Below are 72,089 nucleotides of genomic sequence, written 5' to 3'. Positions count from 1 at the left end.
AAACCTACCATTCAATCAATTTGGAAAATCCTCCAATCTAAAACCCTTAAATCATAGAAAAACCACGAAAAAACTATAAATCGAGCGTATAATACGGGCAAATCGATGACATCATGGCGACATCGATTCAGACTTTTTTCGTTTTGAGAGTAAGGGGAGAATTAAGTGGATATGAGGTGTGGGAGGTGGGTGTTGCCTTTGATTTTGGTTTCAGAGAGAGGCATATTAAAGAGGTAAAATTGATTCCTTTGTCTTTTTTTGCTCTGATTCATCGCCATCATGGCAACATCGATTCAGATGGGCCACATGATGACGATCATTGTTGGAAGTCGTAGGTTTGATTTCTTGGATTTTTATGGTTTCGTTTTTGGGATTATCATCATGTTTCGTTTTTGGGATTTTCATTAGGTGTCCAGAACTTTAAGTAATTGATTTCAATAAGCTGAAAAAAAGAGATGCTAAAAATGAAAACAGAGATTGTATTTCTTGTGTAATAAAAGATCGACTGTATATTGAATGTCTTTGTTTTCTTGGCTAAATCAACAATACTTTATTTTTGCAAGGGTAAAAAAAGCTAGAATTAAGGAGCATATACATCATGAACCATGGATCGAAAGTGGGGAGATTTATGGTGTTGCAGATTTTGGTGCTTGTGTTTATACGAGGGGGGGGGGGGAGATAGAGAGAGAGAGAGAGAGATGTCCCTATTTTTCTTTAATAAATATAAATATTTTTAGAAAATAATGGAAATAAATATAATAAGGGCAATTTAGTTATTTCAGTTTTGGGAGGGACCAAATCCACGTACAAACTAAGTAAAAAAGACCATGAAGCCAAAAAAATCGAGGATTTAACTAAACATCATGAAACATGCATACCATAGGGACCATATTTGCAATTTTGTCTATTTATTTCTGGGTTGGTTTTTAACACATGCATAACGGACTAAAGTTGACAAAATATAGAAATTGTGGTGGTCAAATGTTGAAAAAGGGTAAAAGTAATGTTCATAAGGGTTATTCTAATTAATATAGAGAAGGGACCAAAATTGCTAAGTTATAGAAAGTATTGTGGCTTAATCTAATTAATATTAGAGAAGGTACTAAAATTGCCAAGTTATAGAGAAGGGACCAAAATTGCCATGTTGTAGAAAGTATTGTGGCGAAATGACTTTGTATAAGAGAAGAGACCAAAATTACCAAATTGTAACAAAAAAGTATAAGGATCGTTACTGTATATTGCCAAAGATGGATGATTTATGAATAAAATAAAAAAGCATAGAGGTTAGTAGTGTAAATTGCCAAATGTTACCATGTTGGTGATTTGTTATCATCAATGTTATTTAAGTGTAATGAGATTACTTTTTTGATCAAAAGTGATCTTGATAAATATTAAACTAGTAAAGAAGGTGTGAAGTATACACTTGTTTAAGTTTGATCAAGTAAAGAACGCGAAGCCCTTGAACGAACGGGGATCCGAGGATAGCGCCCCTGGGAGCGGGGTCCAAGGGGCAGAGGTCTGGTTTTCATAGAGAATCGACCCATTTTGACTTTTATTCAAATACCTGTTTTTATGACCGGTTTTGGTGGTTTGTGACAGTTTGAAACTATCATATGACAATTTTCAAACAGAGATCTTAAAGTCTGTTTTGGTCCCATTTTATGGTACATATGAAAAAATAATATGATCACTAAGTCATCAAAATTTGAGGAGGCAAAAACATTATTGAGATGAAATGAAGAAATGCCAACCATGCTCTTTAGTAAGATGGAATAAACTATGAGTGACAAGAGGTCAGTTCAAGAAGAATACATTGTAATAATACTTGTAAACATGAAGAACACAACCTAGTCATCTATAATGCCACCACCTTCTATATTTCCAATCTACCAGAACGATGCACCAGTGCAAGTGTATTGAAAAGATTCTAATAATTTTTGTTTATTGGTGGATGCATACAATGCCAAGAAGAAATATATATTTGGTGACAACTCCTCCTTCATTAGATTTATAGAAGTTAGAGATTCCAAATAAATGGAGGGACAAATCAATAAATCCAAGCTTGGTGATGTCAATATTTCGACCAATATCGCAAAAGTTTGATAGGAATCAAAGATCCATAAATGTACTGTCAACTAGAAATCTCACAATGACTTCGATAATGGAAGGACAACCAAGAAAACATGGATCTATTATACATAACTATAACACTGGTATTTGATTATGCATGGACATTTTTAAAGGCTGCCTCCCTCAACCCCAATCTGCACTTCGTAAAAAATGGTTAGATTACCTATTCAAACATACCATGCCTTAAGGCCCGGAGGAAATGATCCCTTGTCGGCGAAGTCCACACCATGAAACTGATGAGTTTTGTACAAACAATCCTATGTGTGCATGCAACCCTAGAATTGGATCTATGTTTTCACTATTAGATACACAACATTATGAACACATAATGAAACCCTAATGTGGTCTACTATTTTCGAAATTCACCAAGAAGGATAGATCACATACCTCTTGTTGTTATATTGCAACAACAACTTAAATCTTCAAACCCTAAGTCTTGAAAGCAAGCACCACAAGTGTAGTGCCTCTAATGGCTCACAAACACCATGAGCAATTGGAGAGGTTATAGAGAGAGAAGGAAGGAGGTAGAAATCGGCCCTAAGAGCCCTTTAGGAAGCATGGACGAATTCTTATGGCAAAGGGGTGTTTATATAGGTGTGAAGATTGGGGTTTCAGTCCTTATCCTTATCTAGTTGCTTGCCACCAAGTAACAATAAGATAAGCCTTGAATGCCCTTATCTTTGGAGGATTTCAAGGATCCTTATCCTCTTGATTTCGTCCAACCCATATCTAGGATAATTCTTACCCTACTTTGTAACTATCACATAATTACAATACAGCCCCTCTAATTTAATTAATTACACTTGATCACAAAATTAATTCTTAATTAATTATTGACCAATATTAATTAAACAAATATGATTTCTCCTTTAATATATTATTCTTATAACATATTAATAAATCATAATAACCTCTTTTTCTATTATTTCTCCAGTCAAGTTGCTTTGGTGAAGGCAACCCAAAAGGACCATGCACAATCGGGTCAAGTACTTACCAAATATGGTTACGGGCTTAGACACTAATCCAGCAGTCTCTCACTTGGATAAGTCTAGTAACCACAAATGTAAGTACAACTCGATTAGCAATCGTAGCTCTTAAAGACGCTGTTGAACTCTGATCTTATCAGTAACCTGTCCTTTAGATAAGGGATCATATATTCCTCCATTCTAAATATCGTATAGGCGTGAGACATGGATTGAAATCATTCTCTCAGTCTATGTGTTGTTTCTCGATTTTCGATTTACGACGAATGACTAATTGAACAAATCAAATTAGCCCTAGCCCGGCCGAGCATTTACGTTTGTCATCACTAAATCATCGAGGGGCCCACAGATATCGCTTTTATCCCACTTTGGGTAAAAGGAACGGATAAATTTCGACTCAATGCTTGCTTGCACTCACTCACCAAATCACACACAACAATAAGTTTTATAACACCAAGTTACTGGTGTGTTTACATATTATCAATGTATAACCGATTCGCAAGATACAACTCACACATCTCGGTTTCAAGAATACAAGATATTATCGTCTCACCAATCGCTCGTGATAAAATCCATGAAGCGATCCAAGTGAGCGTGGGTTTAATCCAATGCTCAAAATCATATTCATAAGCACTCATGAACGTTGCAGCAAACCTTTGCTATGTCTAATACACTTTAGACAATCTACAAACCAATTCATGACAGTCTTCATTCATACCTATTTCCAACATATGAACGACTGTGGACCATTCGAATAATTTGATTAATATAAAATAATTAATTATTCAGGAAGTCAAAACATGCAAAGTGAAAAAACAAGAATAATACTAATCTTATATGGTCCTAAACCTTTGAGTATAAATAAAACATCTTTTATTTATCACCATATTGATTACTCATTATCCATTGTTTAATGTTTCGACTTTATAACTCGAATCATACCCACAATTGTCCCATGGTCCAAGCATGCACACTTTGGTTTCCTATGGTCCATACTTTGTGAAATAGATCAATTGAATCTTTTCAAATACAACTCATTTCACAATCCCCAATCCTTATAATTAGTGTAAGAATACCAAATTCTTGCCACCTTTTAGAATATGTCAAATTCTAATATTTTATGCAATGATCCTCTTATGAAGTCACGGCACAAAAATCACAAAGACTCGGCCAACGAAATCACAAGGTACTCTATCAAAAATTGTTACAGAACAATTCTATAGATGTGATGTCTCTCACTCAAAGTACATTCCTTTGAACATCCTTTTGCATAAAATTTTCTAATCTAGACATAAATTCTTAATTTCCAACTCCCAAATATGGAAACATTTCCATATTTACCATATGACAACTCATTCTTAATAGAATCTTATCTATTCATAATAATATCGATATGGTCCATTCAATACCATACTTCCAACTACTCACAAGCGACCAATCCTCAGCGAACTTTTGGATCGTCCTTTGACAGTTGTTTAATTATCTTAGTCAAAACCGATTCTTGTCCTTTTTCCCTCTTAATGCGCTAGACATTTGGAAAAATTTTAGAATGGTCAAATATTATAGCACTTGCAATCGATCCTTTACCTGAAGCGTATGGGACATGATGCATAATGTCTTACATAAAGATACGATACTCTATCAATCTTCTGCCATAATATTTTATGTGTCACGTTCTTACAATTCGAACTATGAAGAGGGATACCGTAATCATAATCGAAATTTAAGAAGACACTATGTATCCTTTGACTAAATTTATTAAAATTTCTCAATCTAAGCTTTAGATTTTGAACGAAGTACAATATTCTCTCCCTTAATTATAGAAAAACAACTTTTCAACTCTTACAACTTTGCAAAGTATAACTCTTGTTTTCTATAATTAATATTGCTAACTTGCTATACTTATCATAATAATCATGCTCCCACTTACATGATGATTATTTCTTTACCGGCATAACACTTATGCTCCCACTAGCTTCGACATGTATTCAGAAATCAACTGAACTTCTAGAAAACAATTTCTTAAGTTCATATTTCTAATACTAGATGCTTCGATAAGACTTTATCTAAGCTTCTCAACCTCATACACTTTTCCTTGGACAACTCATATGTATATGTCTAAACGATTCTAGGACTCATATCAACAAGTCTAAAATGTTCAGACCCATTTGCCATTTCCCACAATTCGAACTATGAAGAGGTATGTCGTAATCATAGTTGAATTTGAGAAACCCAAATCACATAATGTTATCTTCAAAGTCTCTCTTAGTGGTGTATACATTCCCATCCACGTGAATTCATCATAACCATAATCTCAATATAATGTTAGTGACAAATCCAAACTCTTATGGATAGAACTTGTTCTTCTTAATTTCTTGCCATCAAGGGTCCCACCATTACTTCCAAGTTATTGAGCAGCTCACCCCTTCATTTCAATGTACTTTCCATTGAACAAGGTGTCTTGCCCCTATACAATCCATTGAGAACTCGTAGAACTCACATATACAGAAAACTCAATTGGAATGGCACAGAAAACAAAATAGTGTCAACACGATAGGTTGTAAACCTCAAGTCGTGTGCTACTGATGATTGATAAGGTTTATTCTTGATTTGTTCTTGAAACCTTTCAAGAATATTAAGACTCCCACTGACTCCTTGACATATAAGATTCTCTTGTCAATAAACATTTCTCGACAAACAAATATTCAAGAGTTAGTGTAGCTTTTATCAAGACAAAACACTTCACAAAATTGGTCCTAGTTGGTCTGTGTCTTCTCTAATACATCACAACTTTCCACATTTGATGAATGTTATAAACCTTCTTAAGACTTGTCACTCAATGTTAAAATCTTAACTCTAAGACTTGTTTTGGAATGAAGTATGATTGGCTTCTTGATTTAACTATTTCTTCAATTCTTGATTCCTCTTCTTAGACATATAATTTCACTAAGACTCACTTAGAGGATTAATTGAGATATGTTTCTTCATCATTAAGACCTATCATAAAACATAATAAAAGGTACTATCCCTTCTTCTTAGAATAGAGAAACTTTTATCTTTCTGTCTACTTGATTCTTCTTATTTGTTATGCTATTGATTGGAACCTTTTCAATCAATTCAGAATTACACTTAATCTCATAAGTATAACCATATGTACTTAACCTTAGTAAATCATGACGAATATCTTTGTTACTCTTGTGGTGGATTTGATCAACACACAACTTTGTGTACTCGATCTCCTAGTCCTACACTTGACACTTTGTCAAAGAATTTGTCTAAATTTCCAAATATGAAATTTCTCATTCATCATGCAATCAAGTTGTATGATTCCAAGTTTCTATCCAATTGAAACTTGGGCGATGAGAAACTTTCCCTATTTGGTAAATTCTTGACTTTTCCACAAATAATACAATTAAGAATCAAATCCATTATTGCTAATAATAGAACCTTACAAACATCAATTTTTTCATACATGCCATTGCAAGGATAAATAAATAATATAAAATCAAAATTTATTTTATTGCGGAAAAATTTGTCCTTACAATGCAATTTAATTGAAAAACTATGTTAATACATATTTCTTAGCAATCTTATTCTAACTTCAAGTAGTAGCTCAAGATTCTAATCTTCAAGTAATGCGATCGAAATCCATTTCTTCATGATTAGATTCCGCTCACTTCTTCCCTTAAGCTTCATCTCTTTTCTTTGATCCTACAAAACATCGAAATGTAATCTTATCACATTATATATTAAGAATCTAGAATAGAAACTTAAAAGAGTTAGTTAATGGATTTTACCTAAAGTAGAGCCATACGTTTTAACTCTCCCATCTCTTAGATCTCTTAGGTAAATAGGGCAGCTTCGTCTCCAATGCCCCTTCTCTTGGCAATAAAAGCAAATTGACTCTTTTGGAACAACACACGAAACTACTTCTGACTTTGCCTTTCTCTTATGATCAAACTTTTCGATCATGGCATGCCTTTCGTTGCCATTGCCTATATCCATAGAGGTCTGGAAGGCAGATTCACCAATCAAATTTGCTTTTTCAGTGCGCCAAATCATTGCTGATTCAGCAGCAATAAGCATATAGGTGAGATCGATGAGGGTTACGTCGTGGTTCATCATATAGTACTCTCTTACGAACTCACTATATGAGTCAGGAAGTGACTGAAGGACCCAGTCAACAGCCAGCTCCTCACAGACAACAGATTTCAACATTCTTAACCTATCAATGTGTGACTTCATCTCTAGGACGTGTGCACACACTGACTTTCCTTCTTCATGTTTACTTGCCAAAAGGACTTGAGTGAGTTTGAAATTTTCAATCTTTTGAACTTCTGGGTTAGGGAGAATAATAGGAGGAGGTGGAGGAAGTGAAGTATGATCTCTTGTTCCCCGATCAAATCGTGGAATATCATCTTCATGTGAAAAGCTTGTTCCACGGGATTTGGGAAGACCATAGTTGTCATACTTTGACATCTACAAAACGGGAGAAAAATTCAAGTTAGTTGATTGATTGAATCCTTAATAAATCACCCAAATGAGATATTAAGGCTAGGACCCAACACAATACTCTACAATTTGGGAGAGGGATGCCGTAACCCAAATTGCAGAACATTTGAAGGTAAGTGAATGACGATTCACTAATTTCCACCATGAAAAACGAAAAAAAAATTTAAGTTTTAAATCTATTGAAAATTCCTAGATCTTTTGAGATTCATTGAACTTTTCAATGGCATGTTTAAATTTCGATATGCCCCTCGATTTGTGACTGGGATGCCGAGGATCACAAAACAGGGTGTGAATAACCATGCAAACTTACATGGTGCCCCCAATGTTACAGTCACCTATTCGATGTTCCGGTTAAACACACACGCACCACCGAACTATGACAAACAATGATTCACCCTTTGCTACCTTTGCTTAGAACCATTTAGTGTGCCGATTAACCACACGCGCTCCACTAACGTCTTCGCAAGGGCACAAAGTGTAATTTCATGGAATTGCATCAATTCACTTTTGCCTAAAGTAACTAAGATTGAGAATTTTGTAAAAACATTTAGTTACTTTATACTTCATTATACTTTTAATGGAAAGGGTTTGCCCTATCCTACCTGTTCGGCTAACGACCCTCCACCAATCAAGGAAGCGGTGGGTGAGAGCGGACACCCATTAAACGACCATTTTATAGGCCATAACCTTATATCCTCTTTATAGATCGACTTCATGAATGAGGCCTACTAACGGTAAGACTAGCATTTTAGTTATACATATAATATTAGACTTTCAATGTTATATATATAGTATAAGGGTGTATTTTACACTTTTAAAATACTAGGTGGTTTAATTTTATAAATTACACTTTTAATTTAATTAAATATAAACCATATCATTATGGATTTATTAACTCTCTTTTAATTATACACTTAATTAATTTAATAAAACCATAACAGTGTAATTTGAACTTTTCAAAATTAGGGTTTTAGAATTTAGACTTTTTCAAAATTAAACCTTTTAATCAAACAATTTAAATTCCAAAACTTGAGGGCAAGTTTTGAAACTTTTCAAAACAATTAGGTTTTAATCTCACTTTAAAATTTTCGAAATTTAATACTATTTAAATTAAAATTTTAAATATTAAAACTCTTGATTTAATAATTATCTTGAATTAAACTACTAATTTAAATTATTAAATCATAAGGGATTATCTAAATCATGAAGGATAATTACCAATTAAACAATTAATTTATCCTAATCCTTTTAATCCCTCTAAAATTTGAAAATCATGGGATAGGATAATTCAAAATCTTTAATTACCATATATAACCATTAAAGGATAATTACAAGATATAGGATAATCCAAATCCCTAAAATTTAGTATCTTATCTTGGGGAGGAGGCTAATTTCGAAAATTATAGGGTTTTGCAAACCCTAGATTTCAAAATCTTGAGGCTTAAGGAAAGGATTTGAAAACCCTTTCAAATTTTCGCAAATTAGGGAATATAAACCCTAATCTCGAAATTTCTTGCCTCCTAGGGTTTATTGGCAATAAACCCTAATATGTCAAGTTCATACAATTGTATAATACTAATTGAAAACAAGTTGACCTAAGTCTCTGATACCACTGATGGGTTTTGTACAAACAATCATATGTGTGCATGCAACCCTAGAAATTGGATCTATGTTTTCACTATTAGATACACAACATTATGAACACATAATGAAACCCTAATATGGTCTACTATTTTCGAAATTCACCAAGAAGGATAGATCACATACCTCTTGTTGTTATATTGCAACAACAACTTAAATCTTTAAACCCTAAGTCTTGAAAGCAAGCACCACAAGTGTAGTGCCTCTAATGGCTCACAAACACCACAAGCAATTGGAGAGGCTATAGAGAGAGAAGGAAGGAGGTAGAAATCGGCCCTAAGAACCCATTAGGAAGCATAGATGAATTCTTATGGCAAAGGGGTGTTTATATAGGTGTGGAGATTAGGGTTTCAGTCCTTATCCTTATCTAGTTGCTTGCCCACCAAGTAACAATAAGATAAGCCTTGAATGCCCTTATCTTTGGACGATTTCAAGGATCCTTATCCTCTTGATTTCGTCCAACCCATATCTAGGATAATCCTTACCCTACTTTGTAACTATCACATAATTACAGTACAACCCCTCTAATTTAATTAATTACACTTGATCACAAAATTAATTCTTAATTAATTATTGACCAATATTAATTAAACAAATATTATTTCTCCTTTAATATATTATTCTTATAACATATTAATAAATCATAATAACCTCTTTCTTTATTATTTCTCCAGTCAAGTTGCTTTGGTGAAGGCAACCCAAAAGGACCATGCACAATCGGGTCAAGTACTTACCAAATATGGTTACGGGCTTAGATACTAATCCAACAGAAACAACTCAAGAACACACAAAGTGGACTAAAAGAAGAAGGGCTAAATGATTTCACAGTTTGATATGTTAGGGGCCTATAGATTTGTATCCAAAATGATTATTCACTTTGGAAGTTGAAATGATTGCTCTTAAATCCAACAACACTTGGGATTTTGTTCCTCGTACACGTGGTTTAAATATTGTGGGTTCTAAATAGGTTTGTCATCCAAAGTTTAATTCCGATGGTACAGTGCAACACCTAAAGGATCGCTTGGTCGCTCAAGGCTTCAGTCAAATTCTGGGACCTGACACATATAATCATACTTTTACTCTGGTTGTCAAAGTTGTCACCGTTCGTCTTATCTTGTCATTGGCTATCATGCATAAGTGGCATCTTCACCAACTTGATGTAAATAATGCTTTCTTAAACGGGCATCTCACTGACATAGTGTTTATGGAGTAACCTCCTGGGTGCACAAATCAAGGATTTCCAAATCATGTTTGTCGATTAAAAAAAGTGTTATATGGTCTTAAACTATCTCCGCGTTCTTGGTTTCAATGCCTCAACTCTTTCTTGATTTATCTCAACTTTATTTGTAGTCGAGCTGATGCATCTCTATTTATCTTCAAATGAGAGTCTCAAATATTATATCTACTAGTCTATGTAGACACTATAATACTTACCAGTAATCACCCACCTCTCCTTTGGAAGTTTATTTATATACTTCACACAGAGTTTGCTATCAAGGATCTTGGTCAGATAAACTATTTCTTGGGTCTTGAGATCTCGTATATGGAAAATGGATTATTTCTTACTCATGCTAAATACTCTCATGACATTCTTTCTAGAGCCGCTCTTCTTGATGCTAAACCAACTTCAACACCATTATCTACATCAGATTATCTTGTGACTTCCGGTTCTCCATGTTCATATCCTACTCTATATCGATCTTTAGTTGATGTTCTACAATATTTGACCATCACTCGCCCCGACTTGTCTTATGCAGTTAATCAAGTCAACCAGCTTTTACATGCTCCTACTAGTGATCATTTTCAAGTTGTTAAAAGAATTTTAGATATGTTAACGGCATTTTGTCTTATGGACTTCATTTTACTTCTCCATGACTTCTTCATGGTCATCTTCGCTCGTTAGATGTTTTGATGTATTGAGACTCGATGTTCCACCTATGGTTATTCCATATTTCAGGGTGAAAATCTTGTCTTTTGGAGAGCTAAAAAGCAACCCATTGTTTCTCACTTCAACTGTGAATCTGAATGTCAGGCGATAACAAATATTGTTTGCTGGAATTATTTGGATCACTCACCTCTTACATGAGCTTCATGCCTTGCCTCGGGATCGCCCTATTCTTTTATGTGACAGCAAGAGTGCTCTTTTCCTTAGTTAAACCCCATTTATCACAAAAGAGCGAAGCATATAGACATCGACTACCATTTTCTTCATGAATTAGATGCTTATGTTCGATTACACACTCAGTTCGTTCCAGCTTCATTTCCATTGGCCCACATATTCATTAAAAGTCTTCCATGCCCACCATTTGAACAATTATGTGCCAAGCTTCGTGTTTGTTTGCTACCTCTTCGCTTGAGGAGGGGTGTTAGCGATAACTCTAGATAATGATAAGTTATATTGTAGTTCTCTATCCTTAGAAATCAAGTCTTGTTAATACTCTGTATTATATATACTGTTGTAAATCTCGTACCACGTTTAAAGTGATTTCAATAAACTCTTAGTATAAGGTATTTTTTAAAAACAAAGGGTAGAAGAAAATTATATATATATATATATATATATATATATATATATATATATATATATATATATATATATATACACTAAAATGCAAGTTAGCTTATGTGAGTAGCACTTACCAGCTAAAAGTTCATTTTATAATACATATTGAACAAGTTTATAATGCATATTTCATATTATATTTCATACTTCAATCCCTAATTTATTATTATTCTTCATTTGCAACCCTCTATTTGGTAAAATAATAGTATTTTTTTTTATCAAATTACCTTTTAAATTATCATTTTGACCCTCCACTTTGAACTTTATAAAATATCATATTTATCTTTCATTTTCTAAACTTTCGTATTTATCCCACATGCATCCCTCTTCTACTTTCACTAAAAAATTTGACCCTCCTCTTTGAACTTTATAAAATATCATATTATTTACCCTTCATTTTCTGAACTTTCGTATTTATCCAATACTTATCCCTCTTCTATTTTCACTAAAACTTCTTTTCATAAGGCAACATGTTTGTAATACATATTTCATACTATATGTCATACTTTAATACTTCAACTTACTATAATTCTTCATTTGCAGCCCTTCTTTTTTTTGTAAAATGATATTTTTTATTCTATTGTTTTTTAAAATATCATTTTAACCCCCATCACCTTTGAACTTTATAAAATATCATATTTATTTCTTCATTTCTAAGCTTTTGTGTTTACCCGCCCACATATCCCTTTCTACTCTATAAAATGCATTTTCCAATCATTCCTCAAATACACTGTCGCCGTCGTATCGTACGACCTGTTTAGTTTAAAGTATGAATGTTTTTTTGAAAGCCTACTTTAAACGACCGCGGCACGTTTATTTTTATTTTTATTGACCAAGAGTATATCTCATTTATGATGAGTGGTCCGTCAAAAAATTCCCAGAAAAATTGTATATTTATAACCACCTATCTAATAAACCAATTTCATATGATATCTAGCACTCTAGCAATCACCATGTAAATATATACAACCAATATAATTATTCAAATGATAATCTATGAGTGTAAGAGGACTGGATCGAGAAAGATAAACCGATAGAGCATGAGCTATAAACTCTACTAATAGTTTTGTATGAGAAGCAATCAACAAATAATTTTTACAAAAAAACACTCCAAAAATGTTTTTTGAGGAACTTGAAAGAGTCTACTACACAAATTCAAAGTACACATTTAGATTCAGTCAGAACATCCTCCCTAATAAATGAAAAGAATTTTGCCACATGTCACTTTCTTATTAACTTGGACACATGTCATTTTTTGGTAATTTTGAATAAATGTTTTTTCCATTTGTCATTTTCTCAATGTTTATCTTTTCTTAATTAACACATAATATTTACACCTCAATTAATAGTTGTCTTAATTGAAAATAACCATTAAATTACAATATTACAACTCATATACTATTGAATATGTTTCCTTTTAAATTCAAATTTTAAATTTTAAATTTAAATAAATTTTTGTTTAAATATTTATATTTAATTTTTTTATTTTATCCAACCCGTATAACATACGGGTCTCACGACTAGTTTATTAAAAAATTAGGTTTCGAAATAATATATTCTTACCACACGTTTATTACGTGTAATAAAGAAACGTGAAAGACAACTTTTTGTGCTTTTCGAAAAAATGAATAAAAGTTAAACCCATTTATATTCAGCCATTTCCAGACTGATTCCACCATTAACGATGCTTTTCCAATTCTTTAGCGATTGTGTGTTTCTTTGCTCTTCCCCCAATTGTCAACTCCATTTCAGCTCTCAACTACCACCATGCCCAATAATTCTCTGATCTCAACTTTCCGACCAACAGTGCACCAAATACTCCTGCGCCCTCACAGACCCGATACCTCCGGTTCATCCACTTTTCGCCTAAAACCCTACTCGAAAAACTCAGTATCCTTGATCCTGTCAACAGGAGAAGGAAGACTTCCAGATTTGAAGATCATGGCTAAGAAAAAGCCTATAGAAGGAGTGAGCGATCAGATGAATGCGATTGCGTCTCAGAATCTTGATCAAGCACCTGCTCGCCGGAGAGTTAGATTGGCTTTCACTCAAGTTCAGGAACAGCTTGATCATGTTTTGTTTAAGGTTCAACCTTCATATTTTAATTGTTCGATTGATGATTCTCAAGTTTTCTTTTGCTAATTTCTTGCTGATTGAGAGTTTTATGCTTGTTCTGATTAATCGTAGATGGCTCCTACAGACATCAGGACTGAAGAGGTAAATTTCCCACCGATTTAAACTCTGTAGCGTAGCCTGTTTCTATGCGATTAGAAATACTGAGAATCTTACATATGTCCAAAATCAGAGTCTGAATTGACCTTTACCTATCAAATTAGTCAACTGTAGACATTAATGGGTATCGATAAGAATTGTTTGTTTGTGAATAAGAAATCTGAAACTACATAAACTAACAGGTTTCCTTTCCCTCAATAGAGCAAACAAACTAACCACATCTATTTGAATATCAAATTCGAACCCTTACTATTTTCAACTTTCAAAATCTGAAGTTCAGCTCCACTTATACATAGCTTAATTTCACCATTTGGGGCCGACAAATATATATGATTTGACTAAAAATATATCTTCTTTTGCATTATAGTGGTTTGAAACGAACTCAAAAGGTCAAGAAATTTTCTGTAAAAGTTGGTTGCCAAGGCCTGGAGTCAGAATCAAAGCTGCTGTGTGTTTTGTTCATGGATATGGCGACACTTGCACCTTTTTCTTTGAAGGTTTGTGGTGACACCTCATCATCTATGTCTTATATAATCATGAAATTCGATTCTTTTAAGATTATAATTTATAACCCTTTTTTCAGGCATTGCAAAGAAAATTGCTGCTGCTGGTTATGGTGTTTATGCCATTGATCATCCTGGTTTTGGCCTCTCTGAAGGTCTACATGGATATATCCCTAAATTTAGTGATATAGTTGACAATGTAATCGAACAATATACAAAAATTAAAGGTACCCCTTTTGTCTAAATCTCTATATTTGACTTTTATGGTCAAACAAAGTATTTTTTGATTTCAAAATTCATATGGCTTTGTTTGTTTTTTCTTATATATAAACTTGTAAGCACATTGAACTCCAAGTGAAGTGCTATAAGCCAAAACTCTGGCTTAAAAATGTAAAGCAATAGACTACAAAAATGGTCCCTGTGCTTTCTGATTTTTACCATGTTTAAGTCAAAATTGATTTTTTGTTAAAATTCGTATCGATTTGGTCCTTGATACTTTTTGATTTTGGTCATTATTTCAAGGTTCCATATTGATTTTGGTCCTTATTTTAAAGTTTCATATCGTTTTTGGTCCTTATTTTAAAGATTCATATCGTTTTTGGTCCTTATTTCAAGGTTTCATATCAATTTTGGTCCTTATTTCAAGGTTCCATGGACCAAAATTGATATGAAACCTTGGAATAAGGACTAAAATTGAAAAAGTTTTCAAATTTGAAATAAACATGGTAAAAATCATAAAGCACAAATTTGGAATAAAAGTTTTCAAAATTTGGTCCTTATTTCAAGGTTCTAGGGACCAAAATCGATATAAAACCTTGAAATACTGGACCAACATTGAAAAAGTTTTCAAATTTGAACTAAACATGGTAAAAATCATAAAGCTCATGGACCATTTTTGTAAAAATAATTTTCACAGGAAGACCCGAAGTGAGAGGGATGCCTCGGTTTCTTTTAGGCCAGTCAATGGGAGGAGCCGTTGCACTTAAAGTTCATCTCAAAGAACAACGCGAGTGGGATGGTGTAGTTCTTGTTGCTCCAATGTGCAAAGTAAATTTCCTTTTTTACCCCTCATAATAATAATAATCACATCATAAAAAATTCCCATTTTGACCTTCGATTTCGTTCAAAGATTGCAGAGGAAATGAAGCCCCCGGAACCACTACAAAAAATTTTAATCTTTTTGTCACGATTAATGCCAAAAGCAAAACTTGTACCACAGAAAGATCTTGCTGAGCTGGCGTTTCGGGACCCACAAAAAAGAAAATTGGTTAGCTTTTCTTGCTGAGCTAAAAATTTTAAGCTTTTTTTTAGCATACTACTTTGATCAAACTGATACTGATACTGACAATGACACTGACAATTTCTTATTTGTCAGGCGGACTACAATGTCATATCGTACTCCGATCAAACGCGATTAAAGACGGCCGTTGAACTTCTAAACGCGACAAACGAACTCGAATCAGAAGTCGAAAAGGTCTGATTTTTCAAAAAAATAAAAACATTTGTACGTTTTTATTTCTTAAAAAACATAAAAAATTGAACTTTGTTTGAAAAAAAACACACACACACACAGGTTTCATCACCATTGTTGATACTTCATGGAGCTGCAGACAGAGTAACAGATCCTAATATCAGCAAGTTTCTTTACGAAAAAGCTGCCAGCAAGGACAAAAGTTTGAAACTTTATGAAGGAAGTTATCATTGTATTCTAGAAGGGGAATCCGATGAAAGAATATTCCAAGTGCTTGATGACATTATTGCATGGCTAGATGCTCATTGTTCTGTTAGATAGCTGTTATTTTATTTATTTATTATTATTATTATTATAAATTATTTTTTTTGTGGGTGTTGGTGAGATTAAAGAAATTCGGTTTAAGTTGCGTTGCGTTAAAGTAAACAATCCCTTGAAACACGAGATTGGATTATTTATTCTTTTTGTTACCACGTTTTTGGTGGATTTTGATGAATATGTATGTTGTTTATGTGTAATATTTGGAAGATTTGTATTGCAAGACTTGTAGAAACAGATTTGTTTGTTGTATTAGTAAAGAAATTGTTAGCTTGTTTAAGTGTCCGTGGAATTGTTTTTGCTTTGATCTTAAATGGTTGTAGTTTGTTATTTTTAGTAAATAATGTAACTAATGTTATGGGTAATTTAAAAAAATAAATAAATAAATAAATAAAATAAAAAAATAAAGACAACCTATTATAACTTATAAGACTAATAACTGAAAAAAACATTGTATTAATTTTGGGTATGTGAAACCCTTATATAGTTTCAATAAACACAAAGAAAGCCCCCCAAAATACTGAAAAAAAAAATCCTTATATTGAATTTGTGACTATTTAAAGCCCCTTTTAATTTCAATTTATATGAAAATCCCTTTTATTTAATGTTATTAGTGGCAGAAAAATACATCTTATAAAAAAAACCCATTCTATTATATAAATTTTAGGGTAAATTACACAAACAAATAGTCCCTGTAGTTTGGTAGTTTCAAAGATCGTATAAATTGATTAAATTTCAACTTCATTCATTGTTTTTTTAATAAAAAAGCTTTTACATTTTTTTTTATATTTCTTTTGATTTGGCATTTTTAACACGTTTGTTAGTAATATTTCAGTTTTACACAATTTTTTCCCCAAAACCCTTAATATATATTTTTTTTTTTTTGTTTTTCAAAAAAACCTTCGCATAGGCAAACAAATTTTGTTTAAATAAACTTTTTTTGTGTTGGTTCACAAATGTTGTTTTTCATGTTGTTGCTGTATATGGTGTTAGTAGTTTTAAATATTAAAATTTGAAGGGTACATTTGATTTTTATCAAAACAAATAGAACGGTTGTTTTGTTCAATTTTGTTGATAAAATACCTATATCAACATCTATATACAAGATGCTCAAAAATTGTAGCAAATGAAGAACAATAGTCTAAGTTGATTTGGTATCTTAGATCATTTAGACTTTAAAATGCACCTCTCTTTGATTTTTAAAATAAAATAAGTTGACAAGCTAGCTTAGACCATTGGTCTTTACCTATTACAATCTCTGAGTATTATGTAAATAGAATTTGATATGTATTTTCCCAACAAAAATCAAATATGTGTTTATGTATTTGGTCAACAAGAATCGGACATATCGAGCCAGCTTAGGGCGCTTGTCTTCACTTGCTATAATCCCCAAACCCCTAACGTGAGCAAAAACCGCACCGCAACTAAAATTAACCGCATAAACCGTAACTGCAATAAAAACCAATGGTGAAGTTTTTTGTTTTTCAAAAATCGCAAATTTGCGGTACGGTGCGGTTATTAGTTTTCAAAAACCGCAAAAAAACCGCACTGCACCGCATATATTATATACAACTTTTTTTTTATTAATTATTAATATATTAAATATTAAAAATAAGACAAGTTTCATTAATGAAAAGATGAATAAAATACTAGAAGACAAAAGTGTTGGTTTTTTATTATGTTTAACTTTGAAAAATAGTGAAATTAGGCAATTTTAAGAAATTTATTGTTAATTACTATTGATTTGACGTTTTTAAGATATTAATTGTTTGTGATTTAAGTTAGTTGTCTTATACCTTATGGTTTTTTATATTATTACAAGTAATATGTTTGAACTTTTAAAACCGTTTGAGCTCTAAACTGTGGTTAAAAACCACACAAAATAACAACACTAAATCTATACGGTTAATAATCGCAACACAGAAAAAAACAAAACCGCACCGCAAAAATAACCGCACCAAGCGGTTTTGAAAATGGATTAACCGTATTTGCGGTTAGTGGTGAGGTTTTGGCTAATAACTGCACCGAACCACACCGCGCTCACCCCTAATCATAAGCACTAATCACTAAGCTCTAAGTTGTAAACCCTAAACACCTATAATTGCTTAGCCATAACTCATAATCCCTAAGCCTTAAGCCCTAAACCTTAAGACCATAAGCCATAAGCCATAAGCCATATGTCATATGCCATACACCATAAGCTCTAAGCTATAAGATATAAGTCCTAAGCCTTAATCCTTAAGCCTTAAGCCCTAAACTCCAATCCATAAGACATAAACTCTAAGCCCTAAACCAAAAGCCCTATGTCATAAGCCATAAGAAATAAGCCCCAAGTCATAAATCATACACTATATGTTATAAGTCATAAACATTGAGTCTTAAACTCTTAGCTCTAAGCTATAACTAGGTGTGATCTAAGATACCAAGCCTACATAGACCGTTGTCTAAGATACCAAGTCACTTCAAATTGTTGTTCTTTACCTACTACAACCTCCAAGTATCATTTAAATAAATTTTGATATGTATTTTGCCAAACAAAATGAGACACAACATCCTTTCCTTTTGTTTTCAAAACATCAAATGTCTCCTTAAATTTTAATGTTAATAAACACTATCATTAACACAATAAACACAACTAACATAAATAACAAAGGAGTTGTGAGTCAAAACAAAAGGTTTGCTAAACGTGAGGGATATTTCAAAAAGAAGACTGACTAGGGATGTCAACGGGGGCAAACACGACAGGGAGTGCATCCTCTGCCCCCGCCCCCGTTCCCGCCCCCGAAATTTCACCGTTCCCCCGCCCTCGAAATCTCCAACATTTCTATCCCCGCTCCCCGCCCCCGAATCCCCCTTATTATCCTCGTCCCTGCCTTTGATTGATTTTGGGCTACCTATTTTTAGGCTAAAAGAAACTTTTTTTAGGTAACAAATATTTATTTATAGCAAAATTTTACATGTTAAAAACAAAAAAAAGTTATGACATGTTAAAAACATTATAGTAACAACTTAAAAACATATTTTTTTGTTGAATTTTGGAAGCTCAAAATTATGTTATTGTTTATTATGTTTTTATAATTAATATATGTAAATATATGTATAACTTATTAGCGGGGGCCCCATGGGGTTTCGGGTTGAGACTACCCACCCCCGCCCCCGCCCACAAAATTAAAATGGGGTTAATCTTGCCCCCGCCCCCGATTTTTTTTAATAAATACCCCAAACGGGAAGGCCCCCCATGGAAACGATGTTTCATTGAACTTTTTGACATCCCTAAGATTGACAACTTTTTTTAAAAAAAAAGTTGATTTTTTTTTTTATAATTTTTTTAATAAAAAATTATGTAAAGCAAAATGATTACTAATATACATGCTAAATTGTCACATCTAAATAGTCACTTCTCTAAAGCATGATGATAGATGAAGTTGGTACGTCACTTTTGCCCTTCATTTATTCAAGCTGGTACAGTCACATCTAAAAAAAGTTGGTATGTTCACTTTTGCCCTTCATTTATTCAACTTGCATTTTTAGCCCTTGGAGCTGGTATGCGGGGCGTACCACTTGGTACACTTAACGTATTGGATAGAGATGGATCGGGACACCAGGTGCGTACGTTGGGCGTACGCTTGATTTCTAGAAACCTTAAAGTGGGGTGTTGCAACCTATATATTCATCCTTAACCTTTAGGGTTGGCCACATTTTTTGACCCTAAACCTCCAGAAAACCCTAATCGTCCCCTTAGCCTCCATTCTTGCATTTTTGAGCTCTTGAAGAAAATTTTATGTTGATTTGGTCCATCTTTGTAGAACATTGAGTGAAGTTCATAGCTTGGTAGGAGACTTGAGATCCAAAACCCTTCATCACATTGCAAGCTTCCTAAGGTATCAAGTTAAAACCTTGACTTGTCAATGTCTAGTTTTTCTTTATGGGTTGATTTAACACACTTTTGGTTCCTTTTGCATGGATTGATGGTTTGGGATGATTTGAAGGGATCATTTCATTAGATCTGACCTTGATAGAGGCTTCCTTGGCATAAAGGTGCCAAGTTTATGGGGTATTATTCATCATTCATGCATTAAACCATTTATTAAGTCAGTTCTAAGCTTAATAGATTCATTTAGCCATGCATGAACATAAAGTTAGCAACTTTACATGTTATTCCAGCTCAATTAAGGAAGTCATATCTATGTTTTGGGGCTTTATCTTAAATTATTAAGAGCTTAATGGGAAATATGGGTTAGCAGGGGAGTACGCTGGGCGTACAAGCCAGTACGCGCAATGTACAAACCTCAATGCGAGTACGCTTAGCGTACAACTGCGTACTCAGTCTGTGGGCTTTGCAGTTTTAGGCTTCAAGTTTGGGTCACCTTTTTGGGCTTGGATGCTTAGAGTTTCTGTGGGATTCAATTGTGTGAGGTGATTTTTCCTCACTGTACTTGCAGGTTGAAGGCACCTTTTCCGGCCTATTGGAATGATATCCTGCTATACATGCTTTTGTGTTGTTGAGATCTGTAGATCGGTATCCTAGTAGATAGGATGTTGTTATGCTGTAGTGATCTGTTAGATTGGTATCCTGGTAGATAGGATGATCTTATGCTTAGTGATCTGTAAGATTTGTCTGTTTGTTGGCTGGTTAATGGTATGCTTATATGTTATATGTGCACATGTTTGGTCGTTGGCTGAGGCTTCACTGCTTTGTGCGTAAGCAAATAGGCCGGGACATTCCAACCCGATGGTTGATGGGACTGGGGTATTCTAACCCGATAGTTGGTTGGACCTATAGTATGCTGTTAATGTACTTTGGGGGAATTTACTAAACTTTAGGCTTACGGTTTTGGATTATGTTTCAGGTACTTCAGATGATCGCGAGAAGACAAAGATGTGATCGTGCACCTCCTCGTGTTGTGTTTTGTGATTTTGGGAAAAACTCTGATACTGAACATGTTTTGAAAACTACATTGTACACAATTATGATTTTTGGTTGGTTTGAAAAAATTTATTTTTTTTTATGAATTTTATGGATGTTACAGATTTTGTTTGAAGGCATCCGTTGCATCGTGAAAGTGAATATTTCCATAATTCTAGAAGGTATATCTTTTGAATTTGTAGGGCAAGTGGGAATAAACTCCATAACACTATTAATATTCGTGGCGTCTCCAACTGTTCAACCATTAAGATTTCTTTTTTGTATGTTTGATCTCTGTTTTGTAAGAAAACATAATTTGCAAATAAGACCTTGTATGTTTGACTCCAATAGAAGAAATAAAAAAGAAAAACATAATTTGAACCGTTGTGTGTTTGACTTTTTTTTTGGTAGTTAGTATATGATCCTTTGTATGTTTGACTTCTTTTTTGTAGCTAGTATTTTTGCTTTTATAAAACCTTTGTTTGTTCGAAAAATAAGTATTCTACAAAAGTAATTTGTAAATAATACCTGGTAATGGTGACTTTATTAAATCATTTTGCGAATTCAAAGATATTTTTCCAAAATGCATTTTATAAAGCATATGGTTATTTTGTAATATATTCCTAAAAGAATTGGCAATTTCATGGTATATGATAGATTCCTTCAAAAATTGGCAATTTCATGTTATGTCACTTTTTTATTATAATGATTTACTTATTTGTTAATTGTTAGTTGTTAATACTTTTGTTACACCAACTCCGTTGTGATTGTTAACTACTTGACTTTGCTCTTAAAAAATTGCAGTGATCAAAATAGGGAAGTGTTAAAGTTAAGGGACTAAGGTTGTAAATAATCCAAACCAACAGCCAAAAACAACCAAACTGTCAACTATCAGTAGGCGGAGCTGATCGATCATCGGCTGCTAAATCTATTTACTATAGGAAACCACCACCATCATCGCCGCCGCCGCCGCTGTCGCCGTGCATCCGCCACCAGCAGTGTATGATTGATTTCGTCAGCTCCGATGTCGCTCTTGAACCAAATCTTCAATAGGGGACTTATTGGCGCAAAATGGTCAGTTAGTCGACCCTCTTTCCCAATTCTTAATTCCTAAAGATTCTCGCAATTTACCTTAGGTTTTCCATTTTTATGTCAACTCCAATTTCTTGCATACGTACCCTCAAAATTTCTGATGTTCTTTCGATCATCGAATCTGAAAATCCAAGCCCAGAATCTGTTCTATTTTTACGATCAAGTTCAAAATTTACGGACACGTTCCGACTTTTATGGTCAATAATTTCACCTCCCGAATCCAAAATTGATCTGGATTTATCTCAGATCTAATAAATGAAGAATCTTATAGTAATCGATGAACTAGAATAGCATAAAAATGGCTTCAATTTTTCGAAGTAAGAACACAATCAAGAGATTTTGTATACATTTCATGAACAACTGCCGATATTGGGTGTTATTGCAGTAAAACATGCCTAACTTTGGCAATATCACGGATTAAATTACTTCAAAATAAGAGAGACATGCAATTGAAGCTTATGCGCAAGGAAATAGCACAATTTCTTCAATCTGGGCAAGAACCAATTGCTAGAATACGGGTATGTTCATAACTTTTTGTTAAATTTTTTCGGTTTTCACCTTTCGTGTTAAGAAATTGATTCTAATCTTTTAGGTGGAACATGTTATAAGAGAACAAAATATATGGGCTGCATATGAGATCTTGGAAATGTTCTGTGAGTTTGTTCTTGCAAGAGTTCCAATTATCGAAAGCCAGAGGTAAAATTACATTTATGCATGTCAACTATGATTAGGTTAACTCGAAAGAAGACTAATTGTTTTCCAAATGAATGTGAAAATTGTTTAATTGTGAATTGAATTGCTCATATAAACAAAATTATGAATCGAACAATCTGTGAAAGTTTTCCACTTTTCCAGTTTGTTAACCATAATCATTGAATTTACAAACACTTGCATTTGTATTGTTTATAACAAGGGTAAAATAGTCATTTTGACTCGTCCAGACGGTTTAAAAAACAAAGTTAACTTTATATATACAACACTTTATCCGGATAAACATCATTACACATTCAGCCACTTTACCCTTAGGATTGAATGAACTCTGTGAGTGAGTAAATGACCATTTTACCCTTTTTGTTTAAAACAGGGAATGTCCATTGGAATTGAAGGAAGCAGTTGCAAGCATAATCTTTGCATCTCCAAGATGCTCAGATTTACCAGATTTATTAACTGTTAGAAATTTATTTACCACAAAATATGGAAAAGATTTCATATCAGCTGCTTCTGAGCTTCGCCCTGATACTAGTGTCAATCGTACAGTTAATACAATCTACTTTTCATTATTTATTTATTTAAACACTTTCTTATACATAATACCATATATGCCAAAAATGATTTATATTTAATTTTCCGTTTGTTTTAGATAATTGAAAAACTTTCCGTTTATACCCCTTCGGGTGACATGAAGCTTAGTGTCTTGAAGGAAATCGCTCAAGAGTACAATATCTCATGGGATTCTTCTAAAACCGAAGCTGAATTCAACAAAAGGCCTGAGGATCTTTTGGTAATTTCATCTTTCTCTAATGTGTTTCTTAAAATTATTTAGATTAAGATAGTGTTTGGTATGCAGTAATCTTCAATAGCTATAATGTTATAAAAAAGTTTAATCTCATAAAAGGCGTTATATTTTGTGTTTTTTCCGGATCAAACCTCAAGTTTTTTTTTGCTTGATAAAGACCTTGTATTTTTTCATTTTTCCCGATCTGGCCCTTTTAGTCATTTTTTTTCCAAAAAAATTGTAAAATGTGAGGGTTTTTTCGAGAAAAACTACAAAAGTTGAGGGTTTATTTGGAAGCATTTAGAAGGTTGAGGGGTTTTTTTTGGAAAAAAAATACAAAGTTGAAGGCTTTTTCGGAAAAAATGAAAAAAATACAAGGTCTTTATCAGGCAAAAAATAAATGTGAGGTTTAATCCGGAAAAAACACAAAATATAAGGTCTTTTACGAGATTAACCCTTATAAAAAATTTCAAAACTTCAATAATTTTTTCTAATTTTCCAAAGAAATAAAAATAGTTTTTTCTTATAATTGATTCCATGGTGTTTACATTTTTTTTTGCAAACAATATTTTAAATGATAAATAATTTATTTCGACTATTTGAAATACATGTAGTATATATTTCAAAGGACATGGAACATGTGTATATCTTTATTTAATTAAAGTTTATTTTTATGAAAGTAACGATTTTTCTTCATTTATCAAATTAACTTTATTCGTTCTTCTAATTATACATAACGAGAAATGTCTTAATGAGTCAAGCCAACCAAACATTACAATCAAATGTAATGATCTATTCCATTACTTATCTGATTCCATTCCATTCATTTGTGATTCCATTCCATCATACCAAACAAACAGATTCTTAACGAGTTAATAAAATAATATTTAAAATGTTAATTTGTAGAATGGACCAAAGCAAATATCAAATGTGACTACAATTACAAAACTCCCCCAAAGTCATAAAGAATCTCCTAAAGCTGCAAATCATGTCCCCATTAAACCTCCAACAAATGCTGCAAACTCAAATCCCACCAAAGTAAATCAATCATCAGTGGAGGGTAAAATGGTAATTCCGGTTTCATCAGAATCAAATGATGTCTTGGAGAGAGCTCGAGCTGCCATTGCTGCTGCCGATCGCGCATCGGCTGCTGCTCGGGCTGCTGCTGAATTGGTTAATGTTAATTTTAACTCGTGTACGTTACAAGGGGCAAATAGGTAATTATACTTAAGTTTATGATGACAAAATGTAAACTTTTTTTTTTTTTTTTTTTTTTTTTTTTTTTTTCTTTTTCTTTTTCTTTTTTGTTTGATGTGGAATGAATGTCGAGTGGTTTTGTACTTTTGTTTTGATAGATGGGAATGAAAAGTTTGATAACATTTTATTTGCTAAAGTTGTGAAAATGGACTTGTTAATAAAGATATAACAAAAAATATTGGGGTTCTACTTTCTTTTTTGAATTTTTATCATATACTTTGGAATCTTTACTTGCTTTTCAAGCAAGTCCTATTTAACGAGGTAAGTGGAGAGAAAGAGAGGAGAATCAGTGAGAAAGATGTATTTTAAATTGGTCATCTTGACTGCTATTATTTTATATATATATATATATATATATATATATATATATATATATATATATATATATATATATAAAACGTATAATAAAGATAATAACCATTTTTTCTGGCTTGTCCTGGACATTTGAAGATATTTAAATCTTCAGGACCGGTCCTGATTGTTATACTCTTAATTATATGAGATTATACTATAAAAAGTAAAAGATTCAGAATAAATAATAATATTTATATGATAAATTTAATAAATATCAACTAAAATAAATAAATAAATAAAAATATTTTTTTTATTATTTACTAGATAAAAAAATTTAAATACTTATTTAAGCCATATATTAATTAGGAGATCATGGACTAACAATATTGGTAGGTCTTTGGAACCCTAAACCAAGATAATAAGATTGAAAATTTTGGTAGGAAGGTAAAAAATCTTTTATATACATATATATTGGTTTGTTTATCTTTAAAAATTATGATTGTTTTAATGATTTTTAAAAAGTGATTCACATAATACCATATGACAAATATCATTTATCTCTAATTTTTGTTTGTTTTAGATAATTGAAAAACTTTCCGGTTATACCCCTTCGGGTGACATGAAGCTCAATGTCTTGAAGGAAATCGTTTAAGGCTATGTTTGGCACGCCACAACTAGCTAAGAAGCTAGCTTGTTTTTTGAGCTTTTTTATGTTGTTGTGTTTGGTAAGCCAAAAAGTAGCTTATAAGCTAACTTTTCGAAAAGCTACTTAGACTAGTTTTTTAGGAGTTTTTTTCTTAAAATTTTCCAAATATACCCCTTAATTAATTATAGAAACACATATTCTTACATGTCCTTTTATGTAATTTGATATATTTCAGCTAGCTTTTCAGCCAATTTTACCAAACATTATTTTTTATCAGCTAGTTTTTCAACTTTCAGCTAGTTTTTCAGCTATCAGTCAACTTTTCAGCTAACAACTAGCTTTTCAGTTAATACGCCAAACATAATCTAAGAGTACAATCTCATGGGATTCTTCTAAAACCGAAAACAAAAAGCGAGAGGATCTTTTGGTACTTTCATCTTTCTCTCATGTGTTTCTGAAATAAAATGATATATTATTATTATAAAGTTCTTAATGTTATAAAAAATGGGTTAATCTAAAAAAAATCTTACATTTTGTGTTTTTTCTGAACTAAACCTCAAATTTTTTTTGCATGTTGTAGTTTTTCATTTTTTTTCGATCCGGCCATTTTAGTCATTTTTTCTCCAAAAAATTATAAAATGTTAGAGTTTTTCTTCGAGAAAAACTAAAAAAGTTGAGGGTTTATTTGGAAGCATTTAGAAGGTTGATGAAAATGTGACTACAAAACTCCCCAAAAATTATAAAGAATCCTCTAAAGCTGCAAATCATGTTCCCATTAAACCTCCAACAAATGCTGCAAACTCAAATCGTACAAAAGTAAAAGAATCATTAGTTAAGGGTAAAATGTAATTCCGGTTTCATCAGAATCACATGATGTTTTGGAGAGAGCTTGAGTTGCCATTGCTGCTGCGGATCGTGCATCGACTGCTGCTAAATTGGTTAATGTTAATTTTAATTCGCTTACATTAGAAGAGGCAAATAGGTAAGTATACAATTTATACTTAAGTTTATGATGACAAAATGTATTTTTTTTTCTTTTCCTTTTTTTTTTGTTTGATGTGGAATGAATGCGAATGATTTTGTTTGATAGATGGGGAATGAAAAATTTGATTAGATTTTATTTGCTAAAGTTGTGAAAATTGACTTGTTAATAAAGATATATACAACAAAAAATATTAGGATTCTACTTCTTTTTTATATTTTTAATTATATATTTTGGAATCTTTCACATGCTTTTCAAACAATATGTACCATGTGGATTGTCCACACAAAGCGAACACTTTTGGATAATTTTTGTTTTGAAATTTGAACAATTATTTATAACATAAGATTGATTCTAATTCATGTTTCGTGTCAGGAAGAATGAATGGACACCTGATCACTTATCTTAGGGCCGACATCTGATCTGATTAGAGTTTGACAGTGTCTTTGGAAAACACAGTTTACCTGTTATTCTGAGTTATGCTGACAATTTTAGTTAACGACTTATCCAAGTGGGAGACTGTTGGATTAAGTGTCTAAGGTCTTAACTAAATTGGTATAATATTAAAGAATAAAAGTAAAGACCTTTTTCGATTGTCCTCATAACCATGAAATGGCTTGGATTAATAGTCGGAGAGATACAAATGATTTGTTAATATATTATATGATTAATATATTGATTATAAATAGTGTAATTAATTAAAGAATGAATCACAATCAATTCGAAATTAAATTTGGGTTAATTAGAATTAATTAGAGGTACAATGGCTAGAATGCAATTGTTCAATAGTTGAGCAAAATAGACAATCCAGAACCTTCTAAGAGGTGGATGGTTTTGAGGAGCCTCTTTAGGGTTTGCGGAAGCCTCCAACACGGATAAGGAAACAAAATTTGAATAGGGATAAAATACTATTATTTTATTATTAAAATTTAGGGTTACTAGGTTATTTGACAAGTATAAATAGGGCGTCTCCTAGCCAAATTCGTTCCTCACCTTTCATACATCAAGAAATTAGATTTCTCATCTCCCCTCTCTCTTATATCTAATCTTAAAGTTCCTAGGGTTTTGGGTGTTACGCAGTCGAGACTACCACACAATTAGAGCCTATTTTCCAAGGAGATATTCAAGTGTTTGACTAGCTTAATTCGAATTAATCAAAAGGTTTGTTCTCTACTTGTGATTTTTGATTTTCATAGATATTAGTTTAGTTTTATAAAGTATGTTGCTATTAAGAGTGAAAATCCATAGATCTTGTTTTAGATTGCATGTACCCTTATATGTTAAGTGAAATTCCGCAAGTGCAATGTAATTGTAACCTAAAAATCCTAATAACAACATGTGTCCTCACATGTTTAATTAAAACATCATTGTCGAACTAAGACTACAATCACTCACTCTAATACTATAAGAGAGGTTTAAGTAGGTCTCTATAATTCTGAATGAGGTTGGTTTTTAAAAGCATCATTGCTTACAAACCTCACCGACTTTTTGTATTTTGAGAGAGGAGTTACCGAAAAGGTTCGATGGGATTTTATTTCAAGATTAAAAGTGTTAATAAAAATAATAAAACAAAATTCTCATTTTATATATTAAAAACATGAGTCATGTGTTACCTATGAAAACACACATATTGTTTATATTTTGATGATGAAGCATGTGTGGTTAACCAACACATCACTGCAAAAATATAAGTCAATATGATGTGTCACTCGTATAATTATTCTGTTGATTGAGCATGTATGGTTAACCGACACATCAATATAAGAGTAATTTAAGTCGAGGATCACATAGTTTTGCATGGTTGATTCACCATCTATTTAATGATCCACAACATCCTCATCACTGAATTGAGAGGAACATAATATGAGATTAATATGCCATTAAATGTCAATGAATCTCAAATGATCCAGGAGTTTCAAAAGAATGATAGTGGCAAAGTGTATTGCCTACCTAAATAACTTTGTTGTGTGTTTACATCATCCCTTTACACATAGCAAAGACAAATATGGACCCTTGCCTTAGTAAATAATTAATTAGGGTTAAAAATTATTTTAAGGATTAATAAGACAAACAAAATGTTATTGATATTGAAAGATGTCTATAAGATAATCCCCTTGAATCTACTGCTATAAAGCCTCTAAAACGGATTAGCTGGAAAGATGATCAATCTAGTCTAAAATTCATAGTTTGAGAATAATTCTCATAAACAAATAAAAAGATCATGATTTGGATAAAGCTCTTCCCAAGGTTCATCCAACTACTACATTGTAAAACTATTAGAACACTTATCTAGCATACTAATGAAATAAATTGGAATTTCATTATGTTAGAAGCTGACTATGGTCATCATAATCAACTAACTGACATCACATAATCAGTTCTCTCTTATTTTAATATGAACCACTTGAAATGTCCATGAAAGGGATGAATATCGGTTGGAGTTAGTTCAACTAATGGACCGTTTAGATTGACCACAATACATACTGAATCAAATACATCCAAAATTTTAGATAAAATGTATTTGTGGAGTTGTTATCTTGAACATATAAACAAGAAATGCATTACCAAGTATTAAGTTAGATCGGATTTTGGATATCATTTGACTGTAAGTCTTATGATAAATGCAAATATTGTTTATCAAGATAGATGACATTTGCATCACTAGATGATGTGAATATTTGTTGGAATTAGTTCACACTATATATTGTTTAGATTAGCCACAATGCATTGTAAGAACAACTTCGAAAGAATGAGTATTGAGTCTGAAACCTTTCAGGTGCTCAGAGCTTTCATAAAATGGAGTTTAGAATCAATTGGGCAAAAAGGATGACATGTTCAAATCCAGTAAGGATAATGAGCATCTTAGTCAAATCATTTTCGATTATTTAAGTAATTATGAAATGGTTTCATAAGCTGTCTCTGGCCAAAACATTTCCATAAGGAGTATAGTTGGATAGAGAAACAAATCGTTGGTTGATTTGGTACTTGATGAGTCATACTATGGTTACCAACATTTCATGGATTATACCATGAATAGTGTTGCATGAGTTCTAGTCGTGTACCAACTAAGAAGGTTTAAGAAACACTCTCTGAGATGTGGAGTACGTGTTCATCCCTTACTAGTACATGTGAAAGTCTACAATTATGAGTCTTATGCTCGTCATGAAAGCACTCGACAATCTAGGACTTCAATTTAGAGAAGTGTTATCTTGTTAGACATCCCAACCAATGTTTTGGATAAATGTTTTACAAATCTTTTGAGAACAAAATATTTTATGCTCAAAGGAAAGTCTTCCAAGAGAGGGAGCTGATATCCAAAAGGGCTAGTAGGAGCCACACTGATATTTATAAGATTCAAGAGTCAACCAATGAAGAACCTAAAGTTATCTTACCATTCAATTAAAATTTGAAAGAGCTATTAAGAAAATTGACATACCTCTAATTCTTCCTAATAAAATTGACAAAGGACGTCATAGACCTAGTTATATAGCATCTAGATTACTGAGGAACATGAGTCACTGGTAGACGATAGTTAGAGTATGCCAATTATTGGATGCTATGGTAGGCTGTAAAAGGATATAAGATGGAAGTATGACACGGAAAGCGAGAATCAGTCCATGTAAGTTTGAAACTTGGTTGATCAAACACCTGACCTTAAAACTGTAAGTGTTAGTGAATCTTCAAGAAGATAACCGATACAGATTAAAAAAAACACATAGTTAATCCAAGATAGGTTGTGAAGTATGTGTAAGCTTATGAAGTTCATTTATGATTTGAAACAAACATCTCAAAAAATGGAATCTTCTTTTTTAATTAGAAAAATCAAGGAGATTGAATCCTGAGAAACGAAGGTGGACCGTAAGTATGTCAAAAGATAGTGGGAGTAATTGGAATCCGTGTTTCAATGATAGAATTCAAGGAGTTTGAATTTTGAGAAACAAAGATAAGCCATATATGTGTCAATGTCAGTAGGAGTATAGTTGTTACCCTTGTAATGTATTTGGATAACATAGAATTCATAGGAAACATTGTTCTAACGTAGCAAATGTAAAACCTTGGCTTTTTTTTTGGGAGTTGTTTTGCCTTAAATCACATGGGAGAAGAAACACACATGTAAAATGTAAGGATGTCTGGAGATAGATCTGACTGATTCACTAGATTAAGCCAAATTGCATAAAATCTTGAGGAAAATTGAGATGAAAATCTCTAAAATAGTTCATGCTTATAATGTATGGCATGACATTGAGAAACACTAATGTCCTAGTTCTACTATTGATCTAAAATGATTCATGTCCTACATGCTTTTGCTCATGGGGTCGATCGTGTATGCCATGACATATACTAGATCTGATGACTCGTATGCCTCAAGCATGACAAGTCAAATCAGATCAACTTGGAAAGAATCAATAAATCAAAATGAAGTGCGTTCCTTGGTGTCTTAGGAGGAATAAAGAGATTATATTAGTATGGATTAGATCAATGTAAAGGTTACATTGATGCTAAATTCCACACTAATAAAGACAATTTCGTTCGCAATCAAAATTCATGCTTTAAATGGTGAAATATTAGCTTAGAAGAATACCAAGTAATACACCATAGTGAATAAACGTAGAGTATATTGCAACTAGTTAGAATGAAAAGGAAGCTATGTGATTAAAAGAGGTTCATTAGTGACATCAATGTTGAAATTCAATCATTGATGGTCCTTTTGAAGGTTCTTGTGACTGTAAGGGTGAACTTACCTTGATCCCAAAATCACGCAAGCTCACATGACATATAATCAGTAAGTAGAATCATATTTGATGGTTGTTTAAATCTGAATACATAATAGTCAATAGAATCATATTGAAAGAAAAAATATTGTCGATTCATTCGCTAAGTCAATATCACCGATCAAGTCTAACAATAAGACTTAGTTATGAGGCATTTGATTTGCAAATGATTTGAATTGAACATACTTTGTTTAGTTTGTTTTAGATTTGAGAGCTTAAGCAGTATAAATCTTTATCTAATTTGGTGATTATTAAGTGGAGATCTTAATATATGATAGAGACCAATCAATTCATTAGCTTATCATCGTGTTCTCCTTTTGTATGTTTTGAACCCACTTATCGAGTATTAATTTATTCAAAACTCCACATTCGTTCATACTCTTGGGAGGGAGTATAAGAATTAAGTCTATCAGGATTGTCCATAGAGAGTGGACAAAGCATGGAGATTGCACCAACACTCATGAGTACTTGAAATGGAGATTTAAGTATTAAAACAACCCACACTTGGAAAGTTACTTCATGGATTTAGTCACAAGTAATTATAAGATGATAATATCTTTTATTCTTCAAACCGATATGCATATGGGGTTTTGTTTGCAAAATCTATTATGCATTGGTCTGCTCCAATGCTACTCGTAACTGGTAGTCATAAAGGGTATGTCCATCTGTGATATGATGAGTACGCAAAAACTATGTAGTCAAAATTTATTTGTTCTTTCTCTTAAAAGGAGAAGCAGTATCCTTGGGCCCCTCGATGATTTGGCGCTAACATCTAATGTGCATGGTCGGGTCTTGACTGAAACGGATGTGTTTAATTTGGTAGTTGGATGTAGTCATCACAAATATTTATCAGGAAACAGAATATTGAACATTGATATTGACCCTTTTCCATGTCTTAGGTTCATACATATATCTACAACAAAGGAATAACTGATCACTCATATGAGGGATGAATCCTGACTAAATCAGGAGTTCGGCAGTTGCATTGGATGACAAACTATCTGTTGATTATTTGAGAAGTATTGGACCACGTATAGTTGATGACCTGTCCAAGTGGGAGATTATTAAAAATAGTGTCCAAGGTGTAATGGTCGATGTTCATGTATGTACTCTTTCCCCCCTAAAATATATTTATTTGCATAAAGTGTCCCTACGTACACTGGGCGTACATATGGGTACACTTAGCGTACTAGGGATGGCTGATCACGGGTGTGTACCACGTACGCGTGACATACTAAGGGGTATGTAGGGCGTACGTGGCTGAAGACCAAAACCCTAATTTTAGGGCAAGGACCCTATTTAAACGTTCTTAAGCCATTTGGACCTCACCCTAACCAGACTCCATCACTTTCAAACGTCCCTAAAACCCTAAATCCTTTGTGAGTAACTCTTGAACTTGAAAGTGCCTCAAATACCTCTTTTTTTGGTGAGCTAGCAAGGGGAATGAAGTGGAAGAAAGCCTTGAAAGTGGGAAAAGATTTTGGATCTTGCATTTGGAGCATATTAGGAAGATTGTGGAGGTAAAAAGCTCATACCTTGCTCTTTTTTTATGATTAGCTGAGTCAAGGTTTGGTTTTGAGTCCTTTCTTGGTCCATGAATCTTCTCTTGTGAGTTTGGACAACTCCAGAGGTTAAGGGTGTTAGATTTAGGTTCCTTTTTCTGGTTTGAAGCATAAAAATAATAGCTTGATGGTTGTGGTGACTTCTTGTATGAGCTTAAGAGCTTAAAACGAGACTTAATGGATTAAATAAGGTATTGGGTTCTCTCATGGCATACAAGGGCATAAAGTTACCAACTTTATGCCCTAGGAACTTAGAAACGACCTACATCTAGATTTGGAACGTGGAGTCTACGTGTATTAAGAGCTTAATGGTTGTTGTGCATTACCCGCTTGTACACTGGGTGTACTTCTGAGGTACGCTGGGCGTACGCTCTCCCGTAGGTGTTGGGCTTTCAGTGGACTTTTGGGGCAATTGAACTCCTTTTAGCCTTTGGCCTGGACTGTTTAAGGTAGATGGGCCTTGGGAAGTTATTTTAGGCTATTAATGTCATGATTGGGCCTTACTGGGCAATGTGGGCCATTATAGTTTTAGACTTTGATCGTAGGCCCATTAATGAAGGATAGACATTTGGGCCATAATGGAGGGATTTGGACTTGGGATTTTGGACCCTTGACTAGGTTGTGTCATGATCCTAATTAGGGTTCTTTGTATATTTATACATTGTGAGATTATGGATTGGTAGTCTAGCAACTATTGTTTTTAGCAGACCGAGGTGAGTCTTCTCATCATACCAACAGGTCGAAGGCACCAATGCCGACCCATCATCTGATATGTGGACTTAATTGTTGATATACCACGATTTGTTAGTTGGCATGTACTGATCTATGTGAAGACCAAGGGGGAGCCCATGACACCTTGTTATCAGACCATGAGAGAGAGAGAGAGAGAGAGTCCATGGCATTCCAGGTAAAGACCATGGGGGGAGCACATGACACTTGGTTACTAGACCATTGGGGGGGGGGGGGGGGGGGGGAGCCCATGGCATTCCAGGTGAAGACCATGGAGGAGTCCATGGCAATCCTATGTATATATATATATATATATATATATATATATATATATATATATATGTTACATGACATTATGTGATTGTATGTTTTGTGTATTTTGGGAACTCACTAAGCGTTTTCTTATAGTTTGTTGGATGTTTTAGGTACTTCTAGTTCTAAGGGCAAGGGCCCGACTTGATGGCGCAACATGCATTCTCCAGTATTCCGCATTTCTTGTTTTGGATACTCTGATTATGGACCTGAGTTTTATGTAATGGAATTTTGGTAAAACAAATATGTTTGTAATTTCTAAATATCAAATGAAAAATTTTATCTAAATTTTCGGGCTGTTACAAGTTGGTATTAGAGCCTTGGTTTGAGGGATTATGGCACACTCTCGGGTGTGTCAGAACTCAAACCGAGGAAATGGTAAACCTTTTTTTCAAAAGAAAGAAAAGTAAATTTTTTATGAAAACAGTTTTCTTAAGTAAAAGGGGGAGAGTGCAATGCGCATAATCGGCTGAGCTCAAGTAAGTGTTCCCAATGTATTTACCATGCTTGAGATATATTCTTGGAGTTAGTGTTGAATTGATTATTCACTATGTGTATGCTTTCAAAGTTGTATATATATAGGATTGCATAGCCCTAGAATGATGGATTTTGCTTTATTTCATGTTCCTTGTTTAGTTGTGGTTTTAGGATAGAAGCTTTTTTTGACAGTCTATGTGATCCTATTTATGTATAACTTGCATGCATAGAGCAGCCTGCGATGATTGATTTCGGTTTTTGGTTCAGTGAGGATTGAGAAAACCTAGAATAGTCTAGGATCTGAGTTTGTGTCGTGTTTTGTGGGTCATTTTATATGTGATTGAGTGAATTAGAGGTATCAAGTATGGCCTTGGGGAAGGTACAGGTAGGTGTGGAAGGTAGTATTAGGCCAGTACTACTGAAAGAACAGGACCTGTACCCGAAAAAAGGGCAGACTTGGAAGCTCTGAGGAGGCGATGAGGAGGAATCCCTTTGAATTTCTTTATCAATTGCTCTTTATGTTGTATTTTCAGTTGAGGATGGTGATGATTACACGAGGAGGTTCAGGTTTGGGATCAGGATCAGGATCAGGTTCAGGCTCTGGTGCAAAGCCGATTGATGAGAGGCTACGTGAGCTCATCGCGGCAGAGGTTACTCGCGGGCATCCTTGATGCTACCCCAATGATCTTTGGTACTGCCAATGAGGGGATCATGGAGATTATGGAGGAGAAGCTCAGGTCTTTTCGAGTCGAGATCGCTGCGGGTCAGATTGGGACTCAAACTCCCTCATTCCAGGAGTTCAAGGCGTGTGGTGCGCCTGAGTTCTTCGGGGTCAAGGACCCAATCGCTAGTTGCCGTTGGGTTAATGATATGGATAATGCTCAACACACGAGCTTTTTCCCCCATATGGAAAATGTGGGGTTCACGTTCTGCATGATGAGGGATCGGGCGCGAGATTGGTGGGAAGAGGTTACTCGCGAGGTGGGATCAACAGGTGTGGCTGAGATGATATGGGAGGATTTTGTGTGCAGGTTTGATCGGGAGTTTGCACCAAACATTGAGGTGCAACGATTGGTGAGGGAGTTCAGGACCTTCATCAGAAGATAGAGACTGTGTCGGAGATCACCGCCAAGTTTAGTTAGAGGTCACTGTTGGTTTACCAGTACGTATGTGGATGAGGAGATGAAGAAGACGAGGTATCATGTCATGTTGAAGGATGATATCCGTGAGTTCATGAGCTTTTCAGGGTGCAAAACCCTGAATGACATGGTGGAGAAGGTCCGAGAAAGGGATATTGAGTTGGAGCATCGAACGAAGCGGAAGCCGGAGTAGGTTCAGGCAACATTGGATCAGGATAAGAAGCCTAAGAACCTTGATTCTCCTAGTAGGGGCCAGCAGGGCCGATGCCGATGTGCCAAGTGCGACAAGCCGCACAGTGGAGCCTGCCGGGTAGCAGGCTCAACACATTACGTTTGTGGCCAGCCGGGCCACATGAGCAGGGATTGCCCCAAGAAGGGCTTGATTTGTTTTCACTGCAACCAGACCGGTCATAAAAAGGCCGATTGTTTGAGGTTGTCTGGAGGAGCAGTGGAGGTGCCTGCCCCCGCCACAATGAGGATTACTGATGGCTGTTGGTTAAGGTGGAGGCTCCTGCGGTGAAGAGCCTTAAATTTCAGCTGACCTCAGAGGAGGCCCAAGCAGCACTAGACGTCGTGACTGGTATGTCATTTATTTCCATCTTATTTATTTTATTGTTATGCTCACACTGTTATGATCTTGTATATGGACCTTTTTGGTCAATGTATTTTCGGCTCATGTTCTTTTTGATTCGGGGGCTACTTGATCATTTGTATCTCTTGCACTCAGTAAGAAGCTTCGAGATGCTTCAGGGACTTTGGATGCCCCTCTGGAGGTGGAGATTAAGGATGACCACACTGTGGTGCTGCGAGGGTATTTCAGAGGAGTATACTGAACATGTTCGGTGAAAGGTTTTCTATTGATTTGGAACCGATTCCTTTGAGGGGATTAAAGGTAATCATCGGGATAGACTGGTTAGGGCCCAATGGGGACGTAATTGATTGTGAGCGGAAGCTAGTGATAGTTCGAACCCCAAGTGGGGGGGAACTAGTTATTCGAGGAGAGAAATCCTCGCATAGGCCAACTCTCAGTTCGGCTGCGAGGTCTAGGAGACTTCTTCAGCAAGGTTGTTCTGGGTTTCTGGCTTATGTCGCGGATTCATGGGTGGAGACCACAACAGAGTTGAGTAGGGTACCTATTGTGCGATATTTTCCCGATGTTTTTCCAGAGGAGTTGCCTGGGGTGCCTCCTGAGAGGTAGGTAGAGTTCCAAATTGATTTGATGCCTGGTGCGGCTTCGATAGCCAAGGCGCCATATCTTCTAGCTCCACCTGAGATGTAGGATTTGTCTACGCAGCTACAGGAGCTGCTAGACAGGGGATTTTTTCGTACGAGCAACTCGCCGTGGGGAGCACCGATCCTGTTTGTGAAAAAGAAGTATGGGTCAAACAAGATGTGTATTGATTATCAGGAGCCGAACAAGCTGACATTGAAGAACCGTTACCCGCTTACAAGGATCGACGACTTATTTGATCAGCTTCAGGGTGCATCTTGGTTTTCCAAGATTGATCTTCACTCGGGATATCATCAGATGAGGATCAAGGATGAGGACATACCGAAGACGGCCTTCAGAACTCGATATGGTCAGTACGAGTTCATGGTGATGCCATTCGGGCTCACCAATGCCCCAGAAGAGTTCATGGACCTCATGAACCAGGTGTGCATACCGATACTGGATAGGTATGTGATTGTTTTTATTGACGACATCCTGGTATACTCCAAGACCAAGGAGCAGCACGAGCAACATTTGAGGGACGTATTAGAAACCTTGAGGAGTGAGAGGCTTTATGCCAAATTCTCCAAATGTGAATTTTGGTTGCGTGAGATGCAATTTCTAGGGCACACCATCAACTAAGAGGGTATCTTGGTGGACCCAGCCAAGATTGAGGTGGTGATGTGATGGGAGGTTCCGAGGAACACATCCAAGATCCAAAGTTTCTTGGGCCTTGCGGGGTACCATTAGAGATTTATTCGGGACTTCTCCAAGATTGCAGTGCCTTTGACTCGTAAGAACAAGAAGAATGTAACCTTTCGGTGGGGTCCAGATCAACAGTTGGACTTCGAGACTTTGAGACAGAAATTGTGCGAGGCATCGATTTTGGCGTTACCCAAGGGATTGGATGATCTTGTGGTATATTGTGACACTTCTATTTTGAGTTTGGGGGCTATCCTTATGTAGAGGGGACACGTAATTTCTTACACCTCGAGGCAGCTAAAGCCTCATGAGGCGAATTACCCCACTCATGACTTGGAATAGGGGGAGGTGGTATTTGCCATCAAGATTTGGAAACATTACTTAAATGGGGTCCGATGCACCATCTTCACCGATTATAAGAGTTTGAAGGAAGGTGCTTGGTTTGTTGAGCGGTGTTTGACCTGTAGGAAGGTTAAAGCTGAGCATCAGAGGCCTCATGGAAAGTTTCACTCGTTACCCCTCCCTATGTGGAAATGGGAGGAGATCACCATGGGTTTTATCACAAAATTACCCAGGACGACGCATGGTGTTGAATCTATTTGGGTTATTGTGGATAGGCCGACCAAGAGTGCACACTTTATCTCGATTGCTGAGAGTATATTCGCCGAGAAATTAGAGGATATTTATATTCGAGAGGTGGTGGTTAGACACGGAGTGGCGGTATCTGTGATCTCAGACCGTGATGTTAGGTTCACCTCTAGGTTCTGGAGGAAGTTTCGTGAGGAGTTAGGTACTCAACTGCATTTCAGTACAACTTACCACCGCCAGACCGATGGGAAGAGCGAGTGGACAATCCAGACGCTTGAGGATATGCTCCGGGCATGCGTTCTAGACTTTAGAGGGAGTTGGGATACTTACCTCCCACTAGCAGAGTTTTCCTACAACAACAACTATCATGCTAGTATTGAACGACCACCATTCAAGATGTTGTATGGAAGGAGATGTAGGACTCTGGTTTGATAGGGGGGAGGTTGGCCATAAAGTCATGGGAAGCACCGAATTGGTGCTTAAGACCACTGAGTTGATTCAGCAGGTGCATGACAGGCTGTAATTCGCGTAGATTCGTCAGAACAACTATGTTGACTGACGCCGTTCGGATCTCGCATTTCAGGTGGGGGATTTTGTACTGCTGAAGGTGTCGCCCTGGAAGGGTGTCATCCGCTTTCGAAAAAGGGGCAAGTTGGGACCCCGATTTATTGCTCCTTTTGGGATCTTTGCCCGAGTTAGCAAGGTTGTGTATCGATTGGATCTCCCTGATGAGCTGAGTTAGATCCATAACACCTTTCATGTGTCTCAGCTACGGAAGAGTGTATCAGATGAAGCTACAATTATTTCATTGAATGATATTTTGGTGGATGAGAGCCTGAACTATGTTGAGAAGCCCATTGCAGTTCTAGTTAGAAAAACTAAAGCTCTTTGAAACAAAGTGGTGAAGCAGGTAAAGGTGCAATGGCAGCAACGAAGGGGCTCCGAATGGACTTGGGAGATGGAGGACGAGATGAGAGAGCATTACCCAGACTTATTCACATCAGCAGACTTCGAGGACGAAGTCTAATCCAAGTGGGGGAGAGTTGTAACGGTTGAAGTTCAAGTATGTACTCCTTTCCCCCTGGAATTATATTTGTTGCATAAAGGGTCCCTACGTACGTTGGGCATACATATAGGTATGCTTAGCGTACTAGGGAGGGCTGATCGCGGGTGTGTACCACGTATGCGGGGTGTACCGTGGGGTACGCGGGGCGTACATGGCTAAAGACTAAAACCCTAATTTTAGGGAAAGGACCCTATTTTAATGTTCTTAAGCCATTTGGACCTTACCCTAACCAGCCTTCATCACTTTCAAACATCCCTAAAACCCTAAATCCTTTGCGGAGTAACTCTTGAACTTGAAAGTGCCTCAAATACCTCTTTTTTTGGTGAGCTAGCAAGGAGAATGAAGTGGAAGAAAGTCTTGAACGTGGGAAAAGGCTTTGGATCTTGCATTTGGAGCATATTAGTAAGATTGTGGAGGTAAAAAGCTCATACCTTGCTCTTTTTTATGATTAGCTGAGTCAGGGTTTGGTTTTGAGTCCTTTCTTGGTCCATGAATCTTCTCTTGTGAGTTTGGACAACTCCATAGGTTAAGGGTGTTAGATCAAGGTTCCCTTGTCTGGTTTGAAGCATAAAAATAATAGCTTGATGGTTATGGTGACTTCTTGTATGAGCTTAAGAGCTTAAAACGAGACTTAATGGATTAAATAAGGTATTGGGTTCTCTCATGGCATGCAAGGGCATAAAGTTACCAACTTTATGCCCTAGGACCTTAGAAACGACCTAGATCTAGATTTGGAACGTGGAGTCTTCATGTATTAATCCCTTAATGGTTGTTGTGCGTTAAATGCTTGTACGTTGGGCGTACCGACCTGTACGCTGCACGTACAACCGAAGAACCCAGTACGCTAGGCGTACTTCTGAGGTACGCTGGGCGTACGCTCTCCTGTAGGTGTTGGGCTTTCAGTGGAATTTTGGGCCAATAAATCCACTTAGACTTGGGCCTGGAGTGATTAGGGTAGATGGGCTTTGGGAATTCGTTTGGACTATTGATGTCATGATTGGGCATTATTGGGCCATGTGGCCTATTATAGTTTTATACTTTGATACTAAGCCCATTAATGAAGGATAGACTTTTGGGCCATAATGGAGGGATTTTGGACCTTTGACTAGGTTGTGCCATGATCCTAATTAGGGTTATTTGTATACTATACAGTGTGAGATTGTGGATTGGTAGTCGAGCAACTATTGTTTTCAGCAGATTGAGGTGAGTCTTTTCATCATACCAACGGGTCGAAGGTACCACTGCCGACCCATCATCTGATATGTGGACTTAATTGTTGATATGTAATGGTTTGTTAGTTGGCATGTACTGATCTATGTGAAGACCATGGGGGGAGCCCATGACACCTGGTTAGTAGACCTTTGTAGGGAGTCCATGGCATTCCAGGTAAAGACCATGGGGGGAGCCCATGACATTCCAGGTGAAGACCATGGAGGGAGTCCATGGGAATCCTATGTATATATCTATATGTTATATGGAATAACATGATTGTATGTTTTGTGTATTTTGGGAACTCACTAAACGTTTGCTTACAGTTTGTGGATGTTTCAGGTACTTCTGGTTCTAAGGGCAAGGGCCTTGCTTGATGACGCAACATGTACTCTCCAGTATTTTGTATTTCTTCTTTTGGATACTCTGATCTTATGAACATGAGTTTTATGTAATTGAATTTTGGAAAAAGAAATATGGTTGTAATTTCTAAATATTAAATGGAAAATTCTATCTAAATTTTTGGGTGGTTACACAAGGTCATTAACTATTGGTAATATGTCTAAATAGTAAGAGGGTCCTTTTGGGTTGCCCTCAGGACACAATGAGAAATTACAAGAAATAGACATTAGGAGAAAATAAGTTTATTAATTTATTATGTTTAAAAATTAATCAAAAACTATTTTGGAATTAATTAATTCAAGGGGTTGAATATTAATTAGTTAAAAGATTGACTAATTGGAATATTCTAGAATCCTTAAAGGGGTAAGAAGATTTTAAAATCTCCATCCCACATTGGATGAGAGAGGATTTTGAAAATCATCTCCATCCCACATGTGATGGCAGATGAAACTTGGTAAGGGATTTAAGTCTATAAACAGGATGCAGAGGATTTCATTCCTACTTACACCTTGGCTTGAAAAATCGTCAACTTCTATTCCCTTTTTCTATGGTACAAATGTCTTAACCCTTCCTAGGGTTTGTAGAAATCTAATCCTCTTGTAGTTTTCTTTTGGTTCTTTCTTTGGAGTCTTGGGTGTGATTCCATTAAAGGTATTCTTCATTGGGTCCTCTCATCCAAGCAACATGGTTGGATTAAGAAGGTTCAAGAAGATAAAGATTGAGCTACACATGAGGTTAGTAATTTTGTATTTCTTAGTAGATTTACAGTTATTAAATTAGGTTGCTATAATTAGTAAAACCTAGATCCTAGGACGCATGTATACATAAGGATTGTTTTAATTATGCTGCTGCGCTAATATAGTGTGTGTAGATGTAGAAAAACCTAACAACAATTTTGAAGTCATTGTAATAATGTCATAGATTTTGGGTTTCACTCAAAGAAAATGAAAAATGCTGTTGCGCTAATATAGTGTGTGTAGATGTAGAAAAACCTAACAACAACTTTGAAGTCATTGTAATAATGTCATAGATTTTGGGTTTCACTCAAAGAAAATGAAAACAACATAATATTTAAAATAAAATGTTTGAGGGAGAAATTGATTATGATGATAAAGATTATGATTCTGAAACTGAAACATATGAGAGAGACATTAATCTATGTGAATGAGAGTCTGATTAAAACACTTCCTATGTAACACACACTCATTGCAATTTCTATTTTTAATAGAAAACTTTATTTGCATCTAAATGATTCGATCGTTATATTTTCTCATTGTAATAGAAAAGTTTATTCTGTTGTATTGTTGTATTCTTTATCTTATAAGTTTTCAGGCTATGGTGTTTATCTGGATTCTTCTGTTGTACTTGATGGATGACGTCATGGGTCGGGGCCTTGAGTGTCGCCCATCTGTAATTTGTGGAGCATGCGGTCAACACGAGCTAGATGGTAAGTTTTATTATGATTGTGACTAATATTTTTTTTTATTTATAATTGTAGTTGCTCTAGCCCGAAAAGGTAAATCTTTGACTAAAAACCTTAAGCTCTCACAAACGATTGAGAAGAACGGGGGAAACCTTTGCATCTTGAGTTTGATAGAGATGATACTTTTACTATGATTGGTATAAATAATGATTTCTTTGTTAGCGAGATAGGCTTGTATATGTGGCGGGCCATTCAATATACTTCGAAAAAAATAGACCCCACACAAAGGAATGTAACGATCGAGCATGTCTATGTAAATAATTGATATAAATATATTTTATACGATTATCTTTTATTGGTTTTTACTCGACTAACATTATTTATCTCTAGGGAAATTTCGATCGTGATAAGGTTTCCTAGGATCTCCAACATGCTTTGTTATGAGAAGGCCTTAACTCGATGATGCTTAAACTTTATAGAGAAAAAATAAAGAAAGAGAAATATCAATTTAAAAATGGTGGGATGGTATGATGGTATGCTGGTATGAGAGAGAAAATGCCAACCCCTAGTGGTATTATTGGTGATAATTGCAAGAAAGCCATAAAGTAGTTATACTTGGACGAAAATACAAGGCGTTTAACGCTAAACACAGTAAATCATAAAAAAATAACTATACACAAACTACAGGTAGACAAGCATGTATATTAATCCTTGTTACAAAAAATAAGTTACAATCCTCAATAATAGCACTCTTTGGGAATTTATTAGTAACAAACATAGAGAGCATTATGATACATCAACAATACCAACATAGTGGCCATTACAATAACCTCTAAGACTTTCTTCTTCATTAAGTTCATTGGGAGCATTTTCTACCTAGTGAAAAAATCTTCAATAGTATTAATAAACGAAAACAAGTGCTTATTTGTATGCTCACTATCTTTCTTTCAACATGAACATAACAAGGAAAGAATGTCAACATGTCTATCCCTCGGGTTAACTCTCATAGGACCCACACATAATCACTTTTACCCAAAAGTTATTTTTATAATGCAAACCATTTCATTCATGCATTTTATATTAGTTGCGTTGTTTCATTCATTTTTGAAATGATTCTAAAAAAATACTTATTAGGATGTAAACAGTAAAATATGAGTCAATCCAATAGAAATCAAGAATAATGGTACTTAACTCAAGACAATTTAAAGGGTAAAAAGGTTGAGCCTAGTCGGTTAGACATGTATTGTGTGCAACATTTCTTACATATTCGTTAGTTTTTTTTTCATAAAAATCTTCTTGTGCTTATTTCCTTTTCAACTAACTATACTATTTTTTCAAATCTGAAATCTATAATATTTGAATTTCACAAAATATATGATAAGATATCATATAAAGTTTTTAGATATTTATAACATATGTATATATAAAAAGCAAATGACAAATAATATGAAAATCCACTAAGTTTTCTATAGTTTAATAGATAGTATAAAATATTTCTTTATCTCATCTGCTCTTTAGTATTGAATCTATAACAATGTACCCTTTTTTTCCCATTGTCGATATATAATACCAAGTTCTTATGTCTTTAGTTTTTTCTCGTAAGGGTTCTCACATATATACTTCTGTTTTTTTTGGTGTTCTTTATTGCTTTCATTTATCATCATATTTATAACAAATGGTATCTAAGACAATATTTTAAGATTCTAAAATCATTATATTGTTTACAATAATTAATTTTCATAAAACCCTTCAAAGGGTTTCTACCATGTTGATTTTCCATATCCTTATGTCCTATACTTTCTTTTCTCCTAAATTGATTTTTACCTTTTGTACTTGTCAAAGTTCTAATCCTTTTTATTATCATATAAACATATTCTTATAATGAATTTGTTCTCCTAAGCCTTTTAGCAAGTTATAATCGATACTTCTCATGTTTCGATGAGTCATGGCCTTTTATAATTAGATCGTGACACTAGTTTTTCTCTTTGAGAAGTGAAGATCAGATTTCTTTTCGATCAAAATAATTATGATGACATATTATATGATTTCGAAAAGCAAGAAAATGATCAATAAGTACCTTCCAATGATCAATAAGTTTTGGAAGGTACTATGTGTTTTTATACGCTTTTGGTTTTGAGATTGTTGGCATCCTGTGATCCTATCACTATTTAATTGAAGAAAATAGATTTGAAGATCCATAACGTATTTTGAGCATTTGCTACTACAAGGTATTTTGGCACATTTGATAATGTAAGGTATTTAGGCATTAAAGTTTTACTCCTTAGTGGCTTTTGGTATTCTTTCTACTTATTTCTTATGAAGGTTTGAATGTTCTTTTTTCTATTGATAGAATTTGTCTCAAGGTGGAGTTCATTGAAGTATGATTGGAATTACATCACTATTTTTATTTTTAAAATTTTAACAACAAATCTAATCTAATCCTAAACTAATTGAAAAATCCATGTATGTTCCAGACGGGACTTGAACTCTCGACTTTAAAGAGGGAGGACAACATCTAATACCGCTGAGTTAGAAACCTTTTGATAAATTTATTTTGTTAATCAATGATCTTAATGCATCACTTTTGTAGGAGTGTTTCTATTTAGATGAGATTTATATTATGTTACTACAACATTTCCAAAATTTTGGTTGTATAGCCTAATTTCCACTGTTTGAGAGAGTTGATTACTTGGTTCCAATTTACTAATTCTTTGAAATTATTTCCATTTATTAAGGAATTTTAGGCTTCTTTGTACAAGGCTATATTTAAAGCTATTCTAGTCATGGCCTTTTTATGATAATTTGTTTATCTCTTCTCTTCTTATCATCAATTGCATGAGGAAATTATGATTTTTCTAAGTTTCAGAATAGCAGTAGACAACGAAAAACTCGAAATAAAGATTGAGTGATTTTTAGCCAACGCAACCTAAACGAGAATCTAAGATCTCGACAATAGTAGTGCAACAATAAAAAGATAGACGAAATCGAACGTCGGATGAAGGAGTAATGAATTTTTAACGGACTTTTCCTGTCTCGGCCTGTTAAAAATATAATATTAAAAATAAATTCAAATTTAACCGACAGAGTGTAAACAAAAGTTGTAGAGTATATTCTCACCTTCACGTGGATATAAAGAACGTAAAAAACGGAGCTTGTACGCGAAAGTTGTTAATTTTTAAAGATCTCGGCACAGACTTCGAGGCTGGTCCGAAGGGAACACCCCGTGTTCGCAAATGCAGAGCCTCAAATTGACCACATCGCCCCCTAGTCGCATCACCCATCACGTCCGAAGCTCGGTATCCGATGGAGCGTGGCGCCTGACCGAACGCGCTGCATATAAGGAGAGCGCCCTGCGCTCCGGAACGCCCAACGTTCTTCGCAGGAACGCCCCGCGCACAAGGATCAACCCCTCTACTATAAATAAGATGCGGGGCTGCCTGTTTATGGTTGCTTCTTTACTCCTTTCTTTCACCCTAAACCACCTCTCAAGCCACTCTAAACCACCCCGAAACCCCGGTAACACCCCTAACACACGACGCAAGTCCCGACGCCCCGAAGTTCCCGAGAAAAGATTCCTACTTGTCGAAGTGCTGCCCGCGTAAAGCCTAGTTCCTCATCAAATCGTCACTCTTACCAAGTGAGTTCATACCCCTAAACTTATCTTTTAAATGATTTTAAATGCTTTTATGGAGGGGGGAGGGGGGATACAAGTAGAAAACATTATAGTTATTGTATCAGTCACATGTGATTAATAACTATCAAACAAGTGGATTTCTTATGCTTCAAAACTGTGTTATCAAACAACCTATTTCAAAACATTTTATAAACTGACATCAAGTCATCAATAACCATTCAAATGGTTAAAATCCTTTTATATGCAAAACTTTTTATCAAACTCTTTAAAACTTATATATTGTCAAAATCATGTCTATATAGATATAGTTATCTAAATAAGGTTGAAAGGGCTTAGGATTTATAACTCGCTTTATTTCATGTTCCTTGTTTGGTTGTGGACTTAGGGTATCGGTTTTTTGTCCGAGTATCGTTTGAATCTTAGATATATATTATGTATATGTATGTAGATATAAAAGCTCTCTCATCAGTTCAATACCGTTGGGTAGCAAAGGTGTACAAACATGATCAGTCATTCAAACAACATTACTAGTAAACTATAATAGGTATAGTTTAGAGGTTTACTGCTCACTATTTCTAGAACAATGAAACATAAAAGAGTCAGTTCATACATGAGTCAGTTCAAACATACTATAAAGAGAAACAGGGAGGAACATACTATACACTAGGACAGAGAGAACATACTATAAAAATTCAAGAACACTATAATATTAATGTAAGACATTACTTCATGGCATGACAATATACTGCTGTGTCACGTTTTGTAACTAGAGTCTCCTGGAGGGAGAGAGCGAATTTGTGTATAGATCTATACAGGATTGTCCATCCTACACCTTGGTGCTAGCTATAGTGGGACCTGCAAGTCTACGGGTGACGAATGTCAAACCATTTCGACGTCTTTGATCGTCGTGTTTTACTAGTCAATCAAGTATGATTATAATCTCATCACATTTTACTTTAATTAAATAATTGGTTTAATGTAGTTAGTACAATGGCAGTTATTGTATACAATACTACAGTACATCTTTATTTTCTCATTACATTCATATTGTGATCTTCTCACATAAACGGTAATGTAAACTATAGTTTTGGTAATGATAGTCATACTGGGGAAAAACACTCACTTTTACAAAAGAACAAACATACAGAACATTTGGGTCTTGGTAGAAGACAACATTTATTTATAAGTAGAAAATATAGGATTTTCTGGTAGATACATACATTTACATCAAATACTTACAAACATTTACAAACATTTTCATCAAATTTATACAAACATTGACACTAAAATACTTATGAACTCACCAGCTTAAATGTTGATCTACTCTTTCAAAATAACTTGTATTTTCAGGTCACCAGTAGACAAGTACACTGGACCAAGTTTTGAAAAGATGGAGCGTGTTCAAGACTCGTATTTTATTTTGATTCATATTTTGGTGTCTTTCAAACTATACACAAAACATAGCTGTATTAAATTATACTATTAATGCAATGGATGATGTTGTTGCTTGTTTACTATTATGCATTGATCTGATACTGTACATGACATCCTCCACCCCCGAACGTTTCCGCCGTTCCGGTTTGGGGTGTGACACAACTTCAAGATCAATTCCGCAACAAAAAGAAAGTTTTAGTTTATATTACTGAATTTTGTCACACTGTTAAAAATATTGGAGATAACCTCAAAGATGTGGACACAAAGATTACAAAAATTGAACTGGTCAAGAAAATACTTCAACAATTGCCCCCGTCCTATCATAGCATTGTTGATGGCATCACCAATACCAAGCCCTTCCGTCTTTATTGGAAGTCAAAAACACGTTTTTATTGCATGAATCACGTGAGGCTACATCAGACTCTATTCTTGACTCCACGATGTTATAAATCCCCACTTTACTATCTTCATCGAACAACATCGGTAAATCCAAAAATCGATGGTCCAGGAATTGGAATGTGCATAAGAACTCATTCAAAAACTCCAATTATGGTGGGAAAACGGATCCACAACATAACTTTGTTGGGAATTTGGAAAACGCACTTGCCTCGTCGCTTCACCCAGGTCAAGGACCCAATCGCTAGTCGCCGTTGGGTTAATGATATGGATAATGCTCAACACACGAGCTTTTTCCCCCATATGGAAAATGAGGGGTTCACGTTCTACATGATGAGGGATCGGGCGCGAGATTGGTGGGAAGAGGTTACTCGCGAGGTGGGATCAACAGGTGTGGCTGAGATGATATGGGAGGATTTTGTGTGCAGGTTTGATCGGGAGTTTGCACCAAACATTGAGGTGCAACGATTGGTGAGGGAGTTCAGGACCTTCATCAGAAGATAGAGACTGTGTCGGAGATCACCGCCAAGTTCAGTTAGAGGTCACTGTTGGTTTACCAGTACGTATGTGGATGAGGAGATGAAGAAGACGAGGTATCATGTCATGTTGAAGGATGATATCCGTGAGTTCATGAGCTTTTCATGGTGCAAAACCCTGAATGACATGGTGGAGAAGGTCCGAGAAAGGGATATTGTGTTGGAGCATCGAACGAAGCGGAAGCCGGAGTAGGTTCAGGCAACATTGGATCAGGATAAGAAGCCTAAGAACCTTGATTCTCCTAGTAGGGGCCAGCAGGGCCGATGCCGATGTGCCAAGTGCGACAAGCCGCACAGTGGAGCCTGCCGGGTAGCAGGCTCAACACATTACGTTTGTGGCCAGCCGGGCCACATGAGCAGGGATTGCCCCAAGAAGGGCTTGATTTGTTTTCACTGCAACCAGACCGGTCATAAAAAGGCCGATTGTTTGAGGTTGTCTGGAGGAGCAGTGGAGGTGCCTGCCCCCGCCACAATGAGGATTACTGATGGCTGTCGGTTAAGGTGGAGGCTCCTGCGGAGAAGAGCCTTAAATTTCAGCTGACCTCAGAGGAGTCCCAAGCAGCACTACACGTCGTGACTGGTATGTCATTTATTTCCATCTTATTTATTTTATTGTTATACTCACACTGTTATGATCTTGTATATGGACCTTTTTGGTCAATGTATTTTTGGCTCATGTTCTTTTAGATTCGGGGGCTACTTGATCATTTGTATCTCTTGCACTCAGCAAGAAGCTTCGAGATGCTTCAGGGACTTTGGATGCCCCTCTGGAGGTGGAGATTACGGATGACCACACTGTGGCGCTGCGAGGGTATTTCAGAGGAGTATACTGAACATGTTCGGTGAAAGGTTTTCTATTGATTTGGAACCGATTCCTTTGAGGGGATTAAAGGTAATCATCGGGATAGACTGGTTAGGGCCCAGTGGGGACGTAATTGATTGTGAGCGGAAGCTAGTGATAGTTCGAACCCCAAGTGGGGGGGGGGGGGGGGAACTAGTTATTCGAGGAGAGAAATCCTCGCATAGGCCAACTCTCAGTTCGGCTGCGAGGTCTAGGAGACTTCTTCAGCAAGGTTGTTCTGGGTTTCTGGCTTATGTCGCGGATTCATGGGTGGAGACCACAACAGAGTTGAGTAGGGTACCTATTGTGCGATATTTTCCCGATGTTTTTCCAGAGGAGTTGCCTGGGGTGCCTCCTGAGAGGTAGGTAGAGTTCCAGATTGATTTGATGCCTGGTGCGGCTTCGATAGCCAAGGAGCCATATCTTCTAGCTCCACCTGAGATGCAGGATTTGTCTACGCAGCTGCAGGAGCTGCTAGACAGGGGATTTTTTCGTACGAGCAACTCGCCATGGGGAGCACCGATCCTGTTTGTGAAAAAGAAGTATGGGTCAAACAAGATGTGTATTGATTATCAGGAGCCGAACAAGCTGACACTGAAGAACCGTTACCCGCTTACAAGGATCGACGACTTATTTGATCAGCTTCAGGGTGCATCTTGGTTTTCCAAGATTGATCTTCACTCGGGATATCATCAGATGAGGATCAAGGATGAGGACATACCGAAGACGGCCTTCAGAACTCGATATGGTCAGTACGAGTTCATGGTGATGCCATTCGGGCTCACCAATGCCCCAGAAGAGTTCATGGACCTCATGAACCAGGTGTGCATACCGATACTGGATAGGTATGTGATTGTTTTTATTGACGACATCCTGGTATACTCCAAGACCAAGGAGCAGCACGAGCAACATTTGAGGGACGTATTAGAAACCTTGAGGAGTGAGAGGCTTTATGCCAAATTCTCCAAATGTGAATTTTGGTTGCGTGAGATGCAATTTCTAGGGCACACCATCAACTAAGAGGGTATCTTGGTGGACCCAGCCAAGATTGAGGTGGTGATGTGATGGGAGGTTCCGAGGAACACATCCAAGATCCAAAGTTTCTTGGGCCTTGCGGGGTACCATTAGAGATTTATTCAGGACTTCTCCAAGTTTGCAGTGCCTTTGACTCGTATGAACAAGAAGAATGTAACCTTTCGGTGGGGTCCAGATCAACAGTTGGACTTCGAGACTTTGAGACAGAAATTGTGCGAGGCACCGATTTTGGCGTTACCCAAGGGATTGGATGATTTTGTGGTATATTGTGACACTTCTATTTTGAGTTTGGGGGCTATCCTTATGCAGAGGGGACACGTAATTTCTTACACCTCGAGGCAGCTAAAGCCTCATGAGGCGAATTACCCCACTCATGACTTGGAATAGGGGGAGGTGGTATTTGCCATCAAGATTTGGAAACATTACTTAAATGGGGTCCGATGCACCATCTTCACCGATTATAAGAGTTTGAAGGAAGGTGCTTGGTTTGTTGAGCGGTGTTTGACCTGTAGGACGGTTAAAGCTGAGTATCAGAGGCCTCATGGAAAGTTTCACTCGTTACCCCTCCCTATGTGGAAATGGGAGGAGATCACCATGGGTTTTATCACAAAATTACCCAGGACGACGCATGGTGTTGAATCTATTTGGGTTATTGTGGATAGGTCGACCAAGAGTGCACACTTTATCTCGATTGCTGAGAGTATATTCACCGAGAAATTAGAGGATATTTATATTCGAGAGGTGGTGGTTAGACACGGAGTGGCGGTATCTGTGATCTCAGACCGTGATGTTAGGTTCACCTCTAGGTTCTGGAGGAAGTTTCGTGAGGAGTTAGGTACTCAACTGCATTTTAGTACAACTTACCACCGCCAGACCGATGGGCAGAGCGAGTGGACAATCCAGACGCTTGAGGATATGCTCTGGGCATGCGTTCTAGACTTTAGAGGGAGTTGGGATACTTACCTCCCACTAGCAGAGTTTTCTTACAACAACAACTATCATGCTAGTATTGACCGACCACCATTCAAGATGTTGTATGGAAGGAGATGTAGGACTCTGGTTTGATGGGGGGGGGGAGGTTGGCCATAAAGTCATGGGAAGCACCGAAGTGGTGCTTAAGACCACTGAGTTGATTCAGCAGGTGCATGACAGGCTGTAATTCGCGTAGATTCGTCAGAACAACTATGTTGACCGACGCCGTTCGGATCTCGCATTTCAGGTGGGGGATTTTGTACTGCTGAAGGTGTCGCCCTGGAAGGGTGTCATCCGCTTTCGAAAAAGGGGCAAGTTGGGACCCCGATTTATTGCTCCTTTTGGGATCTTTGCCCGAGTTAGCAAGGTTGTGTATCGATTGGATCTCCCTGATGAGCTGATTTTGATCCATAACACCTTTCATGTGTCTCAGCTATGGAAGAGTGTATCAGATGAAGCTACAGTTATTTCATTGAATGATATTTTGGTGGATGAGAGCCTGAACTATGTTGAGAAGCCCATTGCAGTTCTAGTTAGAAAAACTAAAGCTCTTTGAAACAAAGTGGTGAAGCAGGTAAAGGTGCAATGGCAGCAATGGAGGGGCTCCGAATGGACTTGGGAGATGGAGGACGAGATGAGAGAGCATTACCCAGACTTATTCACATCAGCAGACTTCGAGGACGAAGTCTAATCCAAGTGGGGGGGAGTTGTAACGGTTGAAGTTCAAGTATGTACTCCTTTCCCCTTGGAATTATATTTGTTGCATAAAGGGTCCCTACGTACGTTGGGCATACATATAGGTATGCTTAGCGTACTAGGGAGGGCTGATCGCGGGTGTGTACCACGTATGCGGGGTGTACCGTGGGGTACGCGGGGCGTACATGGCTAAAGACTAAAACCCTAATTTTAGGGAAAGGACCCTATTTTAATGTTCTTAAGCCATTTGGACCTTACCCTAACCAGCCTTCATCACTTTCAAACATCCCTAAAACCCTAAATCCTTTGCGGAGTAACTCTTGAACTTGAAAGTGCCTCAAATACCTCTTTTTTTGGTGAGCTAGCAAGGAGAATGAAGTGGAAGAAAGTCTTGAACGTGGGAAAAGGCTTTGGATCTTGCATTTGGAGCATATTAGTAAGATTGTGGAGGTAAAAAGCTCATACCTTGCTCTTTTTTATGATTAGCTGAGTCAGGGTTTGGTTTTGAGTCCTTTCTTGGTCCATGAATCTTCTCTTGTGAGTTTGGACAACTCCATAGGTTAAGGGTGTTAGATCAAGGTTCCCTTGTCTGGTTTGAAGCATAAAAATAATAGCTTGATGGTTATGGTGACTTCTTGTATGAGCTTAAGAGCTTAAAACGAGACTTAATGGATTAAATAAGGTATTGGGTTCTCTCATGGCATGCAAGGGCATAAAGTTACCAACTTTATGCCCTAGGACCTTAGAAACGACCTAGATCTAGATTTGGAACGTGGAGTCTTCATGTATTAATCCCTTAATGGTTGTTGTGCGTTAAATGCTTGTACGTTGGGCGTACCGACCTGTACGCTGCACGTACAACCGAAGAACCCAGTACGCTAGGCGTACTTCTGAGGTACGCTGGGCGTACGCTCTCCTGTAGGTGTTGGGCTTTCAGTGGAATTTTGGGCCAATAAATCCACTTAGACTTGGGCCTGGAGTGATTAGGGTAGATGGGCTTTGGGAATTCGTTTGGACTATTGATGTCATGATTGGGCATTATTGGGCCATGTGGCCTATTATAGTTTTATACTTTGATACTAAGCCCATTAATGAAGGATAGACTTTTGGGCCATAATGGAGGGATTTTGGACCTTTGACTAGGTTGTGCCATGATCCTAATTAGGGTTATTTGTATACTATACAGTGTGAGATTGTGGATTGGTAGTCGAGCAACTATTGTTTTCAGCAGATTGAGGTGAGTCTTTTCATCATACCAACGGGTCGAAGGTACCACTGCCGACCCATCATCTGATATGTGGACTTAATTGTTGATATGTAATGGTTTGTTAGTTGGCATGTACTGATCTATGTGAAGACCATGGGGGGAGCCCATGACACCTGGTTAGTAGACCTTTGTAGGGAGTCCATGGCATTCCAGGTAAAGACCATGGGGGGAGCCCATGACATTCCAGGTGAAGACCATGGAGGGAGTCCATGGGAATCCTATGTATATATCTATATGTTATATGGAATAACATGATTGTATGTTTTGTGTATTTTGGGAACTCACTAAACGTTTGCTTACAGTTTGTGGATGTTTCAGGTACTTCTGGTTCTAAGGGCAAGGGCCTTGCTTGATGACGCAACATGTACTCTCCAGTATTTTGTATTTCTTCTTTTGGATACTCTGATCTTATGAACATGAGTTTTATGTAATTGAATTTTGGAAAAAGAAATATGGTTGTAATTTCTAAATATTAAATGGAAAATTCTATCTAAATTTTTGGGTGGTTACACAAGGTCATTAACTATTGGTAATATGTCTAAATAGTAAGAGGGTCCTTTTGGGTTGCCCTCAGGACACAATGAGAAATTACAAGAAATAGACATTAGGAGAAAATAAGTTTATTAATTTATTATGTTTAAAAATTAATCAAAAACTATTTTGGAATTAATTAATTCAAGGGGTTGAATATTAATTAGTTAAAAGATTGACTAATTGGAATATTCTAGAATCCTTAAAGGGGTAAGAAGATTTTAAAATCTCCATCCCACATTGGATGAGAGAGGATTTTGAAAATCATCTCCATCCCACATGTGATGGCAGATGAAACTTGGTAAGGGATTTAAGTCTATAAACAGGATGCAGAGGATTTCATTCCTACTTACACCTTGGCTTGAAAAATCGTCAACTTCTATTCCCTTTTTCTATGGTACAAATGTCTTAACCCTTCCTAGGGTTTGTAGAAATCTAATCCTCTTGTAGTTTTCTTTTGGTTCTTTCTTTGGAGTCTTGGGTGTGATTCCATTAAAGGTATTCTTCATTGGGTCCTCTCATCCAAGCAACATGGTTGGATTAAGAAGGTTCAAGAAGATAAAGATTGAGCTACACATGAGGTTAGTAATTTTGTATTTCTTAGTAGATTTACAGTTATTAAATTAGGTTGCTATAATTAGTAAAACCTAGATCCTAGGACGCATGTATACATAAGGATTGTTTTAATTATGCTGCTGCGCTAATATAGTGTGTGTAGATGTAGAAAAACCTAACAACAATTTTGAAGTCATTGTAATAATGTCATAGATTTTGGGTTTCACTCAAAGAAAATGAAAAATGCTGTTGCGCTAATATAGTGTGTGTAGATGTAGAAAAACCTAACAACAACTTTGAAGTCATTGTAATAATGTCATAGATTTTGGGTTTCACTCAAAGAAAATGAAAACAACATAATATTTAAAATAAAATGTTTGAGGGAGAAATTGATTATGATGATAAAGATTATGATTCTGAAACTGAAACATATGAGAGAGACATTAATCTATGTGAATGAGAGTCTGATTAAAACACTTCCTATGTAACACACACTCATTGCAATTTCTATTTTTAATAGAAAACTTTATTTGCATCTAAATGATTCGATCGTTATATTTTCTCATTGTAATAGAAAAGTTTATTCTGTTGTATTGTTGTATTCTTTATCTTATAAGTTTTCAGGCTATGGTGTTTATCTGGATTCTTCTGTTGTACTTGATGGATGACGTCATGGGTCGGGGCCTTGAGTGTCGCCCATCTGTAATTTGTGGAGCATGCGGTCAACACGAGCTAGATGGTAAGTTTTATTATGATTGTGACTAATATTTTTTTTATTTATAATTGTAGTTGCTCTAGCCCGAAAAGGTAAATCTTTGACTAAAAACCTTAAGCTCTCACAAACGATTGAGAAGAACGGGGGAAACCTTTGCATCTTGAGTTTGATAGAGATGATACTTTTACTATGATTGGTATAAATAATGATTTCTTTGTTAGCGAGATAGGCTTGTATATGTGGCGGTCCATTCAATATACTTCGAAAAAAATAGACCCCACACAAAGGAATGTAACGATCGAGCATGTCTATGTAAATAATTGATATAAATATATTTTATACGATTATATTTTATTGGTTTTTACTCGACTAACATTATTTATCTCTAGGGAAATTTCGATCGTGATAAGGTTTCCTAGGATCTCCAACATGTTTTGTTATGAGAAGGCCTTAACTCGATGATGCTTAAACTTTATAGAGAAAAAATAAAGAAAGAGAAATATCAATTTAAAAATGGTGGGATGGTATGATGGTATGCTGGTATGAGAGAGAAAATGCCAACCCCTAGTGGTATTATTGGTGATAATTGCAAGAAAGCCATAAAGTAGTTATACTTGGACGAAAATACAAGGCGTTTAACGCTAAACACAGTAAATCATAAAAAAATAACTATACACAAACTACAGGTAGACAAGCATGTATATTAATCCTTGTTACAAAAAATAAGTTACAATCCTCAATAATAGCACTCTTTGGGAATTTATTAGTAACAAACATAGAGAGCATTATGATACATCAACAATACCAACATAGTGGCCATTACAATAACCTCTAAGACTTTCTTCTTCATTAAGTTCATTGGGAGCATTTTCTACCTAGTGAAAAAATCTTCAATAGTATTAATAAACGAAAACAAGTGCTTATTTGTATGCTCACTATCTTTCTTTCAACATGAACATAACAAGGAAAGAATGTCAACATGTCTATCCCTCGGGTTAACTCTCATAGGACCCACACATAATCACTTTTACCCAAAAGTTATTTTTATAATGCAAACCATTTCATTCATGCATTTTATATTAGTTGCGTTGTTTCATTCATTTTTGAAATGATTCTAAAAAAATACTTATTAGGATGTAAACAGTAAAATATGAGTCAATCCAATAGAAATCAAGAATAATGGTACTTAACTCAAGACAATTTAAAGGGTAAAAAGGTTGAGCCTAGTCGGTTAGACATGTATTGTGTGCAACATTTCTTACATATTCGTTAGTTTTTTTTTTCATAAAAATCTTCTTGTGCTTATTTCCTTTTCAACTAACTATACTATTTTTTCAAATCTGAAATCTATAATATTTGAATTTCACAAAATATATGATAAGATATCATATAAAGTTTTTAGATATTTATAACATATGTATATATAAAAAGCAAATGACAAATAATATGAAAATCCACTAAGTTTTCTATAGTTTAATAGATAGTATAAAATATTTCTTTATCTCATCTGCTCTTTAGTATTGAATCTATAACAATGTACCCTTTTTTTTCCCATTGTCGATATATAATACCAAGTTCTTATGTCTTTAGTTTTTTCTCGTAAGGGTTCTCACATATATACTTCTGTTTTTTTTTTGTGTTCTTTATTGCTTTCATTTATCATCATATTTATAACAAATGGTATCTAAGACAATATTTTAAGATTCTAAAATCATTATATTGTTTACAATAATTAATTTTCATAAAACCCTTCAAAGGGTTTCTACCATGTTGATTTTCCATATCCTTATGTCCTATACTTTCTTTTCTCCTAAATTGATTTTTACCTTTTGTACTTGTCAAAGTTCTAATCCTTTTTATTATCATATAAACATATTCTTATAATGAATTTGTTCTCCTAAGCCTTTTAGCAAGTTATAATCGATACTTCTCATGTTTCGATGAGTCATGGCCTTTTATAATTAGATCGTGACACTAGTTTTTCTCTTTGAGAAGTGAAGATCAGATTTCTTTTCGATCAAAATAATTATGATGACATATTATATGATTTCGAAAAGCAAGAAAATGATCAATAAGTACCTTCCAATGATCAATAAGTTTTGGAAGGTACTATGTGTTTTTATACGCTTTTGGTTTTGAGATTGTTGGCATCCTGTGATCCTATCACTATTTAATTGAAGAAAATAGATTTGAAGATCCATAACGTATTTTGAGCATTTGCTACTACAAGGTATTTTGGCACATTTGATAATGTAAGGTATTTAGGCATTAAAGTTTTACTCCTTAGTGGCTTTTGGTATTCTTTCTACTTATTTCTTATGAAGGTTTGAATGTTCTTTTTTCTATTGATAGAATTTGTCTCAAGGTGGAGTTCATTGAAGTATGATTGGAATTACATCACTATTTTTATTTTTAAAATTTTAACAACAAATCTAATCTAATACTAAACTAATTGAAAAATCCATGTATGTTCCAGACGGGACTTGAACTCTCGACTTTAAAGAGGGAGTACAACATCTAATACCGCTGAGTTAGAAACCTTTTGATAAATTTATTTTGTTAATCAATGATCTTAATGCATCACTTTTGTAGGAGTGTTTCTATTTAGATGAGATTTATATTATGTTACTACAACATTTCCAAAATTTTGGTTGTATAGCCTAATTTCCACTGTTTGAGAGAGTTGATTACTTGGTTCCAATTTACTAATTCTTTGAAATTATTTCCATTTATTAAGGAATTTTAGGTTTCTTTGTACAAGGCTATATTTAAAGCTATTCTAGTCATGGCCTTTTTATGATAATTTGTTTATCTCTTCTCTTCTTATCATCAATTGCATGTAAAAATGTAACATGTTCTTAGTGTTCATTTTATATTAGCAAGTTTTTATACCTTTTGGTTTTTCCCGCAAGGATTTCGGTTAGTTCACAGTCTTTTTTACCCTTTATGTATAATGGAGGGACCCATGCGTAACATTGTTGTGTGTGTACATCCAACAGCTCGAGTCCTTCTGGTTTGCACTAAAGTGGCTTAAGTAGGAAAACAAAAAAACCCTAAAAATCATAAAAATGCATAAAAAATACATAGAGATCACAAAAGTTTTTTTTTTGAAAAAATCGCAGCTTTTTATACAAAATCAGTGAAAAACATTTTGAAAAAAAATTAATTTTTATTTTTTTTTTCAACGAATTTTAACAAAAACCTACGATTTTTTTATAAAAAAAATTTGTGATCTCTAAGTATTTTTTTTATGTATTTTTATGATTTTTAGGGTTTTTTTTCCATAGAACCTAAACCTATATATATATATATATATATATATATATATATATATATATATATATATATATATATATATATATTCATGTAATACAATACCATAATAAAGAGGGCTTTTCCACATTTAACATGGTATCAAGCTAGGGTTTCCAATACCCTCATGCCTCCCCTAACGTCCGACCACACAAAGCGTTCCTGCAATTTTTTTTTTCCAGCCATGTTCTTTCCTGATCACTGATCTATTATGTTGTTCAAGTCCTCGTTGTTCTTCCTTCAATCGATTTTTCCTGTCATCAACCATTTATCGTTGAATGCCTATGATTGTCGACTACTTCTACAACATGATGCCTTCTGTTCATAGCGGTGTTTGAGATTTATTACTTGCTTGTTTTCTCGGTTTCTTGAGCCACAAGCATGTCTACTCTTCCGACCTCCTCTTCATCAACGTGACCATCTACATTAACATTGGTTTTTCCCTCACTAATGTGTACAACCAACTCACTTTTAAATTAAATATTGATGTTTCCAAGTATAAACCGTGGCTGCAAATTTCTCCAATATGTGTTGGGGTACGATAAGTTATGGACACATCTTAGACAAACCTAGCCCTACTGGTGATAATAATGAAGAATGGTACTCTGTTGATGCTCATATAAAGTCCTAGTTCTATAACACATGTGATGCGATTTACTTTAGATTATTTCAAGTGATGACTGCACTGCCAAAGATCTTTGGGACAAGATTGAAGAATTTATTCACAACAACAAGATGTTACAAACGTTGCAACTTGTAACAACCCGATATTTTCAAGTCAATATAACGATCTAAAGTCAAGTATTGTAACATATTTTTGAAATAATAAGAATAGCATCAAAAATGAAATGTTCAAAAATGTCAATTGGAATGTATTAAGTAATAGATATCGTAACAAGGTTTTCAAAAACATGAAGGACACAAAAATCCGAGTTATAACGAAGAAGTTATGACCAATCAAAGATCCGCAACAAAACCGGTAAACACACTGTTAAGCGTAAAAAGCGAAATTTCAATAAAATACTTTTTAGCCTTAGGTGTCTAAACAGAAGTCGTAGATTACGTTAAAACATAAACAATCATAAAAAGAACATCCAAATCTGACTTCGTATGAGGAAATTATGATTTTTCTAAGTTTCAGAATAGCAGTAGACAACGAAAAACTCGAAATAAAGATCGAGTGATTTTTAGCCAACGCAACCTAAACGAGAATCTAAGATCTCGACAATAGTAGTGCAACAATAAAAAGACAGACGAAATCGAACGTCGGATGAAGGAGTTATGAATTTTTAACGGACTTTTCCTGTCTCGGCCTGTTAAAAATATAATATTAAAAATAAATTCAAATTTAACCGACAGAGTGTAAACAAAAGTTGTAGAGTATATTCTCACTTTCACGTGGATATAAAGAACGTAAAAAACAGAGCTTGTACGCGAAAGTTGTTAATTTTTAAAGATCTCGGCACAGACTTCGAGGCTGGTCCGAAGGGAACACCCCGTGTTCGCAAATGCAGAGCCTCAAATTGACCACATCGCCCCCTAGTCGCATCACCCATCACGTTCGAAGCATGGTATCCGATGGAGCGTGACGCCTGACCGAACGCGCTGCATATAAGGAGAGCGCCCTGCGCTCCGGAACGCCCAACGTTCTTCGCAGGAACGCCCCGCGCACAAGGATCAACCCCTCTACTATAAATAAGATGCGGGGCTGCCTGTTTATGGTTGCTTCTTTACTCCTTTCTTTCACCCTAAACCACCTCTTAAGCCACTCTAAACCACCCCGAAACCCCGGTAACACCCCTAACACATGACGCAAGTCCTGACGCCCCGAAGTTCCCGAGAAAAGATTCCTACTTGTCGAAGTGCTGCCCGCGTAAAGCCTAGTTCCTCATCAAATCGTCACTCTTACCAAGTGAGTTCATACCCCTAAACTTATCTTTTAAATGATTTTAAATGCTTTTATGGAGGGGGGAGGGGGGATACAAGTAGAAAACATTATAGTTATTGTATCAGTCACATGTGATTAATAACTATCAAACAAGTGGATTTCTTATGCTTCAAAACTGTGTTATCAAACAACCTATTTCAAAACATTTTATAAACTGACATCAAGTCATCAATAACCATTCAAATGGTTAAAATCCTTTTATATTCAAAACTTTTTATCAAACTCTTTTAAACTTATATATTGTCAAAATCATGTCTATATAGATATAGTTATCTAAATAAGGTTGAAAGGGCTTAGGATTTATAACTCGCTTTATTTCATGTTCCTTGTTTGGTTGTGGACTTAGGGTATCGGTTTTTTGTCCGAGTATCTTTTGAATCTTAGATATATATTATGTATATGTATGTAGATATAAAAGCTCTCTCATCAGTTCAATACCGTTGGGTAGCAAAGGTGTACAAACATGATCAGTCATTCAAACAACATTACTAGTAAACTATAATAGGTATAGTTTAGAGGTTTACTGCTCACTATTTCTAGAACAATGAAACATAAAAGAGTCAGTTCATACATGAGTCAGTTCAAACATACTATAAAGAGAAACAGGGAGGAACATACTATACACTAGGACAGACAGAACATACTATAAAAATTCAAGAACACTATAATATTAATGTAAGACATTACTTCATGGCATGACAATATACTGCTGTGTCACGTTTTGTAACTAGAGTCTCCTGGAGGGAGAGAGCGAATTTGTGTATAGATCTATACAGGATTGTCCATCCTACACCTTGGTGCTAGCTATAGTGGGACCTGCAAGTCTACGGGTGACGAATGTCAAACCATTTCGACGTCTTTGATCGTCGTGTTTTACTAGTCAATCAAGTATGATTATAATCTCATCACATTTTACTTTAATTAAATAATTGGTTTAATGTAGTTAGTACAATGGCAGTTATTGTATACAATACTATAGTACATCTTTATTTTCTCATTACATTCATATTGTGATCTTCTCACATAAACGGTAATGTAAACTATAGTTTTGGTAATGATAGTCATACTGGGGAAAAACACTCACTTTTACAAAAGAACAAACATACAGAACATTCGGGTCTTGGTAGAAGACAACATTTATTTATAAGTAGAAAATATAGGATTTTCTGGTAGATACATACATTTACATCAAATACTTACAAACATTTACAAACATTTTCATCAAATTTATACAAACATTAACACTAAAATACTTATGAACTCACCAGCTTAAATGTTGATCTACTCTTTCAAAATAACTTGTATTTTCAGGTCACCAGTAGACAAGTACACTGGACCAAGTTTTGAAAAGATGGAGCGTGTTCAAGACTCGTATTTTATTTTGATTCATATTTTGGTGTCTTTCAAACTATACACAAAACATAGTTGTATTAAATTATACTATTAATGCAATGGATGATGTTGTTGCTTGTTTACTATTATGCATTGATCTGATACTGTACATGACATCTTCCACCCCCGAACGTTTCCGCCGTTCCGGTTTGGGGTATGACACAACTTCAAGATCAATTCCGCAACAAAAAGAAAGTTTTAGTTTATATTACTGAATTTTGTCACACTGTTAAAAATATTGGAGATAACCTCAAAGATGTGGACACAAAGATTACAAAAATTGAACTGGTCAAGAAAATACTTCAACAATTGCCCCCGTCCTATCATAGCATTGTTGATGGCATCACCAATACCAAGTCCTTCCGTCTTTATTGGAAGTCAAAAACACGTTTTTATTGCATGAATCACGTGAGGCTACATCAGACTCTATTCTTGACTCCACGATGTTATAAATCCCCACTTTACTATCTTCATCGAACAACATCGGTAAATCCAAAAATCGATGGTCCAGGAATTGGAATGTGCATAAGAACTCATTCAAAAACTTCAATTATGGTGGGAAAACGGATCCACAACATAACTTTGTTGGGAATTTGGAAAACGCACTTGCCTCGTCGCTTCACCCAGGTTTCTTCGGCCCCACTGTTACCTTCTCGTCACACCCACAACCTCCATAAGTTGCTGTTCCACAACCCTTGCGTCAACATGTCTTCCTGCCCCAACAACCGTTCCCAGCAACTTCATCATCAGTAGCCTATGGTCATCAATAGCTGCCAACAACTTTGGTCAGCAAACTTCTCTGCTGTCTGTCTTCGTGCCATCACACCCTGCTGGTTTGCACCTCCAGCGACCACAATAGTCTCCTTCGATGTTCTCCTAACAACCTCCCTCTTCGGTTTCATTGTTTGTGGGTCACATATAATCTACATCGAACCAATTCATAAATTTAGCGTCGATGTTTCAGTGAATATCAGTCCAATTGTCTTATGAGAAAATCTGTTACATGGATTACGGGGCGAGCTTGCATATGTCATTCAATTCAGGTGACATATTTTCCCTAACACCATGTAATTCTAAATCTTTCATTGTTGGTAATTGTGCTATACTTCCTATCACTCATGTTGGTCAAACTTTTTTTTTTCCGAATTCACATAACTAGCTTGCTTTAAATAGTGTATTTGTCTCGAACAAAATGGTTAAAAACCTCATTTCTTATGCGTCAATTTACTGTTGACAATTATGTTTTCTGTTACATCTGACTCCTTTGGTTTCATTATGAAGGACTTTAAAACAAGTGACTTTATTCATAAATGTGATAATGTCAGTGATCTCTACCCTATTGTTCAATCTCTTACTCCATCTCTCTTAGCCACTGTTTGTGTTGTGATATCTCTCCCTACTTGGCATCGACGACTTGGAAATTCTAGATCTTTCGTATTAAAGTTCTTGCATTCTCTTCATTTTATTACTAGTTCTACTGATAAACTTCCCATCTGTCATGCTTGTCAGCTTGGGAATCACTGCCGTTTACCTATTTATTCGTCTACTACTAAAACATCTTGTTTATTTGAATTAGTTCATTCTGATTTGCAGACATCTCCTGCTACTATTATGAGTGGTTTTAAGTATTACATTCTCTTTTTGGCTGATTTTTCTCATTTTTTGCGGGGTTTTCTTTTGTGTGCGAAATTGGATATCTTTATCGTATTCTCTACATTTCATGCTTATGTTTAGAATCATTTTAAAACTACCATTCAAAATTTTTCAATGTGATAACGGACATGAATTCAACAATCAAACTTTACTCAACTTCTTTAATGAAAAATGTATTAAAATTTGTTTCTTTTGCCCTTACACATCTCAGCAAACTGGCAAAGCTGAGTTTGCCATTCGCACCATCAATGACATTCACTACAAAATAAAAGCCATTTAGTGGCATAAAACAAGTGCCACAAAAATTGAAAAAATGCCACTAAAGACCACTCTAGAAATCCACGGCACACAAAAATAATGCCACTAGAAGCGTGTCTACTAAATCACTTTAGTGACAGTTTTTTAATTTGTTGCTACAAACATTTAGTGACACTATTCTTTTTGACACAATATAAACAAAAGGCTTTTGTGGCACAAAATTTATGCCGGTAAAAACTATTTCTATTTCGAATTCATTCTACCTTTAGTGCACATCATTTTTTTCCAAAAAACCGCACTATCAATCTAAATGCCACCATATGTGTTTTATCATATTAACGTTAATTAATTAAATCATTATTTATTTATAATATAAAATGAAAACAAAAACTAAAAAAATATAGAAATCATAATATCACCGCTTCTGTTAAAAGTTTGATCATCTTCCAAAAGTATTCCAAATGTTTGGAAACAAATGCCTAATAATTATGATCATATTAAGTCTAAAAATCAAACATAAAACACAAAACTAACAAATGTTTAAATAAAAACTCAAAAAATCATTACGCTTTGAACCTCTTGAGAATCTTCATGCCAATGATCATCATGTTAACTCTTCTTACCAATGATACTAGTGGTTACTTGTTAAAAAAATAAATACCTACAATAACAACCTCAGATAAAAGTGACACCATTTGTTACAGATTAATTAAAAAATTGCTAGTTCAATGCTAAAATATATAAAAAAGAAAAATGAAAGATCATTACCGAAACTCAAGGTATCATCCAAGAGCACCAAAATTGGTTTTGCTTCTTCATCGAACTTCTTTACCTTTTCAGGATTTTGTACATCTGTCACCAAATAATATAACTCATAAAAATTATACTTTATACATTAAAACCATACTTTGTGATTTAGACGTGTCTTAATTAATCTGATTTATCTTGTTTTATGAAAGTTACTTTAACCGAATGAATTTACTTAAAACTGAAATGATATGTTGCTATTTTTTGATCAAAATATTAAGACCGTTTTCTACGTAAGTCTAAGATTATGAAATTTTTAAAAGCAAGTGCCTTTAATGGAATATTCTTCAAACTTGGTTGTGTTGCACCTTATACCTACACATTTAAGATTCCCAATATAAATTATAAAAAAAATATTTTTTATCATCAAATTGATAGGTGATGGTTGTTTGCTTACCGATCCTGTAACATCAAGTCCTTTACAATGTCTTTGGGTGTAATCACTCTGATTGAGAAGCCCATGAATCCCTGTTACAAACAACACAAATGAAAAAACAAACTAGGTTAGGCAATTCATGAAATAATGAAACAGCTTATAGAATAATCAAGAATCAAGAACAAAAACTTCTAAAACTAGATTGGGAAAATCAAGAACCAAAAAGAAACAAACCAACAAATATCTACTGATAAACATCAATTTTTCGAGCTAGTAAATAAAAAACATGATAAAAGATACAATTTGTGATGTTAATGTATTTGTAAGCTTATAGTATGTTGATTCTTTTGTTTGGAATAAGGGAGTGAATAATAAAAAAAGATGGATGATCACGTGCAAAAATGATTAAAAGGTAAAATTGTCATTTTTGTTAAATGTCAAAATTGGCTGGTTTGTTTCATACTTGCATGCTAGGATAGTTTTTTTTTTTTTGGGTTAAAAAAATCCAAAAGGAGAAGGAATACAAGTTAATTTAGAGGGAAATATGGTCTTCTTATAATAAATACTAAAAGTAGAAACTATAGATCTCGAATGGGATTTGATTCATAGCATGTAATTTGTGCTACTATCATTTTTAAAAGTAATAGAAAAAGAACAACATATTATCAGATATTCTTCTAAACTAAAAAAAGATAGACTAAATAATACCAGAAGATGGTGTTTGTACATCTACTATGTGTAATTCAAGTTGTATAGATCAGAAGGCATGTATCCTAAAGTTATTTCATGAAATGTATTAACACTTTTAAATTATTCCACGTATTTACCAGATCCACGTACCACACCACATTTTTCTACAACATTCCTAATTAAAACCTTGAAACTATGAAAACAATTTATCAGATATCAATCAACGAACGAAAAATTGCAAAGTTATATTTACTAACCGCTATCTCGTATCCAATGGATGTTCCATGCTCTCTGAATTTTGAAAAAAAGAACAAGTCAAATTACATATAATGGCCAAAATAGATAGCAAAAGAAGAGATTAAACAAACCTACTTTTATTTCAACTAGGGTCTTCTTCTACCACTAGATGGTTTTTTTTGTTGTAGAAACGAAATTTAAGTACAAGAAAAGGAATGAAAGTTCACATGGTATGCATTTCATCTAGGCTCAAATAGATCCAAGCACTCAAAACATAAATAAATTCATGTTTGGTGGATTGAATTTTGTTCGGCATTTAATCGAACACATGGAGTGCATTTTAGGGAAAAAATACATTTAGATGATTAAACATAAAAGAAATCGAGGTGCATCATTATGTACAACAGGGGGTAAAAAACAATAGTTCTAAATACATGCTAGTGAAGATAACTTAATGGAGAAAAACCATAGCAGTGAAAAAACACACAAATAAGAAAAAAAACAATGGAATGTGAGACTTATATGTGTAGATTGAAAACGATAGAAGGTTATGAGTCGACGACCTGAGATTAATGGAAATGAGTAGGTGGCGACGAACCCTACTAAAGGTGAGATCATACCTAAAGTTTGAACACTGAGGGTGAAATTAGGTTTCCCCGATATCGTTGAGGTGAGGCAAAACTGTGATTCGATTTTGTTGGAGAGGAAGAGGAACTTTAAATGGAGAGACTCCAATTTATGCTTGGAGGGAAATGGATTTTCATGGTGTTAATTAGAAATTTTCCAACTAAAGCCTATAAGAATCAGTTCATCGGGTTCTATCATATATGCCTAATTTTTCGCAAACTCTGAACCATACACATTTTGGAATAATATAAAACTAGTTAGTTCTTTTGTGGCATAAAAAAAGTGTCATTAAAAACATAAATAAGTGGCACAAAATTTAAATGTCACTAAAAGTGTGTGCCACTAATAACATTTTGTTTGTAGTGATTCTATGTACCTTTCTTTTTTCAAGCATCTATCAAATCTAAATTTTGGGTTGAAGCTCTTCTCACTACAGTTCATACTCTTAATCTTCTTCCTAGGACCACTCTCTCCTTCAAAACCCCGTTTCAACTTCTCTTTGGTTCCTTTTCCTCTTACAATCACTTACGTGTCTTTGGATGCTTTTCCACATTTAACAATTTCCACACATATACTTGTGTTCTTGGTTGTTATTTATTACTTCCTTTTATCATCATGTAAACATAAAACAAAAAAGTTAGGATAAAACTCAATCCAATTCATTTAGGTTGTAGTTGGTTAGCGAAAGTTGACATCCACAATTATTATGAACAAAATACCATGTGTTACATTAATTCACACTAATTACACCAAGACTCACACATTATCCGCTAAGATACAATGACTAGTAGTGACAAATCTCTATAGCTAGCACCTAGTTATAAGTACCACCAGGAGTTTGAGCAAGCATGCAACTTAAAATTTGGAAGCTGAATGTCGGTTAGTGGAGACATACTGGTCTGCAAAGTAGTCGTTTATCAATTGCGAATTATAATGTTCAGACGAGTAGGTGATATTCAGGCGAGATGGTAGGGAAGAATACACATGTTGATAAGATTGTGGTAGTTGATGTAACATTGTGGTGGAAGTGCCAGAAAAGAGTCTTGTAGGGTAGACGATACTACCGATCGTAAAGCCGGATGGATAATGATAGCCTCCATTTACTCCTGATTGCCCACTACATTTGGAAATAAATAAGAGTTTTTCAGTTATGTTTGAATATTAACTCAGGGTACAACACTTAACTACTTAGAAGAAAACATGCGGGAATATAAATGTATTTATTAAGAGTTTCAAAAGATTCATATAATATATGGTGCCTCATTTACAATCGACTTTTTTTTTTTTTTTTTTTTTTTTTTTTTGAAGAAGATAGCTTTTTGTTTTTATTTCTAAGCTACATAATATTTGCAACAAATGACATATTTCACTCTCTTCCTTCCTCTAAAGAGATTTGGTTCTCCATTGATAAAACATCTTCAATCATCAATCTTAATACATAGTTTTTTTTTGCCACATTATACTTCTACTAATTTATCAAACAATATACTATTATTAACTTAAACCTTCTCAAACCATTGACCATTTTAATTTTTTTAAATCAACTAATTACCCCTATCTTTCTTAAATACTTATAAAACTCACTCATCTAATTTGTTATTTTTAAGTATATGTAATATATTTAAAAATTTAAAATTTATCTAAAATAACATTAAATAAAACCAATAATTTAAAATACACAATATTAAAATAATAACACAACATCTAGAGTCCATATTTTATCTAGTCGAACGTATATATTTATAAAAATAAGAATATCATATGAACATTACAAATTAAAATTTTAATATTGGAGATCAAATAAAAAAATTATCCAAAATATAATAAAATGTTATAGGTCTAACTATATATAATAATGAGATCTAGTAAAATGAACATTATTAAACAAACGAGCTTAATTAATTACAAAAGCATAAAACTAAAAAAAACACTTAATAGAATTCAAATGGTTAAAGTATTACTATTTACCTAAAAAAACAACTCATTAATTGAAATGGTAAAAGAAAAACATTTCTTACGGTTAATTACTAATATTTGACCTCTCAAAATTAAACTTCCCAAGTTGTTAATAACTTGGGTGAGTGTGTTATTTCTTTGGTGGGTTACTAACAAACTGACATCAGTGCATCGGTATATATGTTAAATCTTGTATAACTCATTTTAAATGGTAAAGATCAAAATTTGATGTGTATGAACAGTTGACGCTCATGCATACCGATAATTGTGTCATGTAAGATATCTTTAGTGAACAATAACTTTTGGGCTATTTGAGACGTTAATGTGTAGGCATTGATAAACTAAAATCTTGAAGTTAGGGTTTTTTTTATTTCTACCTACACATCTACTTTGGACTTTGATATGCGACGAAGCCTAATGGTTGAAGTAAAAATTTGCACATATGATGTTAGGGTTTTGACTCTCATACTCAACATACTCGTATTACCCAACCGAGTGATCAACGATTAACCTTCCACATGACCTGAGTTGGGTTCCACGTGGCTAGTATATTCGGTTATCCATTTTCTTTTTTTACTTTGACTTTGCAAGGATACAACCAACATGATCAATCTAAGAGTTTAAAGGACTTGAATAAACATAAATAATTATAAATAATAGAAGAGGGATCGAAAGGGGGAGAGCTAGGGAAACGTACCCTACTTCATGAGGGGGTTGAGGTAGCAGATTATCAGTACTGAAAACCAGTTGACGAGCTTGGTTAAGCGTTTCTGTCTCCCTCTCTAAAACCACCATGCATAAAATGGAGGTTAATTTTCTCATGAAATATAACACAATCCATTGAAATAAAGAACATTAACAAGAAGAGCTAATTATCGTTGTAAAACTAGCTTATAATCAAAACCGGACACCAATGGGGCGAAATTTAAAGACATTATGGAGAAAAGATCACAGTTCATGATAAACAATGATCAAGTTGATTACCCCCATCTCACATTTTGAAAACAAACCTCCATTGTGTTCTTTGTGTGCGAGAATGTAAGTTATGGTTCATACTCTACCTTGACGATGTCGGTTCATGTGTCCCCCGAGGGCTTGAGACTTGCCAAACTTGAGGGAACAAAACCTACACTCGTAAACCTTCGTTCTTTCATCTTTTCTTCGGTTCCTGCTTCTTCTGGATACTGTCGACCCTATATACATATACAAGTTTACATACTTTAAAATTAAGAAGACCCCACAAAGATTCCCCTTAGGTGAAGTACCTAACAGATGGTTTCCACTCTTTCATTTTATTTTAATCTTCTCTTTGAAAAGAGTATCTAAAATGTATATCTGAACTCCTTAATATCATGATAGGAGTAGCTAGCTAGCTAGAGAGCTTGAAAGATGTTAATTAAGTACCAGATACATGAGCAGAAGAGGTGTCACCAAGTAGTTGTTTGCTATGGTCCCAAATGAAATCCTCTGGTAGAGTGTTAAGATCTAGTGGGGTTTCCCTGAAAACCAACATCAATGTGTTAAAGACAAGTTAGAGCTATAGTGAGCATGAACAAGAAGATGGGAGTGGGGGTGGATTCATGAGATTTGAGAGAAAGGATAGAGGTCCATACATGTTGGTACCACAGAGAGAAAAATAAACTTCACACGACTTTGAAAAGCCAATGAAACTATCAGCCGAAACAAAATCTTTAAGTTGCGGATATTAAAAATGTATAGGTAAATAGTAATACCATGAAAACTAATAAAAGATTAATTAATGTTATGTAAGAAAAGTATCCCGAAAGTTCTCTATCAGTTCTTATGCCACTTCTTGTTCATACACAAATGTAAAAGCAACAGTGGGAGATGGTCGCTTGTACCTGCTCTTCATCTGTGGTTACGGTCTGAAAGGTAAATCTGACGAATACTGCGTTTGTTTGATGTGGTCATTGGAATGGAAAACAAGTTTAGTGGTTCACGCAAGACAAATTAAAAATAAGTTGTTATTTATCTTATCTTTATAACACTAATTAGAAAAATCAGCAAAACATGTACGTGAAAAAGATACTTACAAAACTGGCGTCTCAACAGCATTCCCATAAAACTCAAAGTCAAGTCTGTTTCATAGGACAGACAAACACACTCATTGTTACATGAAACTTTAGAAAACACACATATCTAGCCGTACGTTTTCGGGCAAACACTGCAGTCCAGAGCTAAGTGTATAAGTTAATACAAAATATCACTACTACAGTATGATGCTAAGGGTTATGGGATGAAAACGATGTATCGTTTAAAGTAATTGCCGGAGAGAGAGAAGCCCATGTAAACTAAAATCATGTTGAGTAAATGAAAACCACTCTCTGTTTGGGTGGTGATGATGATAAAACTTTTGTTTTAGATGTCCCACGACGTGACCCTCCACTTGATTATTAAGATCCACATTGGTTCTACGTGCAGTTGAAAAGTCCTTTTCATCTTAATTTTTTTTGGGGTAAATTACAGGAATGGTCCTTGTGGTTTTGGCGGTTTTTGTATTTGATCCATATATTTTTTTTATTTTTTAAAATTCAGATCATGCCTATGGTTTGGTTTTGATTCAGGTTTAGTCCCCAACCATTATGTATTTATTTTTAGTTCTTTAATACTATTATTTTATTTTTGAATAATACTAATTTAAGTGGGGTCAATACAACCCCGCCCCTATCGAAAACTATATCTCTTTCTTTATTCACATTCCTTATCTCCTTTTTCTTTTCTTCTCTCATCTCATCAGCGATATCACTACCTTTGGTAGCAAGATCCTCTGCCATTATCTTCAATCGCACGAAAACATCTCGCTAACATATCTGCAACCATCTCATCCGATAGGAAAAAGCTAATATACACTAATGTTCAGTTTCCGAAAAAACGCACAATACTAAGGTTAGTTGGTGTAGGAGATCAACAAGAAAGAAAACAAGAGCCAAAGAACGACAAGAAAAAAACAAGAGTGAGATATAGGAGCTGGTGTCCAAAGAGTCGTCGACATCGGGAGAAAGAAAAAGAGAGGTGACTAGGATACGATGGCCAAAGCTTCACCAGAATCACGAGAAAGAAAAAGAGGATGTGACAATAGTCAAATTCGGGTCAAGTCAAAGTCAAACAAAGTCAATAAATCAAACCGAACGACTCAGTTAGCCCTTACGTATTAGGGTTTACGTTGTGTATTTACTAAACAATCTGCTATTTTAATGAGAAAACATCATTTGAAAAATCCGTGTGATTGAATTTTTTTCATAAGCCTTAAATGCAGTAAACAATGAACCAAAGCGATAAAACACTAATGCACACTCATCGGGAGTGTGTAAGAACATGGCTTAATGGGGGTTTCGGACCTTGCATTGCGAAGCCGAACACTCAAAAAGGTCACAAACGAAACCTATCTCAATCGTTTTCACTCTATCTCTTTCTATTTGAAATCTCTCCCAAATCTCTCTCAATGGTTCCCGTAACTTTTTGAATTCATTCGGGTCATTCCGACCCTTAACTGGGTCAAAAATCGCTTAAAACGGAGTTAGAACGGGTAAAATACCCTAAAAGACCCGAAACCCTTTATATAGGGCCGAAAGTCCTCTTAGGGA

At 35.1% G+C, this 72,089-nt stretch overlaps 3 protein-coding genes and 1 long non-coding RNA gene across 6 annotated transcripts; 2 read left to right on the top strand and 2 right to left on the bottom strand.

Moving 5' to 3' along the window:
* The first annotated feature begins 13,484 nt into the window (after positions 1–13,484).
* Positions 13,485–16,633, top strand: LOC145012051 (alpha/beta-Hydrolases superfamily protein). Its single transcript, XM_078970819.1, has 8 exons — positions 13,485–13,914; positions 14,017–14,046; positions 14,429–14,558; positions 14,645–14,791; positions 15,481–15,611; positions 15,694–15,831; positions 15,940–16,038; positions 16,138–16,633. The coding sequence occupies exons 1-8, from the start codon at positions 13,597–13,599 to the stop codon at positions 16,354–16,356; spliced, it is 1,212 nt and encodes a 403-aa protein (XP_078826945.1). The 5' UTR covers positions 13,485–13,596; the 3' UTR covers positions 16,357–16,633.
* Positions 16,634–22,144: 5,511 nt separating this feature from the next.
* On the top strand, positions 22,145–25,239 carry LOC145008147 (Regulator of Vps4 activity in the MVB pathway protein). Its single transcript, XM_078966761.1, has 6 exons — positions 22,145–22,333; positions 22,737–22,869; positions 22,944–23,047; positions 23,436–23,607; positions 23,712–23,852; positions 24,753–25,239. The coding sequence occupies exons 1-6, from the start codon at positions 22,284–22,286 to the stop codon at positions 25,065–25,067; spliced, it is 915 nt and encodes a 304-aa protein (XP_078822887.1). The 5' UTR covers positions 22,145–22,283; the 3' UTR covers positions 25,068–25,239.
* Positions 25,240–64,194: 38,955 nt separating this feature from the next.
* Positions 64,195–66,749, bottom strand: LOC145011901 (uncharacterized). Of its 2 annotated transcripts, XR_013664317.1 has the most exons (5): positions 66,522–66,749; positions 65,922–65,955; positions 64,996–65,066; positions 64,560–64,643; positions 64,195–64,452 (listed from the first exon to the last, which is right to left on the bottom strand). It is a non-coding gene; the product is annotated as an uncharacterized LOC145011901 (long non-coding RNA). The 2 variants fall into 2 exon arrangements; XR_013664316.1 differs by having other exon boundaries at positions 64,195–64,643.
* A 452-nt stretch (positions 66,750–67,201) lies between these two features.
* LOC145012413 (zinc finger protein JAGGED-like) lies at positions 67,202–70,800 on the bottom strand. Of its 2 annotated transcripts, XM_078971220.1 has the most exons (6): positions 70,539–70,800; positions 70,347–70,393; positions 69,889–69,983; positions 69,546–69,677; positions 69,182–69,266; positions 67,202–67,645 (listed from the first exon to the last, which is right to left on the bottom strand). In XM_078971220.1, exons 2-6 carry the CDS (start codon positions 70,355–70,357, stop codon positions 67,384–67,386), a joined length of 585 nt encoding a protein of 194 aa, XP_078827346.1. In that variant the 5' UTR covers positions 70,358–70,393; positions 70,539–70,800; the 3' UTR covers positions 67,202–67,383. The 2 variants fall into 2 exon arrangements, with proteins under 2 accessions (XP_078827346.1, XP_078827347.1); XM_078971221.1 differs by lacking the exons at positions 70,347–70,393; positions 70,539–70,800 and adding an exon at positions 70,098–70,228.
* Between the last annotated feature and the right edge of the window lie 1,289 nt (positions 70,801–72,089).

Source organism: Lactuca saligna, chromosome 8 (genome assembly GCF_052625555.1).
Source record: "Lactuca saligna cultivar CGN05327 chromosome 8, ASM5262555v1, whole genome shotgun sequence".
Lineage (NCBI taxonomy): Eukaryota > Viridiplantae > Streptophyta > Magnoliopsida > Asterales > Asteraceae > Lactuca > Lactuca saligna.
This window is presented reverse-complemented; position numbering and strand designations above follow the sequence as displayed.

Coding starts and splice junctions, on each gene's coding strand:
- LOC145012051 (XM_078970819.1), top strand. CDS start 13,597: ATGCCCAATAATTCTCTGATCTCAACTTTCCGACCAACAGTGCACCAA. Junction 14,047..14,428: donor CAGACATCAGGACTGAAGAG/GTAAATTTCCCA, acceptor TTTGCATTATAG/TGGTTTGAAACGAACTCAAA. Junction 14,559..14,644: donor TTGCACCTTTTTCTTTGAAG/GTTTGTGGTGAC, acceptor CCCTTTTTTCAG/GCATTGCAAAGAAAATTGCT.
- LOC145008147 (XM_078966761.1), top strand. CDS start 22,284: ATGTCGCTCTTGAACCAAATCTTCAATAGGGGACTTATTGGCGCAAAA. Junction 22,870..22,943: donor AACCAATTGCTAGAATACGG/GTATGTTCATAA, acceptor CTAATCTTTTAG/GTGGAACATGTTATAAGAGA. Junction 23,048..23,435: donor CCAATTATCGAAAGCCAGAG/GTAAAATTACAT, acceptor TGTTTAAAACAG/GGAATGTCCATTGGAATTGA.
- LOC145012413 (XM_078971220.1), bottom strand. Junction 69,678..69,888: donor CTCTTCTGCTCATGTATCTG/GTACTTAATTAA, acceptor ATATGTATATAG/GGTCGACAGTATCCAGAAGA. Junction 67,646..69,181: donor CAACCCCCTCATGAAGTAGG/GTACGTTTCCCT, acceptor TTCCAAATGTAG/TGGGCAATCAGGAGTAAATG.